Source organism: Arachis hypogaea, chromosome 13 (assembly GCF_003086295.3).
Source record: "Arachis hypogaea cultivar Tifrunner chromosome 13, arahy.Tifrunner.gnm2.J5K5, whole genome shotgun sequence".
Classification (NCBI taxonomy): Eukaryota; Viridiplantae; Streptophyta; class Magnoliopsida; order Fabales; family Fabaceae; genus Arachis; species Arachis hypogaea.
Window position 1 is genome coordinate 129,274,325 of NC_092048.1, and position 62,870 is coordinate 129,337,194.

Below are 62,870 nucleotides of genomic sequence, written 5' to 3' on the forward strand. Positions count from 1 at the left end.
GGTAGCTTATTTTCAATATATATTTTGTATTTCAACATATATTTTATATTAGTAACTGATTTTAGTGTATACGTAATATAGTTGAATAATTTAGACACATATGCACTATGCATGCACACACCTCGTCCCTGTGGCACTCAATAATAGAAAGCTTTAATGGAATGTCGAGAGATGTCAGTGCCAATGGTGAAGAAGAAGACAAGGTTATGGTTCTGACACCGATGTCCCAACCAGTCGGAGAACGACTCACCTTCCCTCCCAATGCACGCCCAAGTATCTGATGCGATTTTGGTACATAAATAGTTAAATACAAATATAAAAACCTTCACAAGCAAAAGCTAAAAAACAATTTGATTTATATATACATTGGCAAACATTATCATATACGTCATAATATATACCCGTCCAATCTATAAAGCAATCTTCAATTTAAAAAAATAAAGGCGATGTATCATGTATGGAATTCTGGCCAGTTTCATTTCGGAAATATTATTCAGAATTAAGATAAATAGATGTTGATGTAATATGCATTATGTATATTACCATATAGTAAAAGATACATTTTCTTTGAAAGTAACGTCTGCAGATTAAGGATGTATTTTAATTAAAATTTCTTTAAAATATATCCATAATTCATTTGAGCTAAATTCATTAACTAAATATGACACTAACTAGTGGGCCATGAGGTTGGATATGTACAAATGTACTTATTTAAACAAAAAATCAAAATATACATGTCTCGTCACTAACTAACTTGGGTATGAACAGCAACATGTGAAATTATAATGAAACAAAGTTAAAAAGGAGGCCCAAAAGGATAACCACGCAAACATATACTTATACTTAGTTTAACTAAAAAGCCAATTTTTTTTTCAACCAATATTCACTAATTTTTTTAACATTATTTTGTTATCATAAATTTGAATCTCTAAATCCTAACTTGTTTAATAAATAAAGAGAATAAATTACTATTTGTACTCGCATGTTGGTTACACAATTGGTCTGTTAGCATATTCTTGGTACACAAAAATTATCTTCCATGAATACAATTGTCGTTTTATTCTTATATAAATACATTTGTGAGCGTTTCTATCTTTCATAGATATAAATGGTAATTTATTCTAAATAAAGGTTAAAAGAATAATTGAGTAATTGATTGGTTATGTATATGAAAGTAGCGATTCTTGCAGTTTGGACGTGGCAATATGTAATATGCGGGTGGAATGAAAGGAACAAGTTGGCACTTACCTGGTGGCCAAAGCAAATGCCGAGGATCTTCTTGTTCATGGAGTTGAGTTTGTGGAGCAAATTGATGAGGTCATGGATCCACGTGTCATTAGCATAGGCATCGTTACAGCTGCCAGTGATAACGAAGCCATGGTAGAGAGGCAACTCATGCTCGTCTGGAAATTCACCCATGGCCACCCTGTAAACGTCCCATGTCTCCCCTGCCTCCGCCAGCATTCTTACGAAAACCCCAAAATACCCTCCGTGCTTCTTCCTCACGTACTCCGAATCCTCTGCGCACAGCAACACCGCGTACCTCTTCTCCTCATCTCCCTCCATCTCTCTCTCTCTCTCTCTCTCTCTCTTTCTCTCGTCAGGTGTATTTATGCTGAGCTCTTGCCAATGGCAAGCCTCTTTTTAAAAGCCAGTGCCGGTGTTACCAAACTGCCCATGCTTTTTTCACTTTATTACATTTTTATCCTTACTCCAAGAAGGAATGAAAAAGGAAAACGACCCTTGCCTTGCGAGTCGTGGTTTTGACCCCAAGACTGCATTTGTAAACGCCGTTATTTTTTTATTTTTTTTTTCCGTAGTCGATAGTTGATACTTGATACTCAACAACAACAACAGCATATAGTTTTGATTAAGCGGCAACATGAATGTGGCCGGAATTATGGATAAGGGGTAAAATACCTAATAATGAATCTGTTCTTGATAGAGATATAAATTCGTAGTAATAAATGGGATCCGATTCCATGGTATAATCAAGTGTACCAATTGTTTCAAGAGTTCCGAATCTTTTGGTTTTTCATTGCTTTCACCTTATTATAATCTTATCACTGCTGTAGTGCTGTCTATTATTGGCGAAATTAAAGGTAACGCTCTTTATAATTTAGGAATAACGATTAACTTATTATTATTATTTTCAGAAACTCAAGAGTAAAATAGAGTTGTTTTCACATCAACTCATGCAGGATTAATGACCAACATGTAATCATGTATTGTGTTGTGGTTCAAAAAAATTGATTTGTTTTCAAATCCCTTAAAAAAATAGTTTATTTGAATCAAATCAAAACCAACCTGTTTTTTTCTTTATATTAAAAACAAATTGATTTTTTAGTTAAACATATCTCAATAGTTGAGCCTGTATGGCTGTTTCTTTACGTAAACACAATTCTGGCCATAAATATATAGTCACTATTTTTTTTTATCGTTGCAATAGTGTGATAACGAGAAGAAGTTTGTACAATAAAGTACAAAGAATATGTAAAACTTTTGTTACACAAAGTGCATAATAAGTTAACAATTATTTCTTTTGTTTCTTCAACGCAAAAGCACAAATATTCTCGATCAAAAGTGAGGAAATACACAGATAAATTCTTATTTATATATTATACGGAATATTAATTTTTTTTATTCTAAGAAATGATCTTGGCCATTTATTTTAAAAAGTAAGAGAAGAGAAAGTGAAAAGTAAAAAGGAAATAAAATGTGAAGAAATTTTTTTTCTCGTTAAAATAAATAAGAATTTTTAGAATACACTGGGTATATTATTGATGATTCTACTTTGTGCTCGTTATTCTAACGAAAGAAGAAAGAGTCACATCATATTTTGCAATTATATATTGTAACAAACAAAACATGGAATAAACGTTGTTTATGATTGATTTCTTTTGTTTTTTAAAGATTGAAGTGAGATTTTGATCTCATTCACAATATGTTGAATATTTCCTTAACGGTTTGAACTTGAATCAGATCTTTTGTTTAATACATATGCAGTGAAGACGTGAAAACCAATCATTGATAATAATAAATTTGTGAAAGAATAGAAAAATAAAAGAATTGTGAAAAAGAAAAGATGAAATTTTATTAATTGTTGATTGAATGAATTGTAAATTATGAAGGTAAAACTAAGTATATATAGAGTATTGGCCTATGAAAGATAAAAGTAGATAAAGATAAGATAAAGATAAAGATAAAGATAAAGATAAAGATAATTATAAGATAAGATAAAGACTAAATTATAATTTAATTTGTGTATTTTGTTGGGCTGAATTTGTGGGCCGTGAGACGTCTTTATTGTTGTCATGGGCTAAGGTGGAAGAGTGATTTAATACGCCCCCGCAAGCTGGAGGATGAAAGATGTCAAGAACACTAAGCTTATTCAGATTAAAATGGAAGAGTTGAGGAGACAAAGGCTTGGTGAAGATGTCAGCTAGTTGTCCAGAAGAGGGAATCGGGAGAAGTTTCATCACTCCAGCTTGAGCTTTTTGTCGAACCAAGTGACAATCAACCTCTAAATGTTTGGTCTGTTCATGAAAAATCAGGTTAGCAGCAATATGAAGAGCACTCTGATTATCACAATATAAAACTGGTGGGCGGATAGGAGAGATGCGTAAAAATTGTAACACATTTAGTATCCATTGAAGTTCACAAGTTGTGTTGGCAAGTGCACGATATTCTGCTTCCGTGAAAGAGCGGGCAACGGTGGTTTGTTTCTTGGTCTTCCAAGAGACTAAAGAACTGCCTAAGAAGAAACAATAACCTGTTAAAGATCATCGAGTGTCAGGACATCCGGCCCAATCAGAGTCACTGAAGCCGAGAAGCTAAATTTCTGATTCCCTTGGAAAGAAAAGTCCTTTGTCGGGACTAGTTTTCAGATGTCGTAACACATGCTTGGCAGTTTGAAGATGAGATTCAGTAGGAGATGCCATGAATTGACTTAATTGTTGAGTAGCATACATGATGTCCGGTCGAGTAGTGGTGAGATAGATAAGACGGCCAACCAAACGACGATATACAAAAGGGTCGGATAGCAGGGGACTTTTGTCTTGATATAGTCTTGTGGTACTATCCATTGGAACAGAGGCAGGTTTAGCACCTAATAAACCAGAATCCTCCAAAAGATCAAGACAATATTTTCTCTGAGATAAGCAAATTTCCTTCTCTGATTGAGCAACTTCAATACCCAAAAAATATTTTAATGGGCCCAAGTCTTTAATTCGAAAGTGTTGGTGCAAAATAGACTTAATGGCAGCAAGTTCAGAAATGGAATTACCAGTGAGAACAATGTCGTCAATATAGACTAAAAGGATAGAAATTTGATCACCAATGAATTTGACAAATAAACTATAATCATATGAGGTCTGCTGATATCCATGAGATAGCAAAAGATGAGAAAGTTTCTCATACCACATACGACTAGATTGTCGTAAACCATACAGTGACTTTAGTAGCTTACAGCATTGATTCGGTTGAGGAGATATAAATCCGGGTGGCAGAGTCATATAAACATCCTCAAAAAGATCCCCATGTAAGAAAGCATTATTGACATCCAACTGATGTATAGGCCAATGCTTCATAGAGGCCAATGCCAAAACTAATCTGATAGTGGCAGGCTTGACAACGGGGGAGAAAGTTTCCAAGAAATCAACACCTTCAGTTTGAGTGAACCCTTTAGCCACAAGGCGTGCTTTATATCGATCAACTGAACCATCAGGCTTACGTTTGATGCGATAGACCCATTTACAGCCAACCGGCTTAACCCCTGCAGGGCAATCAACAAGACGCCAAGTTTTGTTCAGCTCAAGAGCATCCAACTCATCTTTCATAGCACTACACCAATTAGAGTGTTGATTGGCGTCCTTAAAAGATTTTGGCTCAATATCAGAATGTAGAGATAAAAGAAACTTTTTATGTGAAGATGAAAGAGAAGAAAAAGACATGACTGAAGACAAAGGATACTTGCACTTTGAGGGAGATTGATTTGTAGAGATAAGAGAGGAATTACACAAGTAATCAGAGAGATATGCTGGAGGTCGGTGAGGCCGGTCGGAATGACGAGGATGGGGTTGCTCAGGTGGTGAAGAAGGTGACGGGGGATGAGAAGGTGATGGTGGACTGGTGTCTAGTGTTGAAAGTGATTCGGTGGTCATGGGTTCAACTTGGTTAGGAAACGATAGTGAGAAAGAAGGAGAGGTTGTTGGAGAAAATAAAGAACTAGGTGGAATTGGGTCAATGGGTATAGGTGAGGGTTCAACTGGAAGACTAACTGAATCTTGTTTTTGAGAAGGTGTGTTTGGCAATGTTGGGCTGAGTGTCTGAAATTGGACATTTTTTGTGACTAAGGGCAAGATCTTTTCATAAAAAATCACGTTTCTAGAAATCTCAATTATTTTATCTTCTAAAACATAAACAATATACCCTTTAAAACCAGATTGAAAGCCAATAAATACAGCCTTTTTGGCTCTTGGATCAAATTTTGATCTGTTTGCCATTTGGGTAGAAACAAAACATAAGCATCCAAAAAATTTAATGTCATGATAATTTGGTGGATGATTAAATAAAATTTCAAATGGTGTTTTAAAATTAATTGCGGATGATGGAACTCTATTAAGTAAATAAACAGCATGTCTAACAGCATAAGACCAAAAAGATGATGGTAAATTAGATTGAAACATAAGAGCACGAGCTATATTCAAAATATGTTGATGCTTGCGTTCTACCCTTCCATTTTGTTGAGGAGTTTCAACACGACTACGTTGATGAATAATGCCCTTTGAAGCATAAAAATCAGGTAAAATAAATTCTGGTTCATTATCGGAACGAATAGTTTTGACTTTGGAGTTGAATTGTGTTTCAATTAAAGTAATAAAATTTTTTATTTGATTTTGTACTTCTCCTTTTGATTTTAATAAAGTAACCCATGTAAAGCGGCTAAAATTATCAACAATTGTAAAAAAATATTTATGATTATGAATAGAATTTTGTCGAAACAGACCCCAAATATCAAAGTGTAATAAATCAAAACTTGCATTGGCTTTGTTAAAACTTTGAGAAAATGAAAGTTTCTTTTGTTTAGAAAGATGACAAATGTCACAAGCCTCGTCATGATGCATAGAGATAAAAGGAAATTATTTATGTAAATGATTAAGTCTTTGTCCAGAAAGGTGTCCTAAACGAAAATGCCATATATTGGAAGGTGTAATGGGTGGAGATTGGATAGAATTTATGGAGTGTGTAGTGGATGAATTTTTACTGAAATTGGGTTCAAAGACATATAATCCCTCTCTCATTCTGGCCAAATCAATTGTCCCCAAATTGTTGCTCTGTAGAGTGCAAGAAGAAGATGAAAAAGTGAGTTCACATATGAGTGCTGAAGTAATTTTTGAAATAGAGATAATATTAAAGTTGAAATGAGGTAAATAAAGAACATCATGAAGAACCAAAGATGGTGAAAATTGAACGATGCCTTTATAAGAAACAGTAGTTCGAGAACCATTTGGTAAATGAACAATAATAGGAGAAATTTGTGTGTAAGAAATAAACCAAGACAAATTTGATGCAATGTGATCTGTGGCACCAGAATCAATGATCCAAGTATTCAAGAATGAATCTCGATTTGAAGAATTGTTAACAGTAGAAAAGGTATTGAAAGAACAAAGATAATGAGTAGTTGGGCTTGGCAAAAACTCAAGTTGGTTTGAAGGACGAGCTTCTTCATTGAAAGGAAGTGCCATGAAAGAAAAGTGTTGGGCCGACGAAAGGTCCAAAAGAGGCTCCGGATGAAGTTACTGGTGTGCCCTTTCTCCTTGATCCATGGATGTCAGCAGAGCTCAAGAGGAGCTCTGATACCATAATAAAATTGTGAAAGAATGGGAAAATAAAAGAATTGTGAAAAAGAAAAGATGAAATTTTATTGATTGTTGATTGAATGAATTGTAAATTATGAAGGTAAAACTAAGTATATATAGAGTATTGGCCTATGAAAGATAAAAGTAGATAAAGATAAGATAAAGATAAAGATAAAGATAAAGATAAGATAAAGACTAAATTATAATTTAATTTGTGTATTCTGTTGGGCTGAATTTGTGGGCCGTGAGACATCTTTATTGTTGTCATGGACTAAGGTGGAAGAGTGGTTTAATAGATAAGGTGGAACAGAAGCTCATCTTATGGAAAGCGAAGGTGTTGAATAAAGCAGGTAAGCTTGTTCTTATCAAATCAGTCCTGAATAGCTTGCCCAATTATTACCTTAGCTTGTATAAAATGCCACGGGTAGTGGCGACCAAGCTGATTGCTTTACAAAGGCATTTTATGTGGTGTAAGGAGGACGGTACCTATGGCATCTCGTTGGTCAAGTGGGAGTTGGTCTAGGCTCCGAAAAAAGGCTGGGGGCTTGGGGGTGGGGGATGTGGTGCTTAGGAACACAGCACTATTGTTTAAATGATGGTGGAGGTTTTCGAAGGAAGAATGCCCGCTGTGGAAAAAGATTGTCTGTTCTTGCAACAAGTTGTCCCCTAATGTAATGCTAGCAAATCAGTCTGTACCGGTCAAAGGGGGCCTTGGAAGGACATCTGCCAGCTAAATATCAAAGAGCAAAGGGTGCAGGATAAAATGGTTAGTGGTTTGGCAATGGAAGTCGGCAACGGTAGGAAAATCCAATTTTGGGAAGATAATTAGGTTCAGGGTGGTCCACTGAGAGTGAACTTCCCAAGACTCTTCTCTATTTCAAGCCAACAAAATTTTGTGATTGGGGATTGTGGTTTTTGGGATGGATTAGAGTGGATATGGAACTTTCAATGGAGGAGGGAGCTGTTCCAATGGGAGCTAGAACTGGTACATCAACTGCATAAGCGACTAAGGCCAGTGAGGATGTCACCTGAAAACGAGGATACTGTGGTATGGAAATTTGATAACATAGGTGTCTTTTCCATGAAGTCCTTTATGCAGGTAATCCAAACGGAGACGTTGTCAGAGGAGATCACGAGCTATAACTTCACCAGTGCACTATGGAAAGGCTTGGTACCCCCAAGAATTGAATTGTTTGGATGGTTTGTGCTAGTTGGTCGAATTAATACTAAGGAGCGATTGACTAGATTAGGAGTTGATATTCATAGTGATAATATTTGCGTCCTGTGCCACAAGGGGGTAGAAAATGTTGAGCATCTATTTCTTCGATGTGAGGTAACATGGCAGGTGTGGTGTTACTGGTTGCGATCCTTTAGTAGTGTTTGGGTTATCCCTGGAACCATGAAAGATCTTTTTGGGAGTTGGATTGGCATGCACGGCAGAAGACAAGGACAGAAGCTGTGGATGGTGGCGTTCTTTGCAGTGATCTGGAACATCTGGTTGGAACGTAATGCCAGAATTTTCAAGAATGTACGGGCAAGTATCGACTCCATTCAAACAAAGACGGTGCTGAGTTACAAAGAGTGGTATGACTGTGATATTTTCGGGAGTTGTTAGCTGAGTCGAAGGTGTAAGGAGATTGGTTGCTTTGTCTGTAGCGTTTATGTTTTTATGTTTGTTTGTTTTGCTCCATTTTAATGTGTTAAACTTTCTCTATTTCAAAAAAAATACATATGCAATAATAATAAAATATGAAGATGCTATCAGTATATTTTTTTCTTAAAAAGACTTCTGCGAAAGAAAGAATTTTAATTTATACTTTTAATATAAAGCGAAATAAAATTTAATTTAATTAAAGCAAGATACACCTGTTGGTCCATTAGATTTTTCTTTTCGTTTTTAACTCTTTTTACCTTTTCGTTATTCAAATAAAACATTTTATAAATCAAATAATAGCTTTGAATAAAGTAAATTTAAATTAGAATATTTAAATAAATTAAAATTTAAAAATTTTAAATTCTTTCATTTCGAATAATAAAAAGTCAACACTCGTTAAAAATTATTAAAACACATATAAAAAAAACTAAATCTTTTAAAATAAAAAATTAATAAAATAATAAAATAAAAAATTAATTATTATTAATTTTATAATTTTTATAAGATATATTTTTTAATTTTAATTTAAAAATAATTAACTTTTTAATTTATTATTTTATTAATTTTTTTACTTTAAAAGCCAAAAGAAGGAACCTGTACATTTAAAGAGCTTGTGAGTTGTGATGATCGAGATATTTGCATTTTCTTGGCATTTAATTTGATTTATATGATAGTATTATTATGGATTTGGATTCTCTAAATTTTGAATTTTAGTTTAAAAAATAAAGTTTGATCTTTTATCTTTGAATGTTTCCTATGATGCATGGATACTGACACGGACACGGGACACGACACGACACGGGACACGCCGACACACGAATTTTAAAATCTTACATGATACGGGGACACGCATATATATAAAATATAAAGTATTTTTTAGATAAATTGTAATGATATTTTGATATTTTATTGATATTAAAATATAAATTAAAAATTTTAATTATTTTTAATATCTTATTTTAATTATATTAAGTATTTAAAATATTTTTTGTTTTAATAAATAATAATATATACTATATCTAAATTTATTTTAGGAATATATGTTAAGAATAAGACTGGATATACGGACACGTGATGGTATTTAGGTGTGTCCAGACGTGTCTGGAGAAGAATTTTTTATTTTTTATTAAGACACGGTTGGACACAGCAGACACGCGTGTCGGACGAGTGTCGGTGAGTGTCGTGTCCGAAATGTGTCTGACACGCGGACACGATAACTCAGCGAAGTGTCCGTGCTTCATAGATGGTTTCTCTCTCATATTTTTTTTATTCCATTTATAAAATAAATGATAAGAGATCAAATTTTACTCTTTAAAATAAAATTTAAAATTTAGAAGATGAAAATTCATACTATTATTGTGTGTTAATGACTTTGTCTCTCGTAGAATAATAAACCATCTTGTTGGTCCATATTCGAACACGTCTTATGTGGATTTTCCAGCAATATGGATGCACAAAAATGTTTTACTATACACTACAAAATTAATAAAATAGCCAAATTCGTTATTGAAAAATTAATCGTTTTTATTTTTTAAATTGGTTATTTAAAAAAATTTATTAAATTTATTTTAAAAAATTTTAAATTAATTATATTAGTCTTTTTATTATTTTTTATTGACGGTGTGAAAATTTATTCATATTATATATTAAGTAATATTATAATACACATCTAAAAATTTAAATTAATTGTTAACATGATAAAAATAATTAGATCAAATCAAAACTTAATTAAAAAAATATTGAAATATTAAAATTTTTTAATTTAAATTAATTTAATTTAATTTCATAAATTCATTATATTAGCCACTAATTAAAACTATTATTATAATGTCATTTAATATACTATATTAACAAATTCTGACGTCATTAATAATATAACTAAAAAGAAACTAACATTAAAGGTGTTCATAAGTCGGATAAAATTGGATTTGTCCTGATTTAAATCCGACCTTAAATATACACCGGGTCTATTTTTAGACCTTAAATCGATTCTAAATCCGATGAAACATAAATATTTTCAGGCTACAATTATACTGGGTTCAAAGTGGATGAAAACGGGGTATTTAAAGCTTTAACAATAATTTATAAAGAAATTTATTTATAAAAAAATTTATTTATGATGCACTTATTTATAAAGAAGAAACTTGTTACTGAAAAGTTGATATCTATATTTGAACTTGAATTTCTTCATAAATTCTAATTTGATACTTCTTTGATCTATTTTCTAATTCAACAAGTATAATTAAAAATAAAACAATAATCTTATAATTAATATAACATAATATTAAAATTAATTTAAAACATATATATCTTTTTTAGTTCCCTTAGGGTGCACATGAGTCGAGTAAAGTCGGATTCGCATTGACTTGTATTCGGTCCGAAATAACGACCGATTTTATTTTTGAGATCCTTATTCGATCATAGACCCGGTAAAATCATATAAAATTAATCCTTAAAATATTTGAGACTGGACCAAATCTTTAGATCGAACATTTGGACCGGACCATGAACATTCTAACTAACATTATTATCTTAAAGGAGAAGAAGAAAACTATCTTACCGTTGAAAATTAAATCTTGTAGGCCACCATGTTTAATTTGTTTAGGTAAAAAAAAAATTAGTTTTGTTTTTGTCAATGCTGAAATTATCTATTGTGAATTAGATAAATTAAAATCTAATTGAAAAAAAAAATCTTAAAATATTGGAATATTTTAATTTGAATTGATTAAATTTAATTTTATAAATTTATTATATTAGCTGTCAATTAAAATTATTAGTATAATATTATTTAATGTGTTACATCAATAAATTTTGATGCCATTAACAATAAAAATAAAAAAAAATAAACATGACTATCTTGTTGTAAAATAACTAAATAAATAAATAAGAAAGAAGTAACAAATATAAATATGAAATATAATTAAATAACTCTAGTAATATTCACCACAATTACTATTTTAATATAAAAGAGATGATATATATATATATATATATATATATATATATATATATATATATATATATATATATATATATATATGTAGTAACGTATGAAAGAAAGAGCGAAGAAAAGTCAATATAAATAAAGAGAGAGAATTGTTATTAGTGTATAAGAAGAATATTATAGTAAAAGAAGAGAAAGGAATGCTTTATTGATGTGTATAAAACAAGCGAGGCTTCACCTATTTATACTGGTAACAAGCCTTTGGTTTCAACTTTCATTTACTTTCATTTTGCCTTGAAAATAAATCTCTTTGCATGGGAAAGATTATTAGCCGCCCAATTGATAAATGGGCATTCATTTCATGTTTATCCCAACACTCCCCCTTGAATGCCCATTAAGGATTATGCCTCGTTAAAACCTTACTAAAGAAAACCCAGTGGGAAAAAACCTTAGTGAAGGAAAAAGAGTACAATATCCTTTAGTGATGGGGACTGCCTCATTAAAAAACTTTGTCAAGAAAAACCCAATGGGAAAAAAACCTGACCAAGGGAAAAAGAGTACAGTCTCCCCCTCTAGCCGACATCATTTAATGTCTCGAAATCGGCGCATTCCAATCTCATGTACCAATCTTTCAAAGGAGGATTTTGGGAGTGATTTTGTGAATAAATCTGCCAGATTGTCACTTGAGCGAATCTGTTGGACATCAATTGTCCCTTGATTTTGAAGATCATGGGTGAAGAAGAATTTGGGAGAAATATGCTTAGTTCTATCACCTTTGATGTATCCGCCTTTAAGTTGAGCAATGCATGCTGTATTATCTTCAAACAGGACAGTTGGAGCTATCTTATGATCAATCAGTCCACATGATGACAGAATATATTGAATCAGACTCCTCAGCCAAAAACACTCGCGACTAGCTTCATGAATCGCCAGTATTTCAGCATGATTAGAGGAGGTTGCTGCTATCGTTTGTTTCGTGGACCTCCATGATATAGCTGTACCACCATATGTGAATAAGTATCCTGTTTGAGATCTCCCTTTATGTGGATCAGACAGGTATCCAACATCTGCATAGCCAACTATTTGTGACTTGGATCTATAGGGATAAAATAATCCCATATCAACCGTTCCATGAAGATATCGAAAAATTTGTTTGATTCCACTCCAATGTCTTCTGGTTGGAGATGAACTATATCTTGCTAGTAAATTCACCGCAAATGATATGTCAGGTCGCGTATTATTAGCAAGATACATTAGCACTCCAATGGCACTAAGATATGGTACTTCAGGACCAAGGATATCTTCATTCTCTTCTTTAGGACAGAATTGATCCTTTTCCACATCCAAAGATCTTACAATCATTGGGGTACTCAAGGGATGTGACTTATCCATATAAAATCTTTTCAAGATCTTTTCTGTGTATGTTGTTTAATGAATAAAGATCCCACTTTTTATATGCTCGATCTGCAGGCCGAGACAAAACTTAGTCTTTCCAAGATCTTTCATCTCAAACTCTTCTTTTAGAGTTTTTATAATTTGTTGGAATCTCTTCAGGAGTCCCAATGATATTTAAATCATCAACTTACACAGCAATTATAATAAACCCAGATGTAGTTTTCTTTATGAAAACACATGGGCAGATATCATCATTCTTGAATCTGTTTTTGGCCAAATACTCAGTAAGACGATTATACTACATTCGTCCAGATTGTTTCAGACCATATAAAGATCTTTGCAATTTGACTGAGTATAACCCTTGCGAATATTTACTAGATGGTTTAGATATCTTTAGTCCTTCATGGATTTTCATATAGATATCCCGATCTAATGAGCCGTATAAGTAGGCTGTTACCACATCCATTAAATGCATATGCAGTTTATGATATGCAGATAAACTGACCAAATAGCGCAATGTTATCGCATCCACTACAGGGAAATACGTTTCTTCATAATCTATACCGGGCCTTTGTGAAAAACCTTGTGCCACAAGTCGGGCTTTATAGCGCACAACTTCATTTTTCTCATTTCGTTTTCTCACAAATATCCACTTATATCCAACAGGTTTTACATCTTCAGGTGTACAGACTACAGGTCCAAAGACTTCACGCTTTGCAAGTGACTCTAATTCAGCCTTCATGGTTTCTTCCCATTTTGGCCAATCATTCCTTTGTCGACATTTTTCGACTGATCTTGGCTCAAGATCCTTACTTTCATGCATGATATTTAATGCCACATTATATGCAAATATTTCATTGACAATTGTCTTATTTCGATCCCATTTCTCTCCTGTAAAGACATAATTTATCGAGATCTCATCATTTTCACAATTTTCAGGTACCTGAACGCCTTCTGGCGTTATATCAGAATTTTGGACAACTGCAGGTGTCTTTACTATGTCTTTTTCAATAGGAATAGTATTTACCTCTTTTCTCTTTCGAGGATTTTTATCTTTGGAACCGACAGGCCTGCCACGCTTCTGGCGTGTATTTGCTTCCGTGGCTATTTGTCCTACTGGGACATCAATTCGAATTGGGGCATTTTCCGTTCTGCCACGCTTCTGGCGTGAATTTGCTTCAGTGGCTACTTGTCCTACTGGAACATTAATTCGAATTGGGGCATTTTCCGCTGGTATATAAGATTTGGTTATCCTCTTTGTATCAGAAAATGCATCAGGCAATTCATTTGCTATTCTTTGCAAATGTATAATCTTTTGAACTTCCAGTTCACATTGCCCTGATCGAGGATCTAGATGCATCAATGATGATGCATTCCAGTTAAGCTCCTTTTCAGGAAGCTTATTCTCTTCCCCTAATGTTGGAAATTTTGATTCATCAAAATGACAATCCGCAAACCGGGCATTAAACACATCACCAGTTTGTATCTCAAGATACCTCACTATAGAGGGAGAATCATATCTAACATATATCCCCAATTTTCTTTGGGGTCCCATTTTGGTGCGATTAGGTGGTGCAATGGGAACATATATCGCACACCCAAATATTCTTAAATGGGAGACATTTGGCTGCTGGCCAAAAGCTAATTGCATAGGAGAGAATTGATGATAACTCGTTGGCCTCAAACGAATAAGTGCTGCGGCATGTAAAACAGCATGCCCCCAAACTGAGGTTGGGAGATTTGTTCTCATAAGCAAGGGTCTAGCAATTAATTGGAGGCGCTTAATAAGTGATTCTGCTAACCCATTTTGTGTGTGAACATAAGCTACTGGATGTTCAACACTTATTCCATTAGCCATACAATAAGCATCAAAAGCTTGGGAAGTAAATTCACCAGCATTATCAAGACGAATTGTTTTGATTGGATTTTCTGAAAATTATATTTTTAATCGAATAATTTGAGCCAGTAGTCTCGCAAATGCCAGGTTGCGAGAAGATAATAAGCACACATGTGACCATCTTGAAGATGCGTCTATTAGGACCATAAAATATCTAAAAGATCCACATGGTGGATGAATAGGTCCACATATATCACCTTGAATCATTTCTAGGAATTCAGGGGATTCAAATCCAATCTTTACTGGTGATGGCCTTAAAATTAACTTCCCTTGAGAACATGCAGCACAACAAAATTCACCAGTTTTAAGAATCTTCTGGTTCTTTAGTGAATGTCCATGAGAGTTTTCAATAATTCTCCTCATCATGGTTGTTCCCGGATGACCCAATCTATCATGCCAAGTTATGAATTCATTTGGGCTAGTAAACTTCTGGTTTACAATGGCATGTGATTCAATTGCACTAATCTTGGTATAATATAACCCAGATGAAAGTGAGGGAAACTTTTCTAATATAACTTTCTTATTTGAATCATGAGTTGTGATACATAAGTACTCGTGACTTCCCTCATTCATAGTCTCAATATGATATCCATTTCGGCGAATATCTTTAAAGCTCAACAAGTTTCTTCGAGACTTGGTAGATAATAGTGCATTATTTATTATAAATTTTGTTCCTCCAGGAAACAAAATTATAGCTCTTCCGGAGCCTTCTATCACATTGCCTGAGCCAATAATAGTATTAACACATTCTTCTTTTGGCACAAGATGGGTAAAATATATATCACTTTTGAGAATGGTGTGCGAACTTGCACTATCCGCAAGGCATACATCTTCATTACATATCCTTGCCATTTTCTTCAAAAACAAATAATAATAAAATGAGCAGTATGCACAGTTAAATTGAATATTTGATCAGAATCATTTTTCTAAAAAAAACACTATACATAAAATAATGTCATATACTGAAATTTTATTTTAAAATTTGACACATTTAATAATTTCAAAATTCATAAACATTAATATTTCATTATTTATGTACATCACATTTGAAACTTAAATACATAGAAAATAAAACTTAACAATAAGTTCCTTACATTATTTATTTACATAGATACTTCACAATCTCACATATTAAACTATTCCATCATTGGTCAAATGGCCAATATTTCCTTCAGGGTCCTCAAAGAAACCAGATACGTCAGAATGAGTGGTGGAGTTCTCAGCATCATTTGAAACAAAATTTGTTTTCTTTCCTTTGTCGTCCTTTTTCAAAGATGCCTGATAAAGATCGACTAGGTGCCTTGGGGTACGAAAGGTACGTGACCAATGGCCCTTTCCACCACAACGGAAACACTTATCCTCTGTTGATTTATTCTGCCCGATATTCCTTTCTTTATCCCACTTCTGGTGAGATCCTCTCTTTTGAACATAATTCTTTTTCCTTCCATAATTTTTCTTATTATTAAAACCTTGTCATTTACCTCTTCTGGGGTAATTTGCCACATTTACTTCAGGAAATGGGGCAGCGCCAGCTGGGCGCGCTTCATGATTTTTCAATAACAACTCATTGTTGCGTTCAGCAACAAGAAGGCAAGAAATTAACTCAGAATATTTTTTAAACCCTTTCTCTCGATACTGCTGCTGTAGGAGCACATTCGAGACATGGAAGGTTGAGAAAGTTTTTTCCAACATATCATGATCAGTTATTTTTTTCCCACACAATTTCATTCGTGAGGTGATTCGAAACATTGCAGAATTATATTCATTTATAGATTTAAAATCTTGTAAACGCAAATGCGTCCATTCATATCGGGCTTGAGGAAGTATCACTGTTTTTTGATGATTATACCTTTCTTCAAGGTCCTTCCAAAGATCTGCAGGATCTTTTAATGTGAGATATTCATTTTTCAATCCTTCGTCAAGATGACGACGAAGAAAAATCATGGCTTTGGCTTTATCCTTCTGGGATGCATTATTTTCAGCCTTAATGGTATCTCCAAGATCCATTGAATCAAGATGGATTTCAGCATCTAATATCCATGATAAATAATTGTTTCCAGATATATCAAGAGCATTAAATTCAAGATGAGAGAGTTTTGACATAATAAAAATTTGTTACCTGAGTCTTCCTAAAAATTTGATCAGAGTCTCGTGCTGATAACGTGTTGTAAAATAACTAAATAAATAAATAAGAAAGAGGTAACAAATATAAATATGAAATATAATTAAATAATTCTAGTAATATTCACCATAATTACTATTTTAATATAAAAGAGATGATATATATATATGTAGTAACGTATGAAAGAAAGAGAGAAGAAAAGTCAATATAAATATAGAGAGAGAATTGTTATTAGTGTATAAGAAGAATATTATAGTAAAAGAGGAGAGAGGAATGCTTTATTGCTGTGTATAAAACAAGCGAGACTTCACCTATTTATACTGGTGACAAGCCTTTGATTTCAACTTTCATTTACTTTCATTTTGCCTTGAAAATAAATCTCTTTGCATGGAAAAGATTATTAGCCACCCAATTGATAAATGGACATTCATTTCATGTTTATCCCAACATATCTTACATTTTTTTAATAATAAATTCAATTAAAAAAATATTCAAGAATTAATTTAAAAAATAAATAATTATTTAAAAACTAATTTAACTATTTATCCCAACAAAATTAGTTGTTAAAAAGTAGGAGTAGTAGCAATTATCACAAACACTAAATTAAAACACTAAAAATATTTTGTACTACATCTATCATTTAAGAAGTAAAAAAATAAAAAATAATGGTGGAACCATAATGTTTATTTAAAACGTGATTAAAAAAGAGCATCGCTTTCCTATCTATAATCCAGCGGCACGTAGCAGTTCAGCTGCACTAATATGGGTGACTATCTTAAAATATCACTTTTCTGTTGTACACATTGTACAAATATTCTATTGACTCTCTAGGAAGACTCGATATATAATGGCCAGATTCAATTCACTTTTTTTTTCAAGAAAATATTCTATTTAATTTATTTAATTTTTGAAGGGTATGATATTCATTTTAAACTTAAAATAAAGCTAGTTTGAGGGGTTTTCTATCTTATGGTAATTTAAAGGAACGAAATCCAAAAATATGGCACAGATGACATTTTTGAGAATATGAGGCTTATCAAAACTAGTCAACAGGTGATTAAGATAATGTGACGTTAAACTCGCTAACAGTAATTAGTTCAGATGATGATGTGATCGAGCATTAAAACACTTTTTTGATAATGAGTTCCTTTAGAAATATAGTTTATTATTTTAAATTACATTAATAAACAAGTTTTGATTCTATTAATTTCCACGGATAGTGACTTTGTGTGATAACTCATAACAACCATGGATTGAGGAGGAAAAATATTTTGTCAATTTTATCCATGGAAGTAGGCTCTTCACCATGAATCAAGAATTTTGGTAGATGTGAGAATGGTGGATCCCAACATGCAAGCAATTAATAATGGAGAAGAAAATGATTTCTTCTATCTTAGAGGACAGAGTAGTCACCAAAAAAAAAAAAAAGAGGACAGAGTGTGCGGTAGACTATGACGTGTACCAACAAAATAGCAGAAGGCTATGGTGCTTTCTCTTATGCTCCACTGATTAATTTCAGGATAATTACCTAACCCAGCGATATAGACAAATTAGTTTTTAAAAATGAAGTATAAAATAATTTTTTAAAAATTTAAAAAATAATTTCTAAAAAATTTTAAAATAATCTTTTTAAATTATTTATATATAATTATTTTTATATTAATAAATTTTTATTTTTGGTCTATTTATCTTAAATTTAATTATTTATATATACAAATTTTTTTTATGTATTTTTAAATTCTAAATTATAAATTAATTTTGAAAATATATTATTTTAAAAATAATTTAAAATAAATAAATCTATATTTATTTTTTATCATACAAGATATTCATTTAATTTAATTTGTATGTATTATATTCTATGATTATTTTTTAATGATGAAAAAAAGAATGAGCTAGTATTGTTTAAAATTTAAAGAGATAAGAGAATTTTTATTTAATATAAAATTTATTACATAAACAATTGATAATATTTGTGCAAATATTTAAGATAATACTTTAGAAGTTGCAATATTGCATAAAATAGGTTTGTAGTTAAAACTATTTTTGCTATTCAGTTATTAACAATTATACCAAGAAAAATTAGATTTTTTTTCACTTATGATTTTTTTTAAGTTTATTTAGTGTTAATATCTTAGGAGTTTAGATATATAAATAATAATCTTCATAATGCAATTATTTGTTAGATTTAGTTGTTATTATTATTGTTTTTATATTACCTCAATATAGATACATAAGTTAATAATTAAATAATGTTATTTTTATGATATTTTAGCGTTAATAAATAAAATAATTTTTTACTATATATTTTGTTTTTTTATTATTTATTTATTATATATTTTTGAATAATATTTTATTGTTCTAATTAATAAATATATTATAAGACATTAATTTTTGAAAAACATTAAAAATATTTAAAGAGATTGTTTTGAAATTGTTAAAATTTTGCAAGAACTGTTTTGAAATTTTTTAAAATTTTTGGATACTGTTTTGTATTTTATTCTGAAAACTAATTTGTCCAACTCACATATATAACAATTAACAACCACGTATATGAGTTAACATTTTACGCCAATAATCACTATTAATAACTAACAAAGAAAAACTATATTGTCTAATAAGAATAAACATTAAAAATTATTTTATTTTTAAAATTGTTAAAGATTATTTTATTTTTAAAATATAAGAGACTAAATATTTGATTTTAAAAAATTTTAAAAACTAATTTAGATAATTACTCTTAATTTCATGTTATTTATTACACACATAAAACCAGAAAAAAAAATACTATATAAAATAGCGAAGTGTTTCCCAAATTCTGGATCTGAATTACTTATTGGGAGTTGGGTTAGTTGCTGTTTTATCATTTATGTCTAACTTGGATTATAGATGGGTTCAAATACTATTGATCAACTTGGGAGCAAGAAGTTGTTGCGGGTACACCTTTCCATATTCAGGACTAAATAGATACATTTTGTTTAAATTTAGATTTGTGTACGAATTCAAGGAATAATTTTTAGGGTTTTAGCTAAACTCTTAAATGGACAAATAAGATTTATTCGCAGAAATCTTAGTTTTTTATTTTATTTTAATAAATCTATAAATAGTATATTAAAAACTTAAATTTTATATTTTTTATAAATTTTTTTAATTAATAACTTTAACAATTGTGTTTAAGGCGCACGTTAGCTGACCTTTAATTTTTAGCTTTGTTCTAATATCCTATTACGCTAAATTATCCATGATGAGCTCACTTATCTACTCAAACAAGTGCGGGAGTTCAAATCTCGTCTTATGTATACAACAACTCATTAGTCGCGACAGACCCTTAAATAGAGTTTAAATCTGCAGCGAATTAGTTTTTAGCCTTTCAAACTGCGAGATATGGCAAATATATATATAAGAAATCAATCAATATTAGCCAAGTAACCAATGGCATCGATGGTAAGTATGTAACCTCCAAAGGAGCTCAAGTTAACGGTCGAATGCTGCGGAGACTGGAGAGTGGAGAGTGCTCAACCACCAACCTCTACAACTGAACTATTCCCCCATCAAATGAAATGTATATATAAATAAAATGCCCCCTATTAACAGCAACATCTTAAGGATTGATTAAACCCACATACACATTTATGATGACAAACTCAAGAGGTGATGAAAACAAACATGTAGCGGTCTTTGCTTTCCCCTTTGGCAGCCACCTTGAGCCTCTCTTAAACCTTGTTATCAAGCTAGCTCATGCAGCCCCAAACTGTTCATTCTCATTCATTGGCACTCATAAATCCAATGAAATTCTTTTCTCAAACCCCAACAACAATATCCCGGATAACATAAAGGCCTATAGCATCAGTGATGGAATCCCAGAGGGTCACATTCTGGGCTCCCACCCAGTTGAAAAGATTGATCTTTTTCTCAAAACTGGCCCACACAACTTGCAACAGGGCATAGACTTGGCAGTTGCTGACACAAAGCAGAGAGTCACTTGCATCATTTCTAATGCTTTTGTCCCTGATTCTCTCATTGTTGCACAGAACCTTCATGTTCCTTGGATTCCCGTTTGGCTTGCCATGTCATGCACACTCTCATCTCATTTTTACACTCACGCCATAAGGGACCACTGTGCCAATGCCACTGTCGGAGAAACAATCTCCTTGGGGAATTTTCTACCTGGTTTGTCGATGGTCCGCGTTGAAGATTTGCCACAGGATGTTATCGATGGTGGTGAGAATGAGACGCTGTTTTCGAAAACATTAGCTTCACTTGGTAGCATGCTGCCTCAAGCTAAGGCAGTGATCATGAACTTCTTTGAGGAATTAGACCCACCATTGTTTGTTCAAGACATGAGATCCAAGCTGCAGTCTTTGCTCTACCTTGCACCTTTGTTGGCATCATCACCATCATCAGCTGAAGAAGACGCAACTGGGTGCTTGTCATGGTTGGATAAACAAGGTGCTAGATCAGTGGTGTATGTTTCCTTTGGGACAGTGGTGGCACCACCACCTCATGAGTTGATGGCGGTGGCGGAGGCATTGGAGGAAAGTGGCTTTCCATTTCTATGGTCGCTGAAGGACAATGTCAAGAGTGTCTTGCCAAATGGGTTTATTGAGAGGACAAGCATGCGGGGGAAAATAGTGCCTTGGGTTCCTCAAACTGAAGTCTTGGCACACAGTTCCGTGGGAGTGTTTGTGACTCACTGTGGTTGTAACTCTGTGATTCAGAGCATTTGCAATGGTGTTCCTATGATATGCAGACCATTCTTTGGAGATCAAGGAATAACTGGTAGAATGGTGCAGGATGCTTGGGAGATTGGGGTCCTGGTCGAAGGTAGGGTGATCACCAAGAATAGGTTGGTTAAAAGCATGAATCTGATTCTGGTGGATAAAGAAGGCAACAAGATTAGGGAGAATGCAATTAAGGTGAAGAAGATTGTGGAAGTTGCAGCTAAGCCAGATGGGAAAGCAGCTCAGGATTTCAACACTTTGGTGGAAATAATTTCTACTTAACTAAAGATGGCGCAAGTTATTATTAGCTCTAGCCCTGCAATCACTATAGATAATGAGATGTCACCAATAAACTATTAAAGTGGGTGGTTTGGGAACAAGAAATCAAGAATGCAGTGTTTCATCAAGTTGGTTTTATAAATGTAGTTCTTTACTTCACTTCTTTTCCACATCCCATTGATAAATGCTACTTATCACCTTAACCGCTTCCTTGTGTTTACATCTTAGCATTTGATTCGTCATTTAGACATGATTAAGGTTAATGACATGCATGTTACTGTGATTTTATCATCATCTTGGAAGCGCTTTTTATTTTTCCCCCTCTTCCTTCAAGCTCAATTACTTTTGGATCAAACTTGCTAGATTTGATTCCGATCAGTAAAAAGAAACGGATTTGTTATCATGGACCATAAAATCATGTAGTCCACACGCAGAAACGAGAGATATGTGAGATGAGAAGTAGAAAAAACAAGGAAAATGAAGAGCATGAGACCTTAACATTGATTTTATTCAAGTGTTTCAGAAACAATATGTACTTCTTCATGCTCAGGTTCTCAAGATTTTTGAGAGGTAGGCATTGCCAAGTTAACCTTGCCACCACCAGCTGCAGAATCCTTCCATTGCTGAGTTATTGTTTTGATCTGTGTATAGAAGTTAACTCCTGCCTTGCCTGCAACAAACAATATCAAATTCAAATTCAAGCCTATATCACGAGTAAAATGACAAAATGTAATCCTCCTAAATAAATAAGCACGGAAGGGCCAGCTTTGAGATAAATCACTCTACCATAGAAATTGAGATCCCCTGCAAATGATGCCTTGTTGCCAGTAAATGAGAAAAAGGGCAAAGGAACTGGAATAGGGACATTGATGCCAACCTGGTGCAAATACAGTAACGGATCGTGATCCATAACATTGCTATATGCATTTCTTAATGTGGTAGAAGGGAAAGTCATCAATTGGTGAAGTAGGCAATAGCAGACTCCAATGTGTATACTAATAATTGAAATTCATTTACACTGTAATTCGAACTTCTAAGAACCACTTATGTAACATTACCTGTCCAGCCTCAATCTCAGTCTGAAATTTCCTTGCAGCAACACCCGAGGTAGTAAATATTGAAGCACCATTACCATACCTGTTGTCAAGTTCAGATTTCAGAACGAGGAACAAAGCAGTTTAACCAAAGGCAAACAAGGTGTTGTAAAACCAAATACTTGTTTTGGTTGACAATGTTTATGGCGTCATCCAAGCGCTCAGCCTGATGATAAAAAGACAGCAGAAATACACCGAATCAGTACATCCTTATATGGAAACAAGAATAAAATATTCAAGATAAATGAATCTGTTAAACGAAAAGGAAAAGATAAAACTAAAGAAAAAATAAAAAATTATTTTAATTGAAAATATTTTGGTTTAGAAACATTTATCCACAATTTGAACATCAATAATCAGTTGGGAGGTCAATTGCTTTGAATCAGGGAAACTTTTACAAGAATTGAATTTTTGTTATTTTCCCATTATAAGAAGGGTGAGAGTGACAAATAGACCTACCTCCATCGCAAGAAGAACTGGGCCAAAAATTTCCTCCTGCACAGACCATGGTACATACAGTCAAGTTGAATACTTGGATATAAATTAAAACTTCAGGTCTCTATGAAATTCATTTCAGTAGAAGCTTTAGAGATTGATAAGAAAATACCTGGTAGCACTCCATGTTGGCATTAACATCCGATAGGAGGGTTGGGCCAACAAAATTTCCAGACTCATATCCAGGTACCTACTTATCATGCATATATGAATGGATAAGCATTAGGATTTTTTTTTTTTTCCAAAAAAAAAGGGAGAAAAAATAATGAGTTAAAAAAGAACCTAACACGTATAGGTGAAACAGAGGCCTAGGCAAGCACTGCTCTATCTTTATACAAACAGCCAATGGAATATAAATTATAATAATGAACCAAAATATATTTCTTTACATTTTCCATTATACTATCCATTTGACGGTGCTTTATTGCTAATGAGAATATAGTCAAATCAGGGGAAAACAAGCTACAAAAATCAATAAGCAACAGAAATCTGGATATCAAAGTTAAGCCAAGAGTTCTGTTGGTGTGCTAAGTCACTTTGGCATCATATTTATTATTTTCTTCCAAGCACGACAACCTTGGAAATTTTTGGAAAGGTTGTGGCAAAAGAGATACATGCATAAAAGGCTCTATTTCTCTTCCCGGTATTTAAATGGTTAACTGACACATGAATTTAGCTACCTACCAAATCAAATTATATTTGTTTCGCCCCCTTTATGCTTTTCTACCTATTCTCTATTTCCAATAAGGATGTGGAGTACTTGAAAAAAATAACAATATAAAGGCAGAAAAGCTACCACTATATTTCTTCCATCAAGCAGTAGTCTGGCACCACTGTCAACCCCAGATTGAACTAATCTGTGTATCCGCTCCTTTGCCTGTGAAACCAAGTATACAAAGATGTTGGTGCGGAAACGATACTATGAAGATCAGCCACTGTGATTTTTACTTCAAAGTTCAAACCCACATCCCAGAGAAGAGTAAACGCAGAATCATAAAGAAAACCTGTTTGCTGATGACTGGACCAAGGTCAGTATCATGCTCAGTTCCAGCATTTACTTTAAGGGCTTTGGCACGCTCAACAAGTTTAGTTTCCCTGGAAAAATATGTGAAGGATGTAATCATTTGAATATATATTTCAAGTACATCATTAAAGTTGATTTCTGAAAACCAAAAAAAAAAAAAATACTGATCTCCTCATACATCTGCATCATCAGTAAGTCTTTTCTCTAGCGAACAATGAACTGATCACACTAAGATTTGAGTTAAAGTAAAAATATTCAGAATTTTGATCACAGAAAAAAAAAAAAAACCTTCTCTATAGAGAAGCTGGCTTATGCTGTAGTAAAATAAGAGTGATTATTCAGTTCGGCACACGACAGATATATACAGCACATTTTGAAAAAAAATCCTAACCAGAGAAGGAGCTTCAAATATTGTGTCAGTGTTAGATGCTATCACAGAAATTGTAAAAAAAAAAAAAAAAATTAATCGAAAGAGAATAGTGTATGTTACCAAGGTTTTGAGCCTCCAACAAAAATAACTGTACTGAGAGCCATGCACCTTTGTCCAGCAGCACCAAAACCAGCAGCAACTAAAGCATTTAAAGTAGCATCAACATTTGCATCTGGCAAGACAATGGCATGATTCTTGGCCCCCATATTAGACTGAAGATAAAAGTTTGTTAGGTGTCCAACTTCCTATCATTGCATGGGGGGCATAAACCAATAATTTTACAAAGGGGAGTAAAAGTGAAATGCACCTACTTGAACACGTTTCCCTTTAGCTGCTGCTCTTGAATATATGTGCATTCCAGCCTTCCACACAAAATAATATCATCAAACAAGCACAAATAATATAAAGGAGCTGTCATTTGCAAAATTTCAGTGTCTAAATCAATTGACCTCTTCTATCACTCTTTCTATCTAAGAACAGTCAAACCATCAAAATGGTTCAATTTTATCAAACATGCAACATAGTTGACTTTGGCTCAATATTTTCTTTAGGGTCCAAAAAAGTAGGTAGACAAAAAGTATGAGCTGGAAAAATATACATTACTAGATGACTTACAACATTTGAACCAACAAAGGATATGGCTTTGATGTCATCATCATCACAAATAGCATTCACAATATCCTGCAGCAAATGCATGATTAAGAACATCAATCAGTAAGAAAGATAAAAAAATAACAGGTGGTTTGCACTTGAATATATCATAATAGCATAAACATTCATGATTCTGCACAGTTTCATATCGGATTTGTTGAATATATGGTAAGATTGTCAAATACCGAAATGAGACCCTAAGTAACTTTACCAGGTAAATATCACAAGACAGAGATAAAGTAAGATCGTTTAGTAATAATAAAAAAAAAAAAAACTGATGCATACATGCGTTCCATGGACTATATTTAGGACACCTTCCGGCAAACCAGCCTCCAATGCCAATTCAGCTAGCATTATAGAAGCACCTGGAAAAACAAAATTTCAAATAACAACCAATACTAATCTCACTATATTCCACAGCATGGTAGCATCCAACTACAATGAAATTTAATCATCACCACCTTATAACCAAAGGTGATGAATTATGAAAGCAGACAGATGAATGTGCACTTCTATATTGTACCAAAAACTGTCTCCAATGGGAGTAGAAAGAAGTAGCAAGAATCACCTGGATCTTTCTCTGATGGCTTTAGAACATAGGTATTACCACATGTAACAGCAATTGGGAACATCTGCAGATAGATCGTAGAGATTTGGAATCTGTTATCATGCACAATATAGTACTACATAATACATATGCTATGTTTCTATACAATAATATGGATATACAAATACAAGATTGTCACGGCTAAAAGTTTCTAGATATTCCTATAGATTAAACATTTTTATGAATTCGACCGTCAACCAAATAAGCTATAAAGGAGTACTGAATAACTACAAGGTCAAAGATGAAATGATGAATTAAGACAAAAGCACAATCAACATCAAAAGTAGAAGACACTTACCCACAAGGGAATCATTGCAGGGAAGTTGAAAGGACAAATACCAGCACAGACACCAAGTGGTTCTCTAATGCTGTAAGTATCAATTCCATGTGCGACATTTGAAACATATTCCCCCATTTGTAGAGTTGCCATCCCACAAGCATGTTCCACAACCTCTAGAAAACATAAATTAAAATATTCAGAGAACTCCATCACCAAAACTATCACTCAGATCAACCATTATCTCACTATAAAATATAGAAAAACCAACCTAAACCACGAAATACATCTCCTTGTGCATCCTTTAATGTCTTTCCTTGTTCAGTGGTCACACTCAGTGCAAGTTTATCCTAAAGCAGTTAAAAAGTAAGCATTTATACTTAATAAATCGTTCATGGTAGCTGTTGTGCTGCCATTGGTGTCTATATGTTTGAAAACAAATGTGAGAACCCAATCACACTCTAAAATGCCTACCATATCTCTACGAATAAGCTCCTGAAGTTTCAGCATCACACGCTGGCGTGTTGTAATAGGAGTGTTACGCCATGATGGAAATGCTTTCTTTGCTGCAGATACAGCAGCTTTAAACTCTTCATTTGTAGTCAAAGGAAGTTTTGAAACAACTTCTTGGGTTGCCTGTGATCAGATTATAGAAACATTATAAGTCTGCATTGCTCAAAACCATAAACAAATATTCAACTGTAAATTTATCTTCGAAACCACACTTACTGGGTTTATGACATCAATGAAAGATGATGATTTGGAGTCAACAAAACTGCCTCCAATAAGATTTGGAACCCTCTGATAAAACGCAATTAATAGAGGAAAGGGGAATGAGATGTAAAACAAAATATACCGACAGTACAGGAGCTTAATGTTTATTATGTGAAATCCACTTCTAACAAACTGTTAAATTTCACTCAGAAATTCCTTATGCCATAATACAACATGAACTTAACATGGGACCTAAATCAAATAATACAGTAGGGTAATATTAAATATTATAGGTCACTAATTATATGTGATTGAAAATGAACAAAAGCATACAACTTTATTGATGGGGAATGGAAAGTTGAGGTTACCTGGGGATTGCGCTTACTGGCAGATGGCTGAGCAACCGTTGACATATATGAACTTCCCAAAGCAAAGATCTGAGGCCTCAAAATGTTCAACTTCTTCACTGCACAAATATGAAAAATCAAACATTTTCCTGATCAGAATCCAGAGTTTAATGATTGATCAACAATTTATATCGGGCAACCAGACAAAAGAGCAGGAAATGGTTTCACTTACCTCGTTGAATAGAAAGCCGCAACATCGGGATTTTCTTGCTGTGAATCGTGCTTTGGTGTTTGAAGAAGAAATCAAGGATATGAGAATTTGAGAGTTGGGAGTGAGAAGCGATAAACGAAGCTAAAACTGGTCACACTCGACCCTCTCGAGTCCCAAGTGATGCTAATCGCGAAGCTGTTTCAACTTATAGAAACCAGAAACGACAAAATAAACTGATAAGCATCCAAATCAGATTCAATCACATAACAAGTAGGAGTATTAAATATAATTTTATTCAAAGATTTTCTAAAAATTTAAAAAGTAAATTAAATATGCAAAACAAGAGATCGCAACAAAGTTTAAATAGATGGGTTTTGTTAGATAAACAATGACTTATTTAATAAAATAAAAAAATATTCCACTTTTAAATTATCTCTTAAATTTTAATATTAGAATAAGTCTGTATACCTAGTGAATTGAATATTTAGCCATTGTTAATTGTATATGAGTAAATCAAATAAAAAAATAACTATTCAATTAAAAATAATGAATATAATCATTTATATATCTATTAAATTAAACATTCGGTATATTTATTATTCACATTATTTAATATTTTCATTATCTACCTATACTTTTTCCTAAATAAAATTATCGAGTCTAAATATAAGTTTTGTAAAATTAATCAATTTATTTAAAATTGTAATATAAACAATTTTTAAAAATTAAATTGAAATTCCAACTATTATAACTACTCAATTATTATTGGATTGAGAAAAAAATGGAAAGAGAAAAGCGAAAAGCGAAAATAAGTAATGATTACTGAAATATTGAAATCCATAAATAAGTATCAAATGTCTTTATATACTATTATATAAGGTTAATGAATTTAAGTTTGTGCGTATTAAAAGTATATTTTAACATCATAATAATAGAAATTTTTTATTTTTTATATGTTTATTATATTAACAATGTAAAAAAGAAAGTATTTTTAATAATTTTTAGTGTTTTTAAATTATATTGTGAACATACATATTAGCAAGATCTAACATTAATATTAAAAGTTTGTATTATTTTATATAATAAAAATGTTATATACACATCCAAAATTAGTTATCAAATCAATTATTATGTATATTTTTATTTTAATATGTATTTTAAATTGATAACTAGTTTTGATGTACACTTAATATAATTAATTATAAAATCATATGTTATTATATTTTTTTTGTGACTAGACAAGAAAGAAAAGAAAACAAAGAAAACAAAAGAAACAAAAAGGAGAGGAAAACTCCCTAAAAACCAGCAGCTATGTCCTTTGTAGGTAAGATGCGAAACTCATCCCAAGGCTCCAACAACTCAGCTTAGGGAATATTATTCACTGCTGCAAACTTTGCCATAGCATCTGCAACATGGTTGGCTGATCTCTGAATTACCTTGGCATCAGCTCTCCAATTCCAAGTCAAAATATCATGGATTTTAAAAACCAAATCATGATTAATACTTTGAATGTTAGTAAAACGGTCTTGGACTAGGAGAAAAACTTTCAAACTGTCTGTCTCACTTTACCTTGGCATCAGCTCTCCAATTCCAAGTCAAAATATCATGGATTTTAAAAACCAAATCATGATTAATACTTTGAATGTTAGTAAAACGGTTTTGGACTAGGAGAAAAACTTTCAAACTGTCTGTCTCACAAGAAACCTGTCTGTACCCTGCCTCCCAAGCCAAAAGTAATCCCCTCCAAATAGCAAAAATCTCACAACGAAGAACCGTTCCTAGCGGCAGAACCCCAATACGATCACCTTGCCAGGCACCATCGGAGTTTCGGATAATACAGCCAAAGCCAGCACAATTGCCATAGATACTAGCATCACTGTTAATCTTAAACATCCCCCCAGGAGGAGGAGACCAAGATGAGCTCGGACAAGATAAATGAACACCGTTAAGCTTAGAAAACAAAGACTTTAATTCCTTATCAGATGCTGAGATTAATGATAACACTTTATTGAAAGGCCAAGAATTCATAGGATTGAAAACATCATTATTCTTGTCTTTCCAAATCCACCAGAGACCAGAGAAAAAAAAAGAGTAACATTGACATTTTTCCATTCAGATATCCATTGTTTAAAGGATGAACCGTGAACATCATTAAGTTGTAAAGTTTGCCAAATTGCACTAGCTTTTGGACAATCACATAAACAATGAAGAATAGTTTCTAAAGCTAGAGAGCAACGTGGGCATAAATCAGAAGAAGAAAATCCACGATGATGTCTAAAAACAGCAGTTGGAAGAGCATTATAGAGGCAAAGCCAAACAAGAAATTTGAATTTCTCAGGTACCGGGTTCTCCAAAGCCAGAGCTACTCTTCAGTCTCCTCCCATCCATATTTGTGCTTGCAAAGCCATGAGTAACCACTACTAAAAGAGTAAATTTTTGAATTTGATGCATCCCATCTCCAACCTGTTATGTCTCCAGATTCCACATCAGGAATGTAAGAATTTATATTTAGAGACAAAACATCAGGTATAGTAGTGTAAATTCCATTGAAATTCCAACAACCATCTCTCCAAAGGTCACCAATAGCAAGGTCAGTATCTGCGATGTGGACATATGACAACTCATTTGTAACAGCACATTCTCTTCTCTAAGAATCAAACCAAAAGGAACCATCTAGAGAACCAATACACCAAGAAAAACCCTCTTTTAGATCTTGATAAGCCTTCACCATACTTGTCCAAGCATAGGAAGCATTCTTATAGGAGGACAAGCCTCTACTCTTATATTTCGTAGAAAGCATTTGAACCCAAAGTTTTTCTGGACACTGAAAAAACTGCCAGACAAGTTTGCCTAATAGTGCTATATTGGCGCAAGTAGGGTCTCTAATCCCAAGTCCACCAAACTTCTTCGGGGTGACTACTGTCCTCCAATTAACAAGACTCATATACCTTCCTTCAACCTGGCCCTTCCAAAGAAATCGGCGCATTAACAAAGATATCTTATTAGTGACATTGATAGAAAAGAACGAAACCTGCATTTGGTAAACTGGTAAAGAGGCCACTACTGAATTAATTAAACAGAGCCGCCCAGCCCTATTCAAGAGGCGCCATTTCCAATTAGCAAGCCGACACTTTATTTTATCCACGACACTATTAAAGGAAGCTCTGGACACCCTGGAGTGATTACGATTGATGCCGAGATACTTCCCAAGATCCTGGGTGACTCTGATGGCAGAAACTCCGGTAAACATCTCTTTCCTTTGATTAGAAACATTCTTGGAACAAAGAGCTTTAGATTTATCCAAATTAATTCTCATCCCGGAAGCTTTGCAAAATAAGTTGGGAGAATTCATGACAACTTGGACTTGGGATTTCCTGCCTTTGCAGAAAAGTAGCAAATCATCAGCAAATATAAGATGGGAGACCCTAGGTCCCCTTTTAGAAACAGCCACAGGATCCCATATACCCATATCAACCTGATTAGCAATATAGCAAGCTAAACGTTCCATACAGATAACAAACAAATAAGGGGACATAGGATCTCCTTGCCGGAGACCCATCTTAGGACTAACTTATCTAACCTGCTGCCATTCCAAAGAATTGAGAGAGAAGAAGCTTGGACACAAGACATGATTAGTTTGATAGTAGTAGTGGGAAACCCCTAAGGGAATGTTCAAGGAACCTCCAATCAACCCTATCATAAACCTTCTCTAAATCGATTTTAAAGGCCAATGTTCCTTTGCGCGATTTTGTTTTCTTCATGAAATGGAGAATCTCCTGAGCAATGATGATGTTCTCTGGTGCACCCCTGCCTTGGATGAAACCGCCTTGAAGAGGTCCAATGATATCTGTCAAAAAAGGTCGTTGCCGGTTTACCAAAACCTTGGTGATCATCTTATACACCACATTACACAGGCTAATCGCCATGAAATCTTTCATGTAATTAGGTACCTCCACTTTGGGAATAAGCACTATGAGGATTTCTATAAATAAAGGGTCAATGTAACCACCTGTGAAGACATTTTGAACAAGCCTCCAAATATCCAAACCAAGAATCTCCCAATAGGCCAATACTCTTTAAAGGAAAAAGCTTGAAAACCATTCGGGCCTGGAGCCTTGAAGGAATTCATACCAAAAACAGCTTCTTTTGTATTCCTGTCTCCAAAACGCACCCACTATTCTCGGGACTTTTGAAACCAAAATATTTCTTCTTGAAAAAGAATGCAATTATACTCATCTGTAAGCTCCTTTCTTTGTTTCTAAGAGAAAGAGAATCAACCGACTCAAGCCTCTTTTGGATGGATTCAATTTGCTTCTCTAGATTTCTTTTTTTCACAAAAATATTACCAAAAATCTTGGAATTAAAATCCAAAGAACCTTCTTGCACCTTGTGAAGATTTTCAGCTACCCACCAAGATCCATGCCTCTAATTTTGCTGCACATCCTGTCTATATGCTGGGTGAGTAGCCCAAGTAGCTTGGAATCTAAAAGGACGAGCACCTTTGAGTTGAGGAGAACCTTCACATCTCACTAAGATTGGACAGTGGTCTGAATGAAGTCTACTGAGAATTTCTGCATAAGCTTCTGGAAACAATGAAAGCTAAGAACTATTAATAAGAGTCCTGTCCAACTTCTTTGCTATGTCTCTATAATTTTGGATTCTTCTATACCAAGTGAAGCTCCTACCAATCATACGAAAATCAAGTAAGCCACAATCTTCTAGGACAGAGGCAAAGATCTCAGCCCTTTGAACAGAAAAGGAGCCACCTCTGACCTCATCTTCTCTTAAAATTTCATTAAAATCTCCAAGCACAAGCCTCAGACCATCAAAAAAAGAATCCAAAGATAAAAGATGATCCCACAATAGGACTATACTATTAAAATGGGGATTAGCATACACCGCACTGCATCTCCAATTTATATTGCCTCTGCAAAATTCAAAAGTAAGACATTGATCAAAACTACTAATAAACTTACAAGGAATATTTAGAATAGAAGAGAGAAACCAAATACCTCCTTTGTGACCTGTAGCCTCCACTATAACAATAGAATAAAAATTCAGCTTCTTCCAAAACACTTTAAGATTCTGAAAAGGTGAATGTGTTTCCACAATAATGAAAAAAGTAGGACGGTATTTTCTCACCAGCTCCTTGCAATGAACCCGTGCCAATTTGTTAGAAGCACCTCTAATATTCTAAACTATTATATTAAGACTATCCATAAACAATAATATCAAAGAAAAATAGAGAAAAGGGGTTCTAATTCTCAGCCTTCGCCCCAATCTGAATATCTCTTTGTTCCACCACGGTTTGCTTCTCGCCATTCTTAGACCCCACATCAACTCGGTCATTGTCCGCCGGGGATGCTTGGAGGGACGCCGGTCTTAATCTTTTTCTATCAATTCCGAAATGAGAAGTATACACTCGAGAGGTTGTGCCCTTCTTCAGGTTTTGTTCCGTACTAGTTAGTACAGAGGATTCTTCACTTTTATCTTTCTTGGCAATATTTTTTTTGGGTGCATGCAGTTGTTTATTTTAGCCCAAATTCAAGGTAATTCCTTTCTTAGTTTTGTGGACCTTGCTGGAAGATGGCCCATATGAAGCTCCACCCTTTTTAAAACCCAATTTACCTTTTCCTTTTTTAATCACCTTGGTCCACCCCTCCTCTTCATCACTTGTTGCCAAAGCAACGTGATTTGCATGAGAAATTGTCTCCAAAGAATCCGGACCTTCCCTATCCTTTTGCTCCTCACCATTATTATTTTAAAATTCAAAAACTTGCCCTTTTTTATCACCCGTTACATTCCTCATCTCCGGCAATTTGTCGGTTTTCGGCGACTCCTTCCCATAATTCTCATTCAAAATAGTTACTTCCACATCCTCATCAATGGAAGAAAAAGCACTCTTGCACTCCCTTGCTACATGACCATAGCATGAACACGTCCCACAAATAAGATGGAGACTCTCGTATTCTACCTCATATTCATAGTCATCAACAATTATTTTCTTTATCACTGCCATATCGAGGTCAATCTGAACGCATGCCCGCGCAAACTTGTCTCTCTCTGCCGATTTTGTAGCCAAGTCAACTTTAATTGGCTTCCCTACTGTCGCTGCTATGCGCATCATTGCCTCCTCCTGGTAGTACCATATAGGAAGTCCAGAGATGCGGATCTAGACCATGGTGGATCCAAAAGAGGCCTCACATGGTCTGAAATCATAGGACCAAGGTTTTACACCCACATAAAACTCCGCAATCAGTCAAGGACCACCTAAGAGCACTCTCTTCCTATCTTCGAAGAGATCAAACTTAAACATGAAATATTCAAACCCAACATCTAACAATTAAAAATCACCTTTGAGGCGCCATATGACCTTCAGCTTGTGGAGAAGCGCTATGTAATTGAAATACTTTCCTAACACCTTAATAACCACTGCATCCATATATGGTTCAGTCAAAGAAGACCTAGCTTTTTTCCAAAAAAGTTACACGTGGTGGTGTGGAGTCTCCCTGCTTTCCAATTACCACAACCATGCTATCTCCAGAAAGAGATTCTGCCCATGTGAAAGTCTTAGCTGTCATAGCGCCCACCACTTTATCTCTAAAAGACACCTTTAAGAGTCTGATCATCTCTCCCAAGTTAATCCCTCCTTGTCCCCAGATACAACCCCTGCACTCTCCCCCTTATCTCTGCCGCCAGCATTGCCGGCTTCTTCATTGTGTTTCTTCCTCGAACTCTCTCTCCCGCTCTCTCCTCCGCTCATTGCATGTTTTCTCCTTAATGTAACATAATGGTTTTTTGTTATCTGAATATATAATTATCTGTTATTATATTTAAAATGTTAAAAAATATTATATATACATCAAAATCAGTTATTAAAATTAATCATGATATATTATATTTAAATATATATGTTGTTTAATTCACTTTTAATACGTGTTACACATTATTTTATATTCTAACATATATTTTATACTAGTAAGTAATTTTGATGTATACCTAGTATTAGGTTTAATGATTTGTTAATTATTACTTATCGTCGTCAATTAAAAAATTTAAATCTTATAAATTATAAATTATATATTAATCTTATGCTGTTACAAATTGATTCGATTATACTATAGGTTAGCAATTAATTTTGCCAAGTATGTTCATATTGTAACTTGGTAACACCAGGCACAAATATTTTTAGAAGGCTTTATTGGTGTATAATTTGATGATTGATATAAAACATTCATATATACTTTTTCTTTTGTTGATAAAATTAGCACTAGCCCAAAAACTTGAATATAATTTCAAAAGATGGGTCTTGATTGTACTTTGCATGCAGTATGTCTCGGGTCGCATCTATGATCTATCCGCAGTGTTATTTAGGGTCACTGCTTGTGTACCTGCAACCTCATCATTTTGGGCATTTGTTGATTTGGATGGCAGGCATAGCTCCAGCCTTCAACACAATACCTCTTCCTATTGGATCTCACGATTGGGAGATTTGGAAGGACAGGAACATAGTCTTTGAAATCGTACAGCGGGTGTAAACACAACTTCTTAGGGTGTGTTTGGAAACTCATTGGAAGAGAAGAAACACGTTTAGACTTCTTGAAAGCTTCAACTTTTAGTTTGGCAAATTTTTTTTCATGAACGCAGAAGTGATTTTGCTACCAAAACCAACATTTACAAGAAGCAACTATTTTTAACTTTTGCGTGTTCCTAACGAGCTTTTAGCCATAAATACTAACCATTTATTTATCTTTTACCAATTTTATACTTCATGTATGTTATTATATTATTTATAAAATTCTTGTTATTTCTATTTATATAAGCTCTATTTTTCTATTATTTATTATTTTTATTTTTTTCAACTGTTTGCTTGATATTATACACTTTTATAATTGTGATTTTTGTGTATTATGTTTGTTATTATCTTTTTATAATATGATTTATTGATTCTATTAGGTAAAGTAAATTAAACAAAAAATTAACTATAAATAATAATAATAGTAAAAAATTATAGCATACTAAAAAAATAGTACTAAAAATACTAAAAATATACTATATAAAAAGATCATAAAAAATTTTCAGATTTGTTTCAATTACTATAAAGTAAATATTTAATTTTTTTATTATTATTAGTACTCTCTGTTATAATTGTAATTCTCATATACTATGTTTTAGTGTAATTTTTTATAACATAGATTATGATTCTATTAAATAAATAAATAAAATAAAAAATTAATCATAGATAATAATAAAATCATAAACGTTGGATTCCAAATTAATATTAAGAATAAGATTATTGAGAGTACTAGAATAAGAGTACGATGTAAAAAAATATAACATATTTGATTATATCAAATATGTTATATTTTTTTACATCGTACTCTTATTCTAGTAATATATATATATATATAAAATTTATATTATTTTATTTTTATTTAAAAATATATTTTATCTATTTTTATATGTTATTTTTATTTTAGTAAATAAATATTAATTTTATTATAAAATTGATTAATAAGATCTATTTAAATATCTAAATTAGAATGATAGGATAATATAAAAAAAATTATTTAAGTTGAGGTCTATTTTAGTAATTTTTTATCTAAAAGTGATTTTGAATGTTATAAGCCAAACAACATTTATTTTACTATAATCAATTTTGATACAAAAATTACCAAACATAAATCACTTTAACACAAACTTACTTTTTATCAAAATCAAGTTTGCAAAATCAATTTTATGTAAACGGGACGGTAATCCAAACACACACTTAATGGTATTGCATTATTATTGTTACCATGTATTTTTGGAAGAACCCCATTTCATGATTCTTGGTTGTACTGCTTTTGATATTAAGAGAAGCAGCTTATATCATCTGGCATAAAGAACTTTGTACAAGGAAAATAACGTATGCAAAAAACACTGGCATCCATGCTGCAGTTATTTCCCCAAAGTATGCGTGTGATTAACCCTCCCCTATTTGTGCTCTTTTCTCCCCGGGCAAAAGAGAGAACACAAACTGAATAAAAGGTCCTTCCATATAGAGTAAATATAGCCACGGCATACACAGTACTGGTTGCCGGCAATTAAACCAATAGATATGCTGCCCCTTGCAATTTTAAGTGCTCTATGAAATTCATCACACACAAACCAATAAACCTGGCAGTTGAGGCTAATTTACTAATTTAATATGTCTACTTCAAATAATGAAATAATCCGTGCAGCATAGTGTTAAAAATATGCAATTCATGAAACAAAGTTAGACAAGTAAACCTGAAACTTTGGGCGAATACATCATTGTCAACAGCATATCCCAGCCTATAAGCATTTAGATTCTTGCGACACAAGTTGATCAACGCAATTCAGTCATCATAGTTAAACTGTGATATGAAACTATCTTTGTAGAGTGTACTCGAGAACAAAGTAAGAACTTTGAGATCCTAGTTAGCAATCTTGTGAGGACATCTAGAGCAAGAAGAGCCAAAATCAAAGGCTTAAAGTGTTGTTTGAAGTGTAAAGGGACATCCCTTTTACTCGTCCTTTCCCAGTTCCCCTCCAAAATCCCGATTGGCAGATACTCCAGTAAGGTAAGAGAGACTAACCCACCACACCCATTGCATGCACAGTACTTGATTACATACCCCCAAAGCATCAGATCCTAAAGTGCCCCACTAAATTTATATGTAAACCTTAAAGTTGAGCATGCAAATATACACACACATTAAATGTATATCTATCTATGTAAGCCGCCTTCAGCATTATTATTGATGAACTCAATTATGTGTAAATACAATTTACAGTTGAGAAACCAAAACAGTTCAAAACAAAAACTAATGCAAAAAAGCATTTTCTCTGTATCTATCTTTTCCAAAAAAAAACTTACAATTCCCGTGATTGGGTTTTAGGAGAGCTAACTACTGCATGATCCGAACGATCCTCTGGTTCTGGGTCGTCATCACCTGAGCCAACACTACCACCATCGTCATCATCTGCAGTAACACTACCACGATGGTCATCATCTGCAGTAACACTACCACCATCATCATCATCATCTGCAGCAGCACTACCACCATCGTCATCATCTGCTATAACACTACCACCATGGTCATCATCTGCAGCAGCACTACCACCATGGTCATCATCTGCAGTAACACTACCACCATCGTCATTATCTGCAACAACACTGCCACCATCGTCATTACCTGCAACAACACTGCCACCATCGTCATCATCTGCAGCAACAACACTACCACCATCGTCATCATCTGCAACAACACTGCCACCATCGTCATCATCTGCAACGACACTACCACCATCATAGTCACCATCATCATCATCATCTGCAATAATAACACTACCGCGGTCACTATTCTCATCAACATCAACATCACCGCTGTTTTCATCACCATTAAAATTGCCGGAGTTTTCATCATCAGCATCACCTTCAGCTTCATGCTCGTATATGTCATGGGGTGGTCCAACATCATCATTATCGAAACCAAACTCAACCTCAAGCTGCCGCTCAAGCTCCCTTAGCTCCTCTTCGGTGATGTATAGCTTCAGCTCCTCCTTGTAAACTCCCATCTGATCTTCGAGAATGTTCTTCTGAATCTCATGCTGGTTGATGGTCCACTGCAGCTCCTCAATCAATTCCTGTTCGTACCCCTGCCTCTCATCCGCCATTCTCCGGAACTGGTTGGATTCGATCTCGGCAGAGCTCTTCTCGTTCTGGAGGCGGAGGATCATGGCCATGGCCTCCTCGGCGGAGGAGGCAGCCGCAGTGCGCTCCTTCTCGAGGTCGGACCAGGCGACATTGGCCTTGCGGCGCTCCATCTTGACCAATCTCCTGAGAGAGATTACGTCGAACACGTCGTCCTCATCAACAATCAAGCTCTCGGTGTCCGATGCCTCTTCGGAATAGGCGTTGCCTCGACTGCCTCTCTTGGAGGGAGAAAGGCCGGTGATGGAAGGGGATTTGGCAGGGTCAATTTCGGCGACCTTGGACTTGGGAGGTTCTGGAAGAGTGTCGTAATCGAGGATGATACGGTATCTGGGGATGCCACCGGAATCGCAGAAGAAGCGAAAGTGGTTCTTCGCGTGCCAAGCGAAGCGGAGAAACTTAATGCAGAAGGTGAGCATGAGGAACATGCCGAGGAGGTTGAGGAGGCGCGAGAAGCAGGAGAGGAGGACGTAGCCGCATCCGAGTTCGGTGAGAAAGCTGAAGGCGGGAGCGAAAGTCATGAGGGTGGAATCAGCCCAAGAGTCAGCATCTGAGGCTGAATTGGGTGAATCGTGAATCGGTGGTGGTGATGGTGATGGTGATCAGTTGGCGGACAAATCGATGGGTGGTCTTCTCTTTATGGTTACTTCTTGGACCATTTCAGAGATTCTCTTGGTCATGCCTTTCTTCGTTATCCCATGCATTTCCCATCTTCTTTTTTCTTTATTTAATCATCATTTTTTTTCTAACATACTCTTACAATACATTTCTTATCCTCCATCTTTATTTTTCTTTTACTTTTATAATTTTATTAGAAACATTATCATATAAGATTACATCATTTTTATATACATCGTGGGTACACCAAAATTATTAATATAAAATACATATTAAAAATAAATTAAATTATATATATATATATAAAATTAATTTTAGTATCTAATTTTAATATAAATAACATTTTTATAATATAAAATACATATTACCAATAGAATTAAACAATACAGGTATACAAAATAACATTTTGTTTTTATATATACCAACATACCGACATATAAAAAAAACAATTGAATTGTGACATTATAAATTGTAGTGGCAGTGAAATTAATTTTTAAAACATGCATTAAAGTAATAAATATTGTAATAATTTAATTATGGGTTTAATTAATATATGTTTTAAGGATATATGATTAGTGAGTTATGCTACATATACACTAAAAGTAGTTATTAAAATCAGTCACTATTATAAAATATATGCTAAAATATAAATACACATTGAAAATAAATTAAATTACACATCTATTTATATACAAATACATTGGTAGCTAATTTTAGTGTACAAATAATATTTTTTATAATTAGTTTATTATTAGTGAAAAATTTTAAATTTTTTATTTAATATATACAAAATAAATATATTAAAAATTTAATTTTTTTTATATTTTTAATAAAAAATGTTCAATTTATAATTTTAACAGATAAACCCTTTAATTATAAAAGTAATGCATTAAATGCAGTTAGATATGATTATATGAGAATATAAAATGTTAGGACAATGTGGTCAAACACAAATTTATGTGTGTTTAATGATGTATTACTAAATCAAAAATAACTAATTTTCAACAATTAATATATAAATAATTTTCTAAATGAATAAATGTAATTAGATGATACTATAAAATAATTTATACCATTAATGTATCAAACTCGATATTTGATATGATACTTACAAAGATTGTTTTAATTATTTTTTTTAAGTAAATAGTTACCAAAATTTTAACTATTTTTCCAATAAAAATTCTTGTATTAATCATATTATACTCTTTCTTTTTTTTTAGAATAGACAGTAAAATTTGGACTGCTTATAGCCTTATACAAAAATTTTTATAAAATTCAGACCTCAATCTTGGAAGATACAATTTACTAACGACACAATTCCTAGTTAACTCCTACTGAGTCATAATTTACAATAACGAATGTGGCAATGTGCTACGACCCGTAAGAGACAGATCCCTGAAACTATGCTCCTCTTTTAACCAGATTAATTATTAATTATATCTTGACAGACTCAGAAAATCAACATGCTTTCAAAGATATGAAGTCTTTTTTTTTTATGGCATGAATAGTAATACACTGTCCTTATCTCTAAACCAAGCAAGTAATAAATAATATTATAGTATTATAATATAAAATGAGAATTCCATCATCTTTGACTTATATCGCCAAACGTATTGCCCAAGGAAGATCTTTACAGTCTACACCTCTTTCTTGTTGATGAAGTGTAAATCTCTTTTCTAATGATTAGAATATCTTAGTGTTCTTGGAGATCAAGTCTATGTGCTTGTTATTTAGGGACACAAACCTTATGTTCAATCTGAGTTCTCAAGTCATAACAATCATCCTATCATTATAATTCCAATGGCTCCTAAGGGGATGAATAAGAAGCAACAAAATTCAGGTGGCAAAGAATCCAACAATTCCACACCATGGCCAGATCTTCCAAAACATATTTTCAACATAGTAGAAGTAAAGTTCCCAAATCTAGAGAATAACATCCATTTTGGGGGTGTAACTAAGTCATGGAGAACAGCACCAAGAAACTGTAATCCAGAATCCACACTCCCCTGGCTCCACCTCTCTAATCACCACAGAGAAAACATTGAGAAGTACCGTCAGCATGTTGCTCGCCGCGACTGCATCAGTACTTCATATTCACATTTTGTCTGGGGGTGTTGGTGTAGGCTCTTCTTTAAACCCAAAAGGTATCCATGGAAAAATTATGTAGGGTGTTCCAATGGCATCTTGGTGGCTGAGTCAGAACCGCTTTTTATATACAATCTGTGGAATCCTATACATAGAGAGTGGTATCATCTACCATTCTGGGATGCTAGGGTACCAATAATACTTTCTGTGCTTTCTTCATCGCCAGAAGATCGAAAGTGTACGGTTATGGTGCTAACTGGAATCAGTCACCCAGCTTTTGCATTCTACAAATTAGACAGAGGATCTGGTGCTTGGAATACACAGGAGCCTCAATGGACTAAACAAGATTGCACCGTTACTGAGCCACATTCAAAAGGAAGGTCAGGGACTATTATGCAATTCACTAATGCCATTGGATTTAAAGGTAAGTTTTATGCTCTGAGTTTGCAGGGTACTCTTGCAATTTTAGAGGAGGTTGATTCTGTTTTTAAAATAACTAGTTTGAGTGCAACAAGGGCAATTCCTTCTGTTTCCTCAAACCATTTCAGAGAGTATCTACTTGAATCTGATGGAGACATCTTGCTTGTGTATCTTGTATCAAGAAAATCTTCAGTGCATACTGTGGATCATGTTGAGGTTTATAAACTCAGTTTGGCTAGACTCTATTGGTTGAAGTTGGAGAGCCTTGGGGAAAGAACACTGTTTGTAGGGAGTAATTGTAGCATGTCTGTGTTGGCAAGTGAAGTAGGATGCAGGAAGAACTGCATCTATTTTAGGGCCTTTAGAGCTGATGAATGGTGTGTATATGACATGGAATCAGAAACCATATCCCTTGGATATTCTAAACTTTGGATGGAACCAATAGGAGAAGAATGATGTGGTATTTGTGTAACTCTTGTTTATTGTACCATTTTATATTGAAAGCAATTTTATTTATTGAATAGATGTTCTTAAATGATTACGATTGCACATTCTCCTTCTTCAATATTGAATATTTGGGGTATGATGACCATCCAATTAAAATCTAGTAGTTTTAGCTTCTTGTTTAATTATGACTGCATGCTAACCCCTGAGTTTCCACCATAGAAGATTCAAGAATTGACGTTAAAGGTATGAACTCTCGATTGAAAAATCTTTAGTCGTCTGTCTTTGAATTCTCAATTTAATTTAGCTTTAGGACATGTCGGAAGATTGAAATTACCCACACATCACACACAATAATGCATATATCATTTGTGAAAAGTACAAGAAGGAGAGAAACACATTAGAATTTAGTTAGATTAGTACATGAATTTCAACATAATTAGCGTGTGTGCAATATCTTAGACGATGGAGAAATGAGTTGTGAAGTTGCACTGCCCGATTGTGAAGATCCAGCAGTGACAGAGCTACTTGAAGTAGAAGGCTGTGTTTGGTTATTCCCAGAAAAAGCAGGAATCCTTGAGAGCAACGTAGAGCCATCATGTTCTTGAGATGACAGAGTGGGCAATGCAGCTTCATGGTTAAGCACACGAGCAGCTTCACTAATCTTGGGCCTCATAACGTAATTAGAGTGAGTACACCAAAGGCCAACAATCATTAACCTCTCCATTTCTTCTTTATCAAACACACCATACAATCTTGGATCACCTGCTTCTAGAACAATACCTGTGCCATACAGTTCCCAAACCCAATCCACCAAGTATATCTGATTTTCAATTTTATTTTGTTCAATCACTTTTCTTCCGCATGCTATCTCCAAAATAACTACTCCAAAACTGAATACATCAGATTCTTTACTAGCCTTCCCTCTAGTTGCAGCTTCAGGAGCTAGATATCCCAATGTTCCTGCTAAATCCGTTGTTTTCGAACTTGTCCCGTGCTCCATTAGTCTTGCTAACCCGAAATCTCCGAGCTTCGCATTGAAATTAGAATCCAACATAACATTGCTGGGTTTGATGTCCCTATGAAGCACACAATGGTCCCACTCTTCATGTAAATATAACAATGCTGAAGCCAAGCCTCTAGCAATCTTATATCTTACTTCCCATGTTAATAGGCCTTTACCTTTGAACAGATAAGAATCTAAGCTCCCATTTTCGACATACTCATAAACCAGTAGCAGATCATTCTGCTCGTGACACCAACCAATGAGTTGAACCAAATTCTTATGCCTCAGTTGACTAATGATCTTGACTTCAGATGCATACTCCCTCACACCTTGTTGAGATCCCTGGGAAACCTTCTTGATGGCAACATGGATGTTCAAGTCTCTTAGGAATCCTCTGTAAACTCCACCAAAACCTCCCTCTCCAATTTTATGTCCGTTTGCAAAGTTGCTAGTTGCTCTAGAAAGTTCTTGATAGGAGAACCTCCTAGGACCAGTGCGTCGTTCAAAATCTCTGTCCATAGCAACCTCATCAGCATTCTCCAAGCCGCTATTCCCCCTCATCAGTTTCCAACTGAAAAGACAAGCTAGTAGCCCCAAAATACATGCACCGCCAATGGTCACTCCTATAATTAGACCTTTCTTGCTTCTACCCTTGTGATGTTGCGCCTCTAAGTCCGTAGAGTTGAAGGACCATGATTTAAGGGTATGATACTCGTATGAAAAATCCTTCCCTGGTGCATATCCTGTTGCTGAAGTGAAACCAAATTCAACCCATTCTGTTGTTAAGATTTCCCTCAGATTAACTTCATCGCAAGACAAGTGTTGTTCAATTTTTGTGATGTTATCTTTATACCCGGTGAAGGTGACACTCAAATTGTTTGTGCTAGACTTGTAAGTGACAACAACATCATATCCTCTTTCGTCCCAAACCTGGAACCATTGTCTAGAGCAAATACTGTGCAAAGAACCAACATCCACACCCACGTGGGCATACGGAGGATCCCAGTCATTGGAAAAGGTATCAAATTCCACGGCCACAAATGGATGTTGGTTTATGTAGGTTGAGTTACCCGCTTGGGCACGACTCATGAGGCCAATTCCACTGCCATCTCTAGGATCAGGAAGTGGGAAATCTGGCTTTGCAAGAAAGAAGGTGATCCCATCACCGTAAAAGGATCTATTTGGGGTGTTGGTGGAAAAGGAGAAAGTGGTAGTGAAGTCTGTGAGATGTAGTAGTTTGCTGTAGACGACTCTGCCGAGACTATCTTTGGTATGGAACTTGGTGAGTTGGAGGACTCCGTTGTCCTGATAGGCCTCTCCTGAAAGGGTCAAGGTGTATCCCGGGTTACTGAAATCCGGGTAGTTGAAGGATAAGGGTTCTGCCTCTACTTGTGCATGGTGATGATAATATATCACGAGTGTGAACAATGTTACGTGAAAAGAAAGATGCAAGTAACTTTTGTGATAACACTGATGACATGTTGTGGCCATGGGTAGTGGCTTCAGGCTTGAGAATGCTAGAAAGGTGAAGAGCAAAAGGTGAAGCGGGACATTAAATATACAATTCTGTTTATTGCGAGACGCGTAAGATCTCCACGGAGGAGGATTTCAGCTCTTCACGTTGCCAAAGCCAATTGGTTAACATATTCCTCCCTGAATTTGCAAATGAATCGTCTTCTTTCTATCACTAGTTTGACTTCATCCGTTAATTTCTTTGTCCTCATCCTATTGCTGCTGTTATTATCTAAGATAAGATGGTCCAAAGTAGTGTGTTTAGGTGGAGGATATATAGGACTTGTAGGGCACAGATTAACTGATTTTATAAAGGGAAAAGTTCATCATCCCCACATCCAAGAATTCTAAAGTCTTCTACTCCCACGGAACCTCCACAATCCATATCATCACCTCAAATGAATCAATTATATATACATATAAAATGTATCTTCTCATGAGAATGAAATTCTTATATTTTTTATAATTATGTGAAATATAATTATTTTAATTTATTTATTTGATATGTTTTAATAATTATTTTTATAGAGATGTTAAATGAAAGTGGCTTGCAATAATTAAAGAGAGCATTTCATTTGCTGGTATGCGTAATAAGAGTTTGACTACAGTGCGGTAAAAAAAATTAATTATATTATTACGATAATTTTGATTATTTTAATAAAAAATACATAAAATAATATATATATATATATATATATATATATATATATATATATATATATAAATAGTTGATTTAGTGATTTAATAATATATTTTAGAAATTATGAATTTATTTTCAAGAATATGCATAGTAAAACATATGTATCTTAATTTATTATTGAAAATATTAAAAATAATTTATATCCATTTATAACACTAAATAAATAATTTTTTTAATAATTGAGTATAATATTTTTGAACATAATATTTTTTATAATATAATTTCTTATATTAAATTTTTATAGTTATATAAAATATAATTATTTTAATTTATTAGGTATATTCTAATAAAAATCAAAGACAAATGTATTCTTTTTTATGAATTTAATGATTATATTAAATACATTATTTGTATATTATTTATTGGACAATTTACGAAAATAAAATATTTGGCTTTTAAAATTACGAAAATGCAACTTCTACGGTTTGTAGATATTTTCGTATCCAAACTGCAAAAATTATATTTTCGTAATTTTAAAAGTCAAATATCTTATTTTCGTAAATTGACAAATGATATATTTACACCCATGCATAGGGTAGCAAATAACAATTGGCAAAAGGATTGTGTTGCAATGAGTTTAGGCTAATGATATATGGCAATAAGAGTCTAAATCTTTAGGCTACATTTAGTTTGCGTTTTTATTTTTAATATTTTTTATTTTTTAAATTTTGTGAAGAAAAAAAATAAAAATAGAAAACAGGATTTTATATTTTTTACTGTTTTCACTTTTTTTTACAAAATTTTAAAAAAATAAAAAATATTAAAAATAAAAACAGAAAATAAAAACACAAACTAAATACACTTTTATGTCGTAGGAAAAACAAAAAAAAAAAAGAAAAAAGAAATAAAAAACAGAGCATTGGATTAAACATATGTAAAGAATTTCCGGAATTTTCAACACCCTAGAGCCAAATTTCGTTTTAGGAGAATGACTGGATGACATACAAGCGATTGAAGAAATGAATTGGGTAAAATATATAAAAGCAGCAAATGTCAAACATTTATTTACAATTTCATGTTGAAAAGAAAGAAATAATTATAATCATAAAATTGCTAAGAATATGAACATCATGTTCCTAGAAGTTTAGAGGATTCTGAAGTTGCAGTGGTGCTAGACTGTGAAGACGCCGTGGTGAGAGAGCTATTGCTTGAAGTTGAAGGATGGCTTTGGTTATTTCCAGAAGCAGAACTTGTCCTTGGGACGAAATAGTTGGAAGAATGAAGTTGTGATGGGAGAGTGGGCAATGGAACTTCAGAGTTAAGCACAAGAACCACTTGCCTTATCGTAGGCCTCATAGTGTAATCAGTTAGAGTACACCAAAGTCCAACAATCATTAACCTCTCCATTTCTTGTTTATCAAAAACACCATATAATCTTGGATCCGCTGCTTCTTGAAGATTACCTGTGGGATACAGTTCCCAAACCCAATCCACCAAGTGGATCTGATTTGCGATTAGATTTTGTTCAATGATCCTTCTTCCACAAGCTATCTCCAATGCAACAACTCCAAAACTGTACACATCTGACTCTTTGCTTGCCTTGCCTCGTGTGGCAGCTTCAGGAGCCAGATATCCCATTGTTCCAGCTAAACTCGCCGTTTTCGATTCTGTCCCGTGGTCCATCAGTCTTGCTAACCCGAAATCTCCAAGCTTCACATTGAAATTAGGATCCAACATAACATTGCTGGGTTTGATGTCCCTATGAAGCACACATTGTTCCCACTCTTCATGCAAGTACAATAAAGATGAAGCCAAGCCTCTAGCAATGTTATATCTTACTTCCCATGTCAACAAGCTTTTACCTTTGAATATATAGGAATCTAAGCTTCCATTTTCCATGAACTCATAAATCAACAGCAGGTCATTCTTCTGGTGACACCATCCAATGAGCTGAACCAAATTCTTGTGCCTCAGTTGGCTAATAATCTTGACTTCCGATGCATACTCTCTCACCCCTTGTTGTGATCCCTGAGATATCCTCTTAATGGCAACATGGATGTTCAAATCTCTTAAGAATCCTTTGTAAACTCCACCAAAACCTCCCTCTCCAATTTTATGTCCCTTTGCAAAATTATTAGTTGCTCTAGAAAGTTCTTCATAAGAAAACCTCCTGGGTCCAGTGCCTCTTTCAAAATCTCTGTCCATAGCAACATCAAAACTGTCTCTCCTTTTTCTGCTCCTCAGCTTCCATCCCATAAAACAAGCCAGCATTAAAACACATATTAAAACACCTGCACCAGCACCTAGCCCTATCACCAAGCCTTTCTTGCTTCTATTCTGGTCATTTGCTTCATGAGTGCTCAAACTAGTGTTGAAGGACCATGAGCTGAGGGTGTGATACTCAAAGTAGAACCCCGTTGCTGAAGTGAATCCAAACTCAACCCATTCTGGCAGAACATTTCTCAGATTAACTTCACAAGATAAGTGCTGCTCAATTTTTGTGACATTATCCTTGTACCCTGTGAAAGCCACACTCAGATTGTTGGAACTAGAATTGTAAGTGATAACAGCATCATAACCTCTCTCATCCCTGCTACTGAACCATTGTGTTGTGTAAGTACCCCTGATATCTCTTATATCAATACCAACATGGTCAAACGGAGGATCCCAATCATTGGAAAAAGTGTCAAATTCCACTGCCACAAAGGGATGTTCTTTTGTGTAGTTTGGAGTATAGAGTTGATCACGGCTCAGGAGACCAATGCCACTGCCATCTCTTGGATCAGGGACTGGCAAACTGGGCTGTGCTAGGTAGAAGGTGATGCCATCGCCATCGTAGGATTTGTTTGGGGTGTTGATGGAAAAAGTGAAATGGGTTGTGAAATCTGTGACCTTGCCTGTGTTGTTGTCCCAAAGGTGAAACTGTTTGTAATATGTGACTCTGCCGAAGCTATCTTTCTTCTGCTCCGTGAGTTGAAGGGATCCATTATCATCATAGACATCACCGGAAGTATACAAGGTATCTCCTCTGTCGGCGAATTGATCGTAGTTGAAGGCCAGTGGTTCTTGTGCATGTGATATAGTTGCAATACTTGCAACTAATATTACATGAAAAGAAGCAAGCAAGAAACTCTTTTCACAATAGTACTGAACCATGGATCTTTTTTTAAAAGAAAGTTTTTTGGTATTTCAGGGTAAGGGGTTAAGATCTTGATATAGCACATTTATATTGGTGATATAATGTCTTTTTAAGTTATCCACCGTCCTCAGCAACTACTACTAATTAAAGTCTTCACTCTTTACCCACCTTCTTGGCCTTCTTCAGTCCAAGACAGAAGGGTTATTCATACCAATTACCAAGCAGCTACCTACATAGTCCACACGCAAAAGCTGAAAAGGACCACTAATAAACCAACCGTGTTCTTTTTATCAGTATCTTCTTGTTTAGCATATAAAGTCTTTGCTATTACATACTGTGTCACTTTTGACCTGATATTAATTAAATATATTTTTATTATTGTTACCTTGTTTTGCTTTATTTTATGATTCAACTACTATTGTCTAGCGGTAGCGATGACTCTTCAACGTAAGGACTTGAAAGGTCGTTTCGTGCTGAGGTAGAGAGGAGAAGAAAGAAACCAATGGCCATCAGGACTTTTTTATGGTATTAATGAACATGATTAAATTAATTTTTATATAAATATGATAATTGAGATATGAAACATATCATGTTATATAATTGAATTTAATTTTGATCCATTGTCATTGTAAAATAATTTTACACGTATATTTAATTATATAATGTCACATCAATAAAAATAATTACCCTTCACATGTAATTGCATGATTGTGTAAAACAGTTTACATCAAAATTAAACTCTAAATAATGTAGTTAAACGTATTACTTTATCCAATAATGTTTAGCTATGCTTTTTGTATGAAAATTACTCTAACCAATTTCTTGTAAATACTCGCCTTAACAAAATTGGCGAAAGTCCAAAGCCAAAATACCAACTTAGTAAGGGATGTCAATGGAAGCAAAGTTTTCAGCAAGGCCCTAAAAAAGTTGAGAAGAAGCCATTCTTTAATATATGTTTGTTTTTTCCTGCTAAGTGCTAAAGGTGTTAATCTGAACATTATCTTACTGCAATTCTACTATGATACATGAAGAAGCAAACCATCAGAACAGAACAAGACATTTACCTTCATTTTATTTTGTGAAATCATTTAACTCCCTCCCTATATGCTATTGCTATGTGTATATAGGCATGTTTCCGTGATAAATTCTGAATGCTTCTTCCTAGTCCAAACTGGAACTAAAGGACCATGAGAAAAGAGTATGATACTCATAGAACAACCCAGTTGCAGAAGTGAACCCAAATTCAACCCATTCTGGTAACACATCTCTCATATCCACTTTACTCCATAAATTCTGGTTGATCTTTGTCACGTTATCCTTGTACCCAGTGAATGTCACGCTTAGATTGTTGGTAGCTGCATTGTAAGTGATAACCGCATCATATCCTCTCTCATCCCTGCTACTGAACCATTCTGCAGTGAAAGCAGTGGCAATAGATTTAACATCGATGCCAACATGATCATAGGGAGGATCCCAATCGTTGCCAAAGGTGTCAAACTCCACCGCCACAAACGGGTGTTCGTTTGTGTAGTTTGGATTACTCAGCTCATAACGGCTGAGGAGACCAATGCCGCTACCGTCTCTTGGAACTGGAAGTGGGAAATTGGGCTCTGCTAGATAGAAGGTGATGCCGTCGCCATCGTAGGATTTGTTTGGAGTGTTGATGGAGAAGCTGAAATGGGTGGTGAAATCTGTGACCTTGCCGGTTTTGTTGTCCCAAAGATGGAGAGGTTTGTAATAGGTAACTCTGCCGAGGCTGTCTTTCTTGTATTCAGTGAGTTGGAGGGCTCCGTTATCTTGATACACATCTCCGACAATGTTTAAGGTGTTTATGGTGTCACTGAATCGCTTGTAGTTGAATGCTAATGGTGTTGCATTAGATATAAGAGCCAACAGGATTATGAATGTTGCTTCTGGGGATGTCATGTTTGTGGCTAATTCTGAATAGATTAGATATTTCTTATAATCTTCAACAGTTCAACATCGTTTTTGCCAGATTTGACTTTAGGCGAATGTGTGAGCATCCATTATTGACTTTGATGGACTTGGATAATTCTTTCCTCATAATTAATTCTCACCGCTCGATTTAGTTTCTTGTAACTCTAGAAACAAGATTTGCGATTTACCTTAAACTCTACACTTTTTTTTTTTTTTTTAAATTATGCATATCCATTGAATTTTCTTATTATATTTATTTTTATATTAAAAAATAAAAGGCATATATAAAAAATGTACTTGAAAAAGTAATATAAATAAATAACAACTTTATTTCCAGACGTAAGTGTAAGCTTCCACGTTAGTTTTTATTTTACTTTGTGACGGTGGAACAAAAAAATTTATGTATCACAAGAAGAAACCTCGTTTCATTGAGGGTCTTTTGTTTGATAATGAATCTTAAGCTTTGGAAGTGTTTTAAACAAGGGTTTTGATATCCTGTATCCAAGGGTATTGGTTGAGTATATTATAAAAAAATGTTTTAATATTATTTTTTGAAAAAATAATTTTTTTTTTTATGATATGTTTAATCAATATAAGATGGTAAAATTCTTAAAATAATTAGTATCAAGGACCACATATTTTTGCCTATAAATAATAGTTCAAATGGCATAAATTTTCCATACTTAATTAAGAGGTTGTGGGTTCGAGTCTCCTATTTTTCCAAATTTTTTGCCAATGAGTACGTATTTCTTGATTGTACAAAGTCGAGTTGAAATCCCATGAAAGAATTTGATGTATAGCAAACAAATGTCCTGTGCAGCCGAGAATCCAAAGGTAACATATTCGGGAAGTTAAGTTCTCAAGTCCACCATGGCAGATATATGTTGCAGCAGGACAAGTGATGTGTGAGTATGACAGTTGTGATCTTGGTGGGTATAAAACCGTTAGGGGCTGCTTGCTGCCGGCTAAACAAATTAAAGACTTGGCTTTTACTTGATCTTCTTCAGTAACTTGTATATAATTCATAAACTTTTTCAGGTAGATTTGGTTTTGTGACAAATGGCAATCAAAGACACTTTGTTCTTAATAATAGTTGACTATTTCTTTTACAATGACTTCCAATCCGTGGCAGATATTAATGACCCCGAACATGGATTTGTCAACTACTCCAATTTAGAAAGCCTTTCTCGATCACATTGACAAAATAAAATGTGAGAAATGTTTTCCATTATTCTTGATGTACACATCCTAAAACTCCTTCAGTTATATTCCATTGCATTAGTAGATCCTTTCGTACGTATTTAAACCTCACAAGAAAACCAAGGCCAAGAAAAGGACTACTTGGTGCCCAAAAAGTTACTAATATTCTTCTTTTTTATTTATTTATATATAGCTAAAGGATGTGGCTCAACTCTACCAGCCACAAGGCAAGAACGTTCCCAGAAAGGGTTGGTTCATTCAAGTACTCAGAGAAAACAAACAATTCCACTTCTGCTACACATAAGTTTTTATTACAAATGGCAATTATATCAAGTTATGGTTCATAAGACCGAATTGAATCAAAGTTTAATAACAAACTCAAATAATGTGAATGAAAACATACGCTAAAGGAAACACTGAATTTATCAGAAGCAATTTAGAGGGAGGCACATCATTAGAAGCTGGGATGATACCAGAAGAACTTGTGTTTGTGTTTGAACTAGAACTTATGCTCTGATATGCACTGTTCACCCATCAAGATAGGTTGGTACTGGCAACTTCGCTGGAAGAGTGGGTAAGGGAGCTTCAAAGTTGAGAACTTGAATGGCTTGTCTTATTGAAGGCCTATTGTTGTGATATGGGTGAGCACACCACAGCCCAACAACCATCAAGCATTTCATTTGTTCCTTTACAAAATCTCCATCTAGCCTTTCATCTGCTGCTTCAAGAATCCTTCCACTTCCATAAAGACCCCACACCCATTCTACAATATTGATTTCACTTTCCGGAGCCTTATATGTGATGGGTTTCCTTCCACACGCTATCTCCAATGCCACCACTCCAAAACTGTAGACATCTGATTCTTTAGTAGCCCTGAATGTAGTATTGCATTCTGGAGCCATGTAGCCCGGAGTACCGGCTAGAGCCGTGGTTTGCGCGCCTTTTGCATGGTCAACAAGCCTTGCTAGCCCAAAATCCCCAAGTTTGGCATTGAACTCTGAATCCAGCATGATGTTGCTTGATTTGATGTCCCTATGCACAACACATTGTTCCCATTCTTCGTGCAAGTATAGCAGTGCGGCCGCCAAGCCTCGAGCTATGTTGTATCTAACTGTCCAACCCAGCAGATTCTGCTTCTTGAAAAGATGAACATCTAAACTTCCATTAGGCATGTACTCATATACAAGCAAGAGCTTCTTGCTTTCCGGACACCAACCAATCAGTTGGACAAGATTTCGGTGCCTAAGCCGGCTAATGATCTTTACTTCCGATGCGAATTCCTTTATTCCTTGATGAGAATGTTCTGAAACCCTCTTGATGGCAACGTAGGAGTTGATATCTTTGAGATACCCTCTATAAACACCTCCAAATCCACCTTGACCAAGCTTATTCTCATCTTTGAAGTTATCAGCTGCAAACGCTAATTCAGAAAATGAATACTTTTTGGGTCCTGCTTCTCTTCCGAAATCCTCCCCCATATACTCCTCAAAATCTTGATCATCGTCTTCCTCTTCATCACTTCCTTTCTTCCACTTTTTCCACAATCCAACCAAAACCAAACACAACCCAACAAACACAACAACTCCACCAATTCCCAATCCCACTGCTAGTCCTGTGTTGCTGGCCTTTTTCTTCTGATTGGGAGCTGCACTGGAAGATGGATTCATTGCAACAGGGGATTCTGCTTTCGCTATGTCGTCTCCCAAAGTTGAGTTTAAATCCCAAGAGAGAATTTTGTGCAAAGCAAAAGAAGTTCCTGTGGCAGCTGAGAATCCAACTGCAACATATTCAGGAAGATATTCTCTCAAGTCAACCACAGCAAACAGATTCTGCAGCATGGTAGTGTTGGTGGCTGAGTTGAAACCAGTGAAGACAACACTAAGATTCATGGAAGTAGCATTGTAACTGATCCAAGCCTCATTGACTTTCCCTCCCCTAATGTTAGCCTTAGAAAACCATGTGGTATTAGCAACAGACCTCAAGGAGTTAACATCAATACCCACATGTTCATTGGGCGGATCGAAATAATTCTTAAAGATATCGAATTCCACGGCCACAAAGGGGTCTGCAGTTATGTTGAATGTGTCTTGGTTGTCAACAGTGAGGCCCAGAGTTCTTCCGGCCGTGGCACTGGGGACAGTGGAACCGTTGGGGCGGAGGAAGAATGCAAGTCCATCTGCATAGTTAGTTCTATTCTGGGAATCAATGATGAATGAGAAATGGGTTGTGAAGTGTGTGAGGTTCCTTGAAGCTTTGTCCCACAGGTGCATGGGTTTGTAGTACACTGCACGACCAATGCTGTTATTCAAGTGCGCTTTTCCTATCAGCTGGATAGTTTCTTCCTCTGCTTCTGCCCATGCTTCATATCTTAGGGTGTTATTGTTGTTGGAATCAAAACTGGTAAAGTTGAAGGTTAAGGATGATGCATAATAAGGGAAGATGACTACGTAGAGGAACAAAATGGATGAAACCGCCATGTTTAGGAACAAAATGGATGATCTCAATCTCTAGGACAGTACTTTGAATAGTGAGGTTCGGTGGCTGCTGAACCAAGTTTTGTGCCAAAAGAGTGTTCACACATGTGAATGACCAGTGTATATGGTGGAAAAGAAAAATCACAGCTTACCAATAAAAACTTTCCTTCTTTTCTTTGCATTTACACACATAACATTTCCATAACTAAAATATATACCCATATAATAGAAGCTTCATGGAAGATTCATTATGAAAGGAAGAGAGACAATATAAGGTGTAAGGACCCTCAACGAGGCCAACTTGCTTTGCTGCAAGTTTTCCCTGCATGAACAATAATTAGTTTTTCTTAATTCTTCTTAATCAGTATCTTAAGTTTCGTAATATTTTATAGGTTTTTTTTTCTAGAAGCACAAATTTTACTTTGATAGATTGATGTAGATGTTGGAGGATAATAGTAACCAAGAAAGAAAATTTAGTTCCCTCTACGAGAAAAAGCAATTTCTTTGAACCGAAATGCTGTGATGTAGATATTTCTGATTTTTTTTTAACAATTGGTTAGATAAAGCATTATTAAACCGCAAGTTGATGTCACTGTTTAGCATTCGAAACACCCCTTCCATCAAATATGGCAACTGGCCATTGGCAGTTATTATTAAATTATTATAGCAGGTACAAAGACCAAGACCTGGGAGTCAATGGAACGTGCTTTTCTATGAATTAGCAATTACCACCAATAAGTGAGTCTCATTTCAGGTCAAATAAGCCAAAAACATGATAAAAAGAAGAGTAATCATATCTGAATGAGCTTGCAAAATGGATTCACAACAAAAACAAATATAATATAAATCCATCTTTATGAATTCATAAATCATTATTATGCTTGTGAGTTAAGAATTCTTTATGCGATAATGGCATTTTGAGTTTCCAATGCAATGTTGCAAGAGAAGGAAAATAATAAGAGTAGAGAGAAAGAGAACTGGTTCAGTACGAAAGACAAGCACAAGTGTAGAATTTTACTTTAAATTGGAAATTAAAACATCAAAAAGCAAAAACTGAAGGTGATATATTGATATCAACTTAGAATGTACGTAGAGGTTGAGAAGAAGCCTTATTGTTGGAGTGTGTAGACCCAACAGTGAAGGTGCTACTGCTTGAAGAAGTTGAAGGCTGTGTTTGGCTATTATTCTCAGGAAGCAAAGATCTGACAGAGTTAGGTGCATCAGTACCCTGTGATGGGAGATTTGGCAATGGAACTTCAAAATAGAGTACTTGAAGTGTTTGTCTCATTGATGGCCTTTTAAGGTAATCACTGTGAGTACACCAAAGCCCAACTGTCATTAGCCTCTTCATTTCCTCTTCCTCAAATGCTCCCAACTCTAATCCTGGATCTGCTGCTTTAAGTATATCACCTTTGCCATACAGTTCCCAAACCCAATCCACCAAGTATATCTGCTCTTCATTCACATTTTGTTCAACCACCCTTCTTCCACATGCTATCTCCAATGCAACAATTCCATAACTGTATACATCTGACTCTTTACTAGTCTTCCCTCTCGTTGCAGCTTCCGGTGACAAGTAACCAAATGTTCCTGCTAAATTCGTTGTTTTCGAACTTGCTTCATGGTCCATCAATCTGGCTAACCCAAAATCTCCAAGCTTTGCATTGAAATTGGAATCCAACATAACATTGCTGGGTTTGATGTCCCTATGAAGCACGCACTGCTCCCACTCTTCATGCAAGTAAAATAAAGCTGAAGCCAAGCCTCTAGCAATGTTGTATCTTACTTCCCATTTTAATAACCCCCCACCTTTGAACAGATAAGAATCTAAACTTCCATTTTCCTCAAACTCATAAACCAGTAGAAGCTCATTCTGCTCATGACACCAACCAACGAGTTGAACCAAATTCCTATGCCTCAGTTGACTAATGATCTTGACTTCAGATGCATACTCCCTCACACCTTGTTGAGATCCCTGAGATATCCTCTTGATGGCAACATGCATGTTAAGGTCTCTCAAAAATCCTCTGTAGACTTCCCCAAAACCCCCCTTACCAATTTTATGCTCATTTGCAAAGTTATAAGTTGCTCTAGAAAGTTCTGCATAGGAAAACCTCCTTGGTCCAGTGCTTCTCTCAAAATCTCTGTCCATTGCAAGGTTAATTACATTCTCCACTCCTCTTTTCCTCCTCAGCTTCCATCCCATAAGAAAAGCTAGCCCAAAAACACCAATTAAAGCACATGCACCAATAGTAACCCCTATGATTGTTCCGGTTTTTGTTTGATTACCCTTGTTGTCCTTGTGTGTTGCTCTTTCATTATTGTCCCTGCTGTGTGCTTCCAAGTCCAAGTCCAAGTTCATAGTAGAGTTGAAGGACCACGAGAAAAGAGTATGATACTCATAATACATACCGGTTGCGGAAGAGAAGCCAAATTCAACCCATTCTGGTGGTTTCTCTCTCAGATCCACATCAGCGGATAATTGCTGCTTAATCCTTGTGATGTTATCTTTGTATCCAGTGAAAAACACAGCCAGAACATTTGAAGTAGCATTATAAGTGATATCAACATCATATTTTCTCTCATCCTGGCTAGTGAACCATTCTCGAGTGTAAGGAGTGGCCATACTATTAATATCAACACCTACATGATCATATCCAAGAATGGGATCCCATTCGACATTGCCAAAGGTGTCAAATTCTACTGCCACAAAATGATCTTTGCTTGTGTAGTTTGGAGTAAGCATCTGAGCACGTGACAGGAGACCAATGCCGCCGCCAAATCTTGGAGTTGGAAGAGGAAAGTTGGGCTGAGCAAGATAGAAAGTGATGCCATCCGAATTGTAGGTTTTGTTTGGTGTATTGATGGAGAAGGTGAAGTGTGTGGTGAAATCTGTGGCCTTGCTTGTTTTCTTGTCCCAAAGATGCAGCAGTTTGTGATATTTGACTCTGCCAAGGCTATCAGTCCCATAATAAGTAAGGTTGAGTGCTCCATTATTAATGTCCAGAGAGGCATCTCCTCCTGTAAGATTTAAGGTGTTTCCCATGTTTCTAAATGTCTTGTAGTTGAATGCTATTGGAGCTGCACTTGATGCTACAGCTAGAAAGAATAAGGTGAAACAAGAAAGAAGATAACTTTTGTTATCACAGTAGTGTTGATGAGATGCTGCCATGGCTAAGGAGACTCGTTCAATTGTATCTTGGTTGAAGCTAGTGAATGCAAGAACCCTCTAAGAAAGCTGCAATGGGCAAGGGAATGCATAGAAGAAGAAAGAAAGACAGACGCGAGTAGAGAAGCGACTTAGAGGGAGTTGTGGTATGAACAATTTAGAATTGTCCGGTGGTTGAGAAGACTTGGTTTCTTGGTGTTGTGGTCTTTCCCTCTTAATTTTCTGCTGTAGCTTTGAATGGGTTTTCTTTTTCTTTTGCAATGCATAAGCTTCCACGTTATTGTTGATTGACTCAGTGACAGTGAGCATTTATTACTGAGTTTGTAATAAGAAATTTAATAAAGTGATAAATAAAACCCCAGAGTTTATATTTTGGGCAGATTGGTTCCCGAAAGAAAAAAAAGTACCAATAAAACTCTCTACGATAACAAATGTGAACAAGTTAGTTTAAATTAAAATCTTCTACTTTAATCATAAAGGCTAATTTAAAGGTAGTGTGTCTTTATCTATTATCTTAAAAAAATTTATTGATATTTTTTTTAAAGACTAATATATTCGAAGTGTAAATTTTTAGAAATTTATTTGTTATTTTACTCTAAAAAATAAAGAAGCTATGGCTTAAGGGGCAGATTGGAGAACCCGTAAAAGATAAGGAACTCGTACAATGGGGTAGTGAGTGCTTCAAGATAGATTCAAGCATCATTGTGTCTACCAACCATCCTCCTCTGTCTTATTAACTCCTTTGATGGCACATGCATTTGGAAGAGATATTAAGATTGACTAAATTAAATTTTTGTATTGTATTTGATGTATAATATACTTGATTGAGTTATATCTCAATATTATATTTAGTTTAAAATAAATATAAAAATTTATCAGTAAATTTAGAATTTAAAAAATTAAATAAACTACTGAAATTTTGTATTCCGAAATTGACTATCAAATATAATTCCAGTCTTTGAAAACAAACGCTGCATGGCCCTTCATCTTTGACGAGATGTGTCTACGTATATTTATTTTCCAATGTCCCTTATGTCCCCTTCTACTGACTACTGCTATGGCTAACCAAGGATAAATGAGAAGCATTACAAAAATATTGGAAATTCTTTGGTGCTTGAATTTTTTAGGCACCATAGAAGAGACCCCAGAAATATAGGCTCGCTGCCATAGTTGAGACTACTTTATTGGCTGCGTGTTCTATCCTACCCAGCTACTTAGTTAAGGTGGTTGTGACATATGGCTAATGAGACCGACGGTGTTAATTTAGTTCCTTTGGGGATATTGAATATTCAAATCATGACAGTTTTTTGAATTGCATTATAAACCCTATACTCTTGGATAACAATTGTGCACAAATTTGAAACAGTTGTTCTTATTCAGATACGGCTACCAAATTATAGCAACAGACAAATGCCATTAATAGTGTCCACAAAGGGCAGTGGAAACATATGCAAAAGAAAGAAAGAAATAAACATCACCAAGACAAAAAAAAATTTGTAAATAATGGAAGAAGGAGCTATAAGAGATGATGATGATGAATGCACTGTGAAATCATCAAGATAGGTTTGTACTGGCAATTTGGATGGAAGAGTGGGTAAGGAAGCTTCAGAGTTGAGAACTTGAATGGCATGTCTTATTGAAGACCCAACAACCATCAAGCATTTCATTTCTTCCTCCACAAAATCTCCATCGAGCCTTTCATCTGCTGCTTCAAGAATTCTTACACTTCCATAGAGACCCCACACCCATTCTACAAAATATTTATGTACCACAACAAAGAAAGTTCATCCGACTGAGGTCTTTATCCTGCCTTTATTTCTTTTGATAATGAACGGGCAAATCATCCATGTAAACTAAGTTGAAAAAAAATTTACGTGATTCAACCAAACCAATAATCGTTACAGAGTTCAACCAAAAAGACATTTTTATGTAATTAGAACTAGTCTAATTCAAATTTTACATTTACAGTAATTCAAATCAACTAATTAGTGTGCATGTAATTCGAATCAGGTTGATTCGAATTAGTGCTGTCTAATTCGAATTAGGGTGATTCGAATTAGTGCTGTCTAATTCGAATTAGGGTGATTCGAATTACACACGCTATCCATAGTAATTCGAATTGGACAACTTCGAATTACTCAAGAGTTGGTGTCCATAGTAATTCGAAAGAGAGTGACACACATTTTGTGATATAATTTGCAATACTTTTCTGCTCATTCTTTTATTAAAAAATTAATAATTTATTAAAAAAATTAATAATTTAAAAATTAAAAAATATATATTTTATTTCATGCATTAAAAAAAACTAACAAAATATTTAATTACGAGACTTCTATAAAATATTAATGAGCTATCAATTCGAATTTCATACAATGCTCTGTTGCCCATTTTTAATAGCTCATGAATATTTTTTAATAAATTGTTTTAATAAATTTATTTAAATTATACTACAAAAAATATTTTATTCTATGCAAAACAATTTAAAAAAATAGCTTAAAAAATATTAGGAGTACTATAAAAATTTGTAATGTTCTAATAACTTAGGTAAATACATGCATGTACTCAAATTTTAAATAAAATACTCTACATAGTCAATAATAATTTAAAAATTAAAGAAAATATTTTATTTCATACAAAATAATTAAAAAAATATATTTTATTCCATACAAAATAATTTAAAAAAATGGCTTAAAAGATGTTATGAGTATTATAAAAGTTTGTAATATTCTAGTGATTTAGGTAAATACATGATAAAAATATTTTTTCTTTAATTTCTAAATTATTATTGACTATGTAGAGTATTTTTTTAATGTCCTAAGTCATTAGGACATTACAAATTTTTATAGTACTCCTAACATCTTTTAAGCCATTTTTTTAAATTATTTTGTATAGAATAAAATATATTTTTGTGGTATAATTTAAATAAATTTATTAAAAAATATTCATGAGCTATCAAGAATGGACAGAAGAGTATTATATAGAATTCGAATTGCTCATCGTATAATTCGAATGAGAGTGATTCGAACTTCCCCATGCGTAATTTGAATCATGTAATATCTCACCATATAATTTAAATAAATTTATTAAAATAATTTATTAAAAAATATTCATGAGCTATTAAAAATGGGCAACAAAGTATTGTATGAAATTCGAATTGATAGCTCATTAATATTTTAAAGAAGTCTCGTAATTAAATATTTTGTTAGCTTTTTTTTAATGCATGAAATAAAATATATATTTTTTAATTTTTAAATTATTAATTTTTTTAATAAATTATTAATTTTTTAATAAAAGAATAGACAAAGGTTTTGTACCTCCGAGAGTTGAGCTTTTCGGACAGTTTGTGCTAGTTGGCAGAGTTAATACTAAGGAGCGATTGACTAGACTGGGAGTTTCTATCCATAGTGATAATATTTGTGTCTTGTGTGCCAAGGAGGTTGAATCTGTTGAGCATTTATTTTTTCTTTGCGAGTTCACATGGCAGGTGTGGTGCACTTGGTTGAGGTCTTTTGGTAGACCATGGGTAGTTTCCTGGAACCATGAAAGACCTGTTTGAGAGTTGGGTTGGTTTGCGCAATAAGAAGCAAGATCAGCAGCCGTGGATGGTAGCGTTCTTTGCAGTAATCTGGAACGTCTGGTTGGAACCAAATGCCAGAATTTTTAATAATACAAGAGCAGGTGTTGAGATCATTCAAATGAGGGCGTTGTCGAGCTATAACGAGTGGAATGCATGTCATTCTATTGGTGGTTGATGGCTATGAGGAGATGCCATAGGATAGAGTTTCTTTTGTATGCAACTATGATATGTTTATCTGTTTGCTCCACTCTAATGTGTTGAGCTTGTTTTGATTCAAAAAAAAAAAAAAAGAATAGACAGAAAGGTATTGCAAATTATATCACAAAATGTGTGTAGTTCGAATCACTCTCTTTTGAATTACTATGGGCACCAACTCTTGAGTAATTCGAAGCTGTCCTATTTAAATTACTATGGATAGCGTGTGTGTAATTCGAATCACCATGATTCGAATTAGTGCTTGTGTGCATGTGTGTAAATTCGAATTACCGTGAATGTGAAATTCGAATTAGACTAATTCGAATTATATAGAAATGTCCTTTTGGTTAAACTCTGTAACAATTATTGATTTGGTTGAATCACGTAAATTTTTTCCCAACTTAGTTTATATGGGTGATTTGCCCAGAATGAATTTTATTTTTTGCAAGTCAGTTTAAAATAACCAGTATTAAGTACCAAGTATTTCTTGGTTTCAATAAGAAGTAATAATGGTAATTCTTTACTAATTAACCATCATTGGACTAAGACAATCCAAATATGCCAAATTATAAATACTAAGATGAGACCCGCTCAATGCGCGGACGGTAAATTAATGATAGTATATAATAAATATTAAAAATGGCTTGAGCTCTTTTGGTTAAAAAAAATATTAAAAATGGCTACATTTTGTAGAATTAAATTAAATATGTGTAAATTAAAGTTAAATTTGAAAGGTGTTTTATTTTAAATCATTTGTGATGGTTTTTAGTGGCTAAGAGAAGAGTGGTTGAATCTTAGCCCCTTTTTTTTGCTTAGTAACTTGCTAGTCCTTGAAACAACTTCTGGAGACTTTTTTATTTTTGTCTCGTACCCAGCCACGAGACTTTTTCTTTTTATCTCGTCACCCGGCACGAGATATTTTTGGTTTTATCTCCTATGTAGCAGAAATAGAAATGGAGTAGAAGAAAAAGAGAGAATCACACCAAGATATATCCTGGTTCAGCTGCCTAGTGCAATGCAGCCTACATCCAGTCTCCATCACAACAATGATGGAATTTCACTATAATCATTCTTGATTACAAACACCAATTCTCCCTAGGAACTACCCTTCCTATCCGGGACAAGTCCAGAATCCAAACCCCAATCCTAAACTTGACTTGGTCACAGCCAAGCTTTCAACTGCTAAGTGCTAACCCAACTTGCAAGGAGATTCCCACAGAATCATGAAACACAACACAGATGTACAAATGACCTCTAAGGACATCTATGACTTTTTTATTTTAATTTTACATTCTCTGCCTTTTTCCGCTCTATGGCTTTTTCATACAAACCTCACTGTTTGCTTTTTTGCATGAGACTCAAGACAGACAAAATTAAACAGAAAAATATAACATGAAACGCATTGAAGGAGAAGAACATATGTTAGCTTAGGTAGCTATAGAAACACTGTGCTTTCACTCTTTTTCTTGCTTCAAACCCTGGCTGTTCTCCCTTATATATAGAGGGAAAGACTCCACGGTTGAAACCAAATGAACCAAGCTAAACTTCTTCTTCTTCATGCAAACCGGTTCGGTCAGAGAGAGAGGAGAGATAATCGAATGCTAGAACCAACATGCAATTACCTCTGAGTCTTCTCTTTACATCAAGCTTCATCAATCTGAGCCATCCAACTTGACGTGCTCTCCAAGAAGGACTCCTAACCCTTGATGCTTCTTGATGTATGACAGCTCCTCCTACTCCACTTTTGCTTCCTTCCTCACGTAGCCGCCCTAGCTACCATCTGTGATGAGTGAACACAAAAGTAGAGACGAGCCATCCTTCTGAGATCTTCTTTCTCTGACCAAAATCTTCTTCTTCCATTTTTGGTTTGGAGAAGCTGAGATCTCTTCACCAAATTTTACCATATGTGATGAAAATCTCAGCCACAACATACTTTTTGTCTTCTTTTTCTTGCCATCATTACAATGGTCTTGTTGCTTGCTTCTTCTTTTCTACGGTAGCTTGCCATAGC

At 34.4% G+C, this 62,870-nt stretch overlaps 10 protein-coding genes across 10 annotated transcripts in view; 3 read left to right on the forward strand and 7 right to left on the reverse strand.

Moving 5' to 3' along the window:
• The window catches only part of LOC112733382 (gamma-glutamyl peptidase 5), a 2,723-nt gene extending 851 nt beyond the window's left edge, over positions 1 to 1,872 (reverse strand). Inside the window, exons 1-2 of the mRNA XM_025782322.2 lie at positions 1,249 to 1,872; positions 122 to 277 (exon numbers count right to left, since the gene is read on the reverse strand). Coding sequence (XP_025638107.1) covers positions 122 to 277; positions 1,249 to 1,566 — 474 coding nt within the window. The 5' untranslated portion in view covers positions 1,567 to 1,872. The remainder of the gene's footprint in view (positions 1 to 121; positions 278 to 1,248) is intronic.
• A 6,009-nt stretch (positions 1,873 to 7,881) lies between these two features.
• On the forward strand, positions 7,882 to 8,475 carry LOC112735404 (uncharacterized). Its single transcript, XM_025784944.1, has one exon. The coding sequence runs from the start codon at positions 7,882 to 7,884 to the stop codon at positions 8,473 to 8,475; it is 594 nt and encodes a 197-aa protein (XP_025640729.1).
• An 11,680-nt stretch (positions 8,476 to 20,155) lies between these two features.
• On the forward strand, positions 20,156 to 22,166 carry LOC112733385 (anthocyanidin 3-O-glucosyltransferase 7-like). The gene has a single exon (XM_025782325.3). The coding sequence runs from the start codon at positions 20,505 to 20,507 to the stop codon at positions 21,873 to 21,875; it is 1,371 nt and encodes a 456-aa protein (XP_025638110.1). The 5' UTR covers positions 20,156 to 20,504; the 3' UTR covers positions 21,876 to 22,166.
• A 184-nt stretch (positions 22,167 to 22,350) lies between these two features.
• Positions 22,351 to 28,056, reverse strand: LOC112733384 (methylmalonate-semialdehyde dehydrogenase [acylating], mitochondrial). The gene is made up of 19 exons (XM_025782323.3): positions 27,744 to 28,056; positions 27,533 to 27,630; positions 27,180 to 27,251; positions 26,925 to 27,086; positions 26,722 to 26,800; positions 26,472 to 26,626; positions 26,135 to 26,198; positions 25,852 to 25,931; positions 25,531 to 25,596; positions 25,227 to 25,277; positions 24,976 to 25,127; positions 24,466 to 24,556; positions 24,258 to 24,338; positions 23,574 to 23,651; positions 23,426 to 23,461; positions 23,089 to 23,132; positions 22,931 to 23,009; positions 22,659 to 22,749; positions 22,351 to 22,542 (listed from the first exon to the last, which is right to left on the reverse strand). The coding sequence occupies exons 1-19, from the start codon at positions 27,766 to 27,768 to the stop codon at positions 22,427 to 22,429; spliced, it is 1,620 nt and encodes a 539-aa protein (XP_025638108.1). The 5' UTR covers positions 27,769 to 28,056; the 3' UTR covers positions 22,351 to 22,426.
• A 9,404-nt stretch (positions 28,057 to 37,460) lies between these two features.
• LOC112733386 (uncharacterized) lies at positions 37,461 to 39,255 on the reverse strand. Its single transcript, XM_025782326.3, has one exon. The coding sequence runs from the start codon at positions 38,961 to 38,963 to the stop codon at positions 37,602 to 37,604; it is 1,362 nt and encodes a 453-aa protein (XP_025638111.1). The 5' UTR covers positions 38,964 to 39,255; the 3' UTR covers positions 37,461 to 37,601.
• Positions 39,256 to 40,860: 1,605 nt separating this feature from the next.
• On the forward strand, positions 40,861 to 42,021 carry LOC112735405 (probable F-box protein At1g44080). Its single transcript, XM_025784945.1, has one exon. The coding sequence runs from the start codon at positions 40,861 to 40,863 to the stop codon at positions 42,019 to 42,021; it is 1,161 nt and encodes a 386-aa protein (XP_025640730.1).
• A 321-nt stretch (positions 42,022 to 42,342) lies between these two features.
• On the reverse strand, positions 42,343 to 44,982 carry LOC112733387 (L-type lectin-domain containing receptor kinase IX.1). The gene has a single exon (XM_025782327.3). The coding sequence runs from the start codon at positions 44,504 to 44,506 to the stop codon at positions 42,449 to 42,451; it is 2,058 nt and encodes a 685-aa protein (XP_025638112.1). The 5' UTR covers positions 44,507 to 44,982; the 3' UTR covers positions 42,343 to 42,448.
• A 1,196-nt stretch (positions 44,983 to 46,178) lies between these two features.
• Positions 46,179 to 50,279, reverse strand: LOC112735407 (L-type lectin-domain containing receptor kinase IX.1-like). Its single transcript, XM_072210881.1, has 2 exons — positions 49,474 to 50,279; positions 46,179 to 48,353 (listed from the first exon to the last, which is right to left on the reverse strand). The coding sequence occupies exons 1-2, from the start codon at positions 50,230 to 50,232 to the stop codon at positions 46,296 to 46,298; spliced, it is 2,817 nt and encodes a 938-aa protein (XP_072066982.1). The 5' UTR covers positions 50,233 to 50,279; the 3' UTR covers positions 46,179 to 46,295.
• Positions 50,280 to 51,733: 1,454 nt separating this feature from the next.
• On the reverse strand, positions 51,734 to 54,310 carry LOC112733388 (L-type lectin-domain containing receptor kinase IX.1-like). Its single transcript, XM_025782328.3, has one exon. The coding sequence runs from the start codon at positions 53,919 to 53,921 to the stop codon at positions 51,972 to 51,974; it is 1,950 nt and encodes a 649-aa protein (XP_025638113.1). The 5' UTR covers positions 53,922 to 54,310; the 3' UTR covers positions 51,734 to 51,971.
• A 574-nt stretch (positions 54,311 to 54,884) lies between these two features.
• On the reverse strand, positions 54,885 to 57,438 carry LOC112733389 (L-type lectin-domain containing receptor kinase IX.1). The gene is given in 2 exon segments (XM_025782329.2): positions 54,885 to 57,117; positions 57,120 to 57,438. Coding segments are annotated over 2 exon segments (2,181 nt in total). The 5' UTR covers positions 57,180 to 57,438; the 3' UTR covers positions 54,885 to 54,996.
• Between the last annotated feature and the right edge of the window lie 5,432 nt (positions 57,439 to 62,870).

Coding starts and splice junctions, on each gene's coding strand:
- LOC112735404 (XM_025784944.1), top strand. CDS start 7,882: ATGTCACCTGAAAACGAGGATACTGTGGTATGGAAATTTGATAACATA.
- LOC112733385 (XM_025782325.3), top strand. CDS start 20,505: ATGATGACAAACTCAAGAGGTGATGAAAACAAACATGTAGCGGTCTTT.
- LOC112733384 (XM_025782323.3), bottom strand. CDS start 27,768: ATGTTGCGGCTTTCTATTCAACGAG. Junction 23,652..24,257: donor TTGATGGAAGAAATATAGTG/GTAGCTTTTCTG, acceptor CATGATAAGTAG/GTACCTGGATATGAGTCTGG. Junction 23,133..23,425: donor CAGTTCTTCTTGCGATGGAG/GTAGGTCTATTT, acceptor TTTTATCATCAG/GCTGAGCGCTTGGATGACGC.
- LOC112733386 (XM_025782326.3), bottom strand. CDS start 38,963: ATGACTTTCGCTCCCGCCTTCAGCTTTCTCACCGAACTCGGATGCGGC.
- LOC112735405 (XM_025784945.1), top strand. CDS start 40,861: ATGGCTCCTAAGGGGATGAATAAGAAGCAACAAAATTCAGGTGGCAAA.
- LOC112733387 (XM_025782327.3), bottom strand. CDS start 44,506: ATGGCCACAACATGTCATCAGTGTTATCACAAAAGTTACTTGCATCTT.
- LOC112735407 (XM_072210881.1), bottom strand. CDS start 50,232: ATGACATCCCCAGAAGCAACATTCATAATCCTGTTGGCTCTTATATCT. Junction 48,354..49,473: donor GGTCCTTTAGTTCCAGTTTG/GACTAGGAAGAA, acceptor TTACCCTGAAAT/ACCAAAAAACTTTCTTTTAA.
- LOC112733388 (XM_025782328.3), bottom strand. CDS start 53,921: ATGGCGGTTTCATCCATTTTGTTCCTCTACGTAGTCATCTTCCCTTAT.